A 71,775-nucleotide genomic window follows, 5' to 3' on the forward strand; every position below is an offset into this window, starting at 1 on the left:
TATGGGTTATTGTAGCACTTATGGCTAATCATGGCCTAATTAGGCTCGAAAGATTCGTCTCACGATTTTATATATAAACTGTGCAATTAGAGCATCCCAGCAGCTCATCTAAATTTCATCATCCACACTCCCATTTAGATAGTCATCCCAAAAGATTCCTACTCCATATTACTTTTTACTCCAACGGATCATCCATATTACATCCTTCATATACCAACATCCTATATTTTACTAATACTTTAAAACTACCACATATTTATCACCACTCTTACAAAAAAAAGAAAAAAGTACGAATTACCCCCTGAACTATTGCAGTCGTCCGAATTACCCCCCTAACCCGAAAACCAGGTATCACTCACCCTGAACTTCTTATATCGGACGAATTACCCCCATCGACTGAATCTAGAGCGGTTTCGTCCTACGTGGCGTACACGTGACAATCCAGTCATCATTTTCTTTTAAAATAATGGTGGGACCCACATGTCATACCTTCTTTTCCCTAATTCCTCTCTCTCCTCTCTCTATCGGGCGCAACACGCGTACACGGCAGAGGCGGACCGGCCGGTGGCGGAGCTCGCCTGGGCGGTGGGCAGCCAGTGGGAGCGAGCGGTTGGCGGCGGAGACGGAAGTTCGCCGGGCGTCTGGCGGCCAGTGGCGAAGCGGGCGGTTGGCGACGGCGGCGGCTGAGGCCGAGCATGCCTGGGCGACAAGGGGCAGAGGCGGAGGCCGGTGGTGGACCGGGCTACCGAGGCGGAGGTGGAGCTCGCCTCGGCAACCGGTGGTGGAGGTGGATCAAGAGCCGCGCCACGCGCCGCGGAGGCGAGGCGGCAGTGTGGCAAGCGCGGCGGCCGCGGAGGAGGCGAGGCGGCGGCGAGGCGAGCTGGCGGCGGAGGAGGCGAGTGCGACCATCCTCCTCTAGCCAGTCATCGCCGCTGTTGCCCCCACCATCCTCCTCGGCGTGGCCCACTGGCCGTCGCCCTCCCCGCGAGCGCTGCCGCCCGCCGCCTCCAGTGTCCTCCTCAGCGCCGCCCGTCGCCTCCACCGTTCTCCTCGGCTCGGGCCACCGGCCGCCGTGCCCTCCCCGCGACACCGCCGTCCACCACCGTCCTCGCCGCATCGAGAGATTGAGCAGGATGGAAGAGAGAGAAAGGGGGTGAGGGGGAGAGAAGCTGACAGGTGGGTCCCACCGATTATTTTTTTTAAAAAAATGATGACTGGACTGCCACATGTACACCACGTGGGACGAAAACCACTTTAGATACAGTCAGGGGGTAATTCGTCCGGTATAAGAAGTTCAGGGTGAGTGATACCTGGTTTTCGGCTTTAGGGGGTAATTCAGACGACCGCGATAGTTTAGGGGGGTAATTCGTACTTTTTCCTAAAAAAAACTCCCCACCTTTATCTCTTCACTCCCCACCTTCTCTACCGCCGATCTCCCCGTCTTTCTCTCTTCTCTACCGCCGGCGCCGAGAGGACGGGGAGGACGAGGGCCGACCAGAGGGGCGGCGCAGTCGGAGGAGTGGCTGGGCGGAGGGGTAGCGCGGTCGGAGGAGCGGCGCGGGCAGCGCAAGGGGTGGAGGAGCGGCGCAAGGGACGGACGACGGGAGGTGGCCGGTGGGTCCATCTCCCTCCTCCTCCCGCCGATGGCCCGCCACCACCACCAACCAGTCTCTGCGAAGGGGCGGCGCGAGCGGCGAGGCAGAGGGGCGGCGGGGTCAGAGGAGCGGCGGAGTGGGCGAAGACCTCGAGCGGTGGGGACAGCGGCGACCTCACTGCTAGATCCGCTGCCTCTCCGCCTCTACTCCGGTGATCTCCACCTCCAAATCCAGTATGCACCTCCTCTCTCCCACGGTATGCAGTCCATATGGTAGCGCGAGGTCGGCGGTTGAGGATGGCATGAGGAGAGAGAACCTCCATATTTGGCTTGGGAAGGGCTTGGTTTGGAGGTCCTCCAAAAATGGCGTGTGTGATGGAAGGTCTGCTGGAGCGTTGTTTTTCACCTCCGTGCGCCAAAAACGGGATGGAGGACCGGATAGAGGAGCTGCTGGGGATGCTCTTAGTTTTTCTTATTATCTATATTTAATGCTCCATATATATATATCCAAAAATTCGTTGTGATGTTTTTGGAACTAAATAGGCCCCAAAGGTGCCTTGTCACCAAAATACAAAATCGTCCGTCAACCGTAAAACCGATACAACGCATCCTCAACTTAAAAAAACAGTGCAAATGAGTCCCTCGGCAGTATTGTGTAAGGTTTTGGCTGACGTAGCGCTTACGTGGCTCTTTTGACTAAGAAAATTGACAATATACCATCGTCAAAACGGGGTTTCGCTAAAATATCACTCTGCGGTTAGGATTCGCCAGAATACCACTCACAACAAGGGGGCTTCATCCCAAATATCATTCTCTTTCAATTATCTCTTTCCTCTCATCTTTGCCGACCAAAATACCCCTAGTTGAAATAATTCAAGTAAATCAACTATGTATTTTACAGAGTACATATCGTCCAAATATCTTGACATGTAATATATTTTTCCTCTACACCAGATTATAGAGTATATAACACAATATCTCCACAACATAAATAAAAAGAACTTTTATATCACTAGAAACCAAGAGTTTCCGGTTGAGAGTGTTTTTTATATTGTGGTGATAGTATGCTGCATACTATGTAATCTGGTGTGGAGAAAAATTGCATGTAAAATTATTTCGACGGTATTTACTTTGTAATCTACGTATTTTTTATGTGCTTAAATTGATTTAAATAGGTCAACAAAGATGCGAGGAAAGGGAGAATCAAAAGAAAATGGTATTTCGGCGAAGCCCCTCAATTGAGAGTGGTATTTCGGCGAATCCCAACTGCGAAGTGGCATTTTAGCGAAACCCCGTTTTAACAATGGTATAATGTCAATTTTCTCCTTTTGATTAGGTCTTTGTCCCATGTGGTATTGACGTGGCGCATACATGGGAATTCAATCAAAAAAAAAATTAAAACATGGGCCCACATGCCAGTTACATTAGAAAATAAAAAAATGATGGGCCCCATGTGGGGCCCACATGTCATCCTCCTCTACTTTCTCCTTCCTCCTTCCTCTTCTTTCTCCTCACCACACAGCACCGGGTGGAGCGAGCGAGCGAGCTCGCCAGCCACCCCTCTCACCGGCCCAGCCTCCTCCCTCTCCGTCGCTCGCCGCCAGCCTCCCCGCCTCCCTCGCTGGCCCCACCTCCTCCCTCTCTGTGAGCGCTCACTGCCGGCTTCCCCCACTCCCTCGACGACCACGCCTTCTCCCTCTCCGTTTCTTGCCACCGGCCTCCCCGCCCTCTCGTTGGCTCACCTCCTCCTCTCCCACCCATGGCAACTGCCGGTGCGTTGGATCTAGATAGCAAGGCCATGGCGGCCTTCGTCGACGATGACTTTGAGCTCGCCACCGAGCTTTACACGCAGGCAATCGAGGCTAGCCCCGCCACCGCCGAGTTCTACGCCGACCGCGCCTAGGCCCACATCAAGCTCGAGGGGGACCGGGGGGCGGGGGTGGCGTGGATGGCGAGCCCGCTGCGTGCAGGGTGCGTGGAGTCCCGGGCCGTCGAAGACAAGGATGAGTGCGCGCTTGCTGGGGGTCGTTGACGGCGGGCGCGATGACGTGGAGGTGGCCGAAGGCAGAAAGCGGCGTGGCGCATCGGCATAGAGATGGACGGCTTCGAGGGGGTTCTTCTACCGGCCGATGGTGCCGGCGAGGTGCGCCGGAGTCAGCACCCACGGCCACCGCACCGGCGAGACTTCCAGCAACTGGAGTGGAGAGGGCTTGTCGTCTCCGTCCCGGAGACGCCACCGCGCACGCTGCGGCCATCTTGGACCACATCATCGATGACCCTTCTCCCTCGTCGCCGCCGCCTCCTCTACTCCAACGCCCTCCTCCATGCCTGCGACGCCTCCCCTTCTCCCATGTCGTCGTCGACTGTTGACGGCTGTTAAGGACCAAATTAACACCGACAATACTTGCATAAAACCATAGATATAAAGCATCCAACATAGTGGTAGGATTTATTTCTAACAATTTTCACGAGTGTTGGTGTATATTAGTATGCAGGTGATCAACCACCAAAGTTGGGAGAGAATGAGCATAAAGAATAGAAATATATTTTGTGTTGATGGACTCACATGGTTTTAAGCTACAACATATAAAATGTGCAATCATTTGGAGCCAAAACATGGAGTACCATAAAATAAGGCCCACATGTCAGCATCCTGAAGAAGGATGTGGGCCAGGGGAGCCAACCAGGGTTCGGTCGAACCCTCCAGCTGGCCCAATCCAGCCCAATTTTGGTATGACGGTTGGACTCCTCATCCCAATGACGGTTGTGGCCGTTTCTACCGGTGGAAACCGTCATAAAGAGGACACTTGTCAAGAGGAGATGAAGCTAGAAGGAATATGCTCATAGGATGCTTGGAGCATCTCCACTCTCCCAAGGCACCTTTCCACCTATAAATACCCCTCTCCTCTCCCTCATTCACACACACCAAAGCATGAACTGAATTACAAGAGGCTATAGTGTACTTTATCGTATATTACAATAGGGAGAGAGTAAGATAGAAGAAATCGGAGGAATTCCGGAGTTGTCGGTAATCTGCTCCTACTTTTGTATCTTGTTAATTACGCTGCTTTAATAGAAATATTATTATGAGTAATTAAGATTTGCTTAGTGAGAATTACTTCTTGGTTAGTTCCTAATTAGCATACCGGGTCATTGTTTACTATAGTCCATTATTTTATAGTGATTGCTTTAGTGTGTGATCGGGCACTAGAGTAGTTATTAATTGCGTAGACGTGGTGTCTGGGTAATTAATTTTCAGTGGTTGCTGCGTATCCCACAGTACGTTTGAGGTGGGTGTAGAGGTGGTGATAACCCTCAAGAGTCCGGCTACGTTGTAGAGCGACATCTGGGAATAGAGGGCTGCCAGTGCCTGAAGTATTGCGTTAGGATTAAAATTAAGCTTTTCGTAGACACTATTTCTCATTAGAAAATCCTCTCAGCTCTCTGCCCACATTAGCTTTGTGTCCTTGGATAAACCTGACGAGGAGTTGAACTCACACGTTCCCTGTGGAAATCGATACTCTGGAATACTCCCAGGTGAAGAGCTATATCGGTATCTTCAGTGCGCTTGCGGATTCTATATGTGACGTTAAGAAATACCAACATTGACGCCGCATCGCTCGCCGCTGGCCACCGCCGCCCTCCTTTCCCACCTTGCACTGCCACCATGCCTTCCTAGAGAAGAGTGAGAGGAGGAAGGGAGAGAAAAGGGGAAAGAAAGATGACGTGGACAACCTGACGTGTGGGCCCACGTGGGTCCCCCGCTGACTCAGCTGCCACGTCAGACCAAACCGGGGTCAAAACCGTCTAAGGATCCGAAGTGATCCAGTTTGTGAGATGAGGGATGTCATATATCTGGTTTTGCGGTTGGCGGACGATTTTGTAATCCGATGACAAGATGAGGGACCTTTATTGTACTTTTTCGTTTCCGCTTTTATCCTGGTTCCATGGGCCTTTTTACATCATGTGGGCCTGGCTGTGTACAACCAAACAGGTCGAAGGTTGCATGCCAGATGCGGGCCAAGTGCAATACAGGTAACCAAACACACCCTTAGCTGTGGTACCCGCACCCTTCATCCGGGCACGATTGTCTTGCACTTGTTTGTGTCCAATTCTTCTCGGTTAAAACAACTTTGTTGTTGCGATTTTTTTAGAGAATGTAATTATAATTTTCTTAGCCAGGTTGGCCGAATCTTAATATTAAAGGAAGGTTTCAAATGTATTGTATAGGTTATAGAGCGTTTCAACGAAAAACTATCGATAAGATGACAGTGCGCATGTCTCCAGGAATCTGAAACCTTGTCCAACCTCGCAACAATGTCTAGATCCTGTTGGTTTATGAAGATTTAACTGAGAAAATGTCTACAACTTTCATCATGGGCTGATCATAGCAAGCGAACTTAATGAGCTAAGATGTGGTACTGCACCGTTCATCCGGGCACGACAGTCTTGCTGCCCTAAAAAACAGCGACTATTGCTGCAGTTTGTAAGCATATTTTTTTCAGCTGGGTTGACCGAATCTTAATATTAAAGGGAGGTTTAAAATGTATACAACAAATAACAAGTGTTTTGACAGACAGCTAGCTGTCGATAAGATAACAATATGTGCATAAACATACATAATCTAAATCAACAGCGTAACTCCATATTATCAATCTTTAGGAGCTTTGAAAAGGTCGAGCTGCTTCCAAATTTTAGTTTTGTCTCTGATGTCGGTGAACAGTTGTGTAGATGTCCGTGGGCGCTGATCGAACGCCCTTACATTTCGCTCCTTTCAAACCAGCCAATAGATCATCATGAGCAGCGAGACGAAAGCCTTTCTCTAAATTGGTCTAAAGTTCAATCTATAGACGCCATTCACCATTTGTTTTAGCTTTACCTGCATATGTTTAGGAAGTTGAAACCTCATCCAGCCTCGCAATAACATCCAGGTCCAATTGGTCTATGAACAACCAATGAGCAAGTGTCTACAGCTCATCCTGGGCTGAGCAGAGCAAGCAAATTTGATGGTGTGGCCATTCCCTCTTTGCTAAGTTATCTGCAGCGTGACATCTACCCTAGTTACCCTTGTTGGCTAGCCATATAAAGAATGTGAATCTCAATGGCGCCCCTCGTATACCAGATGAGATCGACGCAACCCAACTTCATCCTTGCCTCGAAAACAATCGACAAAGGAGACGGTGAAATGCATGTGTGTTGCTAATTTACATATCACCATCTCCTCTTCCATTTGTCTCAAAGCAAAGAAAGGCAAACCAGTTCCAGGTTTAGTATTCAGACTGATCTACCAAGGAGTTTTCATGGAAACCTAGCTGAATCCCCAAAATGTTCTGGAAATTTTTTTCGTATGCACAAATCAAAGTAATCCGCAACAAAATGAATAGATTGGTCCGAAGTTACAGTTCATCACCAACAGCCTCAGAGACGGATGGATCTACACGATGCCAGTTCAGTAGCGGCGGCATTAGCAGCGGACTTCGAGAGAAGAAGAACTTCCAGCGGTGAACTACGGCCGCTCCGGCGACGCAAGGAGGCTCGGAGAAGGGGAGGGATCAATGAGCCAAACGGTGGAAGCCCAAACGAGACGCAGGCGTCGGCCGCCGCTCGTCCCGCTCCGCTTCGCCAGCCTACTATGGCCGCCGCCGCTCCGCATCACCACTCCGCGCCCTCTGCCGCCCACGTGTCGAAAAGGGGAAGGGAGAGAGGAGTGGAGTGGTCGCTGTCGCTCCTCCCGCCCCGCTTCGCTGGCCTACACTGCCCACTGCCTCGGAGGTGGAGTGCGGTGGTGGCGCGTGAGGTCGTCGAGGGCGCCGCCTCGCTGAGGTCGCTGCCCGCATGCTCGCTTGCGGGTATGAAGAGAAGGGTGAGGCTGACATGTGGGGCCCCACCATTTTTAATTATTTTTTGTGTGTAGCTGACATGTGGGGCTACGATTTTTATTATTTTTCCGGATTCGAATTGCCACGTAAGCGCCACGTCAAATGCCAAGTGGGACGAAGACCAAGTCAAACCAGCCACATTAGCGTCACATCAACCAAAACTGCCTTCCAAACCGTCAAGGGATCTCGTTTGCATGGTTTTAGAAGTTGAGGGACCGATTGTACCTGATTGTTTGGTTGAAGGATGAAAATCGGAATCGGTGTAAAGTTAAGGGGCCTCAAATAAACTTATTCCTAAATTTGACGTGAATGAGGCCCACAACTACACGGGACTCCAGCATCGCGCCCAGCAAGAGCAGCCCAGCCCAACTACGCCGGCTAAAGTACGAAACCTACCCTAATCCACGACGGCCGCCGCCTCCCACCCCAACTCGTCGCTGGCCGTCGCCTCTAGTTCCACCTGCGCCGAGCGAGGCTGGGCGCCGTACGTAGGGGCGCACCTCGCCATCGAGAGGATCTGAGGCCGTACGTCTGGATCTTCGATCTGCCCTTGTCGACACCAACATGATCGATCTCCACCTGTTCTCCTCGATCTCTAGTCACCACCCTCCCCTTGGTACGCTCGAAAACTCCAACTGATCAACATCGCGAACCCTATATACAAAAGCAGTTAGTACTTGATTTGCGCTGAGGTGCTGCACTGCAAAAACCGAGTCACTGGGCTTGGCAGCAGACGCAGCATGGTCTTGAGTTAGTTTTTTTTGCACTGCAGATTATTGTTTTTTTTTTGCAGGATAGTCTAGTGATATATACTGATTGCTTTATTTTATTTAGAGTTATTAGGTTATTGACCTGATAGCATGCAAGTTTATTGGGCCTTGTTTAGATCCAAACTATTTTTTTAAACTTCCAACTTTTCTATCACATCAAAACTTTCCTATACACACAAACTTTCAACTTTTCCGTCACATCGTTCTAATTTCAATCAAACTTTCAATTTTGATGTGATCTAAACACACCCGGTGTACTAAAGAATTTCATGAGCATTGAATAGCAATGGAGAGGCAGCTTGATCTGGCAAGAACAACTGAATGGTGCAGTACGGCACAAGATATTAACCTCTTTTCAGCAAAACTCATATGACATAACCGATTGAATGATCCTGACATAAATAGGGTGTGGACCCCCGTTTTTATAACAGGAATCAATCATGTAAACAGTACCATTTCCCTGGATCAAGTAGTCTGGTACACACGAATTCATAGCTGAAATACTAAGTGCACATACACGAGTGTCTAGTACGAATTATTACATCATAAGCCCGCAAGCATAGTCTTAAATCATCGGACCGAGCGGTCCGGAATACATTCCAAAAACAGAAGTAGGTAAGGCAGCGGAGTTAAGGCAGCGGCACGCCATTGCCACAGGCAACGACCGTAACTAAGACCTACTGAGCGCCATCGTCTTCATCACCCTCCTGGTAGTAAGCGTAGGGATCCTCCGAAGCTTCATCTCCGACCTCTGATTAAGTTTGTATATTGCAAGGGTGAGTACCAACCGTACTCAGCAAGCCACCACAACAACAATGCATATGACAAGGGTATTCAAAGGATGGCTATGGTTCTTTTGCGCAAAGCAAGTTTTGTAATTCTTTTCACAAGCCTAAGACCTAGCACAGACTGATCAAATTTTAGTACCAGTGTTCATATTATACAATGACGGTTCTGTCCACCATCCATTGTGATCCCAAGGATAGCTTCCCGCCATTGAGTCGTCATGGTTTTCTGAGGACGTCCACCTTCCCGCCTCTCAGGAAGTGGCTCCATCAGCATAGAAATCATCATGCAATATCCCATTCCACACAAGTTAAGAATTTAGAGTCTAGCCAAGTGTAATACATGTCCCGGTGCTCAATAACCGCGAGCATGACTATTCGAATAGATTTGGTTTACTCACACTGCAGTGGATGTACACTTTACCCGCACTCCGCGACTGCCCAACACATGAGCCTCGTCCCAACACATGAGACGCGTCACGGCAAAGCCTTTTGATAACCTCGCATTGGCAGTACCCGCTCCATGAACTTTACATCCTCATGCACTCTAGACGTACACGGTTTCTAGCAGTGAGAGGAGTTCTGGCGCACCCGGGAAGTGAAGACTCACACATGCATTAAGTTATAATTATGTTTAGATTCTCACATGGCAGTCCTACCGATGGCGACACCACTGTAGACACCCGCCTCGCGGTCCTACCAATGGCTGCCCCACCGTAGAGCCCCTGCCTCACACATCAAGGAACTGCTATGCATGGATACTGCCTCCGCTCAGCTATCTACTCCGCTAGGTCTATACCCATTCGAGAAGTACGGTTGTACGGGGGTCGTTTCATGCTTAACTTCATGGCTCGGTCCTTAATTGACCAGGGACGGCACTAGCCTTTTCCGGATACCACCCAAATCCTCCATCCGCCCCAGTCGAAAACATTTGTTTAGTTTCATTTTCCTTTCACAAATCATGCCATCAATATCATGGCAATGTGGCGCTCATGTCTCCACATGCCGCATCTCAATTACCTTCCCAAAGGTAATTGCCCAAGCATATATCATTTGATAAATATGAGTATGCATAAATCTAGAGTAGCATTTCTAAGCATTTGTCATAGTTGACTAGGGACTTATACGTAAATCATGGTTACAAGGATTTAAGGATAAACAATAATCATGGCATGGCATAATCACAAGTAGGATGTTCATCATTGCATGCGATTTTATTTGTAAACAAAACAATTTCGCAATTGGGATCAACATGTTCAAAGAATAGTGATGACTTGCCTTGCTCAAAGTCTTGCGGGTCTTGGCCTTCACTTGGATCCGCAACTCCCTCGGGCTCTATAGTTACGTGCAAAAATTGATTTGAATTCGGTTAGAATTCAAATAAAATCCAAGTAAATCCAAATGGAAGTCGAATGCGAAAGTCGATTCTTTTATATTAACTTTACTATTCGCGAACTAGGGCAAACCCAATTTCGATCTATATATCCTAAACTATTTTGTGGGTATAAATATTTTGTTATCATAAGTTTTTAATTTAATCTACCCTAGCATTATATCCATATAATATGTTAGAAATTTCTATCGCGAGCTAAATATCGGACGGAATCCTAAAATTATCTTATAATATTATACGATTTAATTTAGTCTATGACTAAACGATTAAATATAATATACGTCTAAAATTCCTAGTGATTAAATCCGAATTTCTACCGTGAATCGATTACTTATAGAGATTACCCAAAAAATAATCTATAATAGTCTATAAGAATTCATCTAATTGTTTAGTTATTAATTACATCTAAATTACTACCGCGGATTGATTTCTTATGGAAATTACCAAGAATAATCTATAATTTATACTAAATTTTGCAATTCTACGACTATAATTAATCTATAATTAAATTATAATTATTTTAAAATTTCTAAACTATTAACCTCCCTATTCTATTTCCCTTTTTCCTTTTTTCTTTTCTTTCCTTTTCTCTTTTCTTTTCTTTCCTTTTCTCTTTTCTCTCCCTCTCTTTCTTCTTCTCTCTTTCTTCTTTTCTCTCTTTCTCTCCCTCCCGGCTTCTTCTCCCTTCTCTCTCTCGGCTCTCTGGCGACGGCGGCCGAACAAGGGAAGGGGGTGGCAGCTTACCGACGGCGGCGGCGGCGACGGCGGCACGACGATGGCGCACGGCGCGGCGGCACGAAGGCGGCGGTGCGGCGGCGCGAGGGCGGCGCGACGACGGCGCACAGCGCGGCGGCACGAAGGCGGCGGTGCAGCGGCGCGGTGACACAAAGGCGGTGGCTCGGTGGAGAGGGAAGAGGGGAGGAAGAGGGAGATGGAGTGGGGGAAATGGAGAGGGGGAAGTATTTATAGGGAAGAGGGGGAGAAGGAGAGGGGAAGGGGCGGTGGCTTATGGCGACGCGACGGGCGGCGCGTGGCGCGGCAGGCGGCGATGGCGACGGGCGGGCAGCGCGGCGCGGGGCACGTGGCGGCGACGCGACAGGCGAGCGGCGCGGCAGGGCGCGTGGCGCGAGGCGACGACGCGACGGGCGAGTGACGCGCGAGCGCGGGGCGCGAGGCGGCGAGAGGGCGGCGCGCGGCGACGGCGCGGAGCGGCGACGCGACGGGCGGCGGCGACGTGGGCTCAAGGCCGGCTAGGGCGCAGAGGTGGGAGAGGAGGGGGAAGGCTAGGGACTGCATCGAACACCTATGCCATAATGAACAGTGTATTTTCCCATTTATCCCGATTTTAGTTTATTTCCTATATAAATTTGATTCTATAATTTCTAAATCTTGCATAAATGAAGTTTACTCAATATGTGTATTATCCCAACCAATGGATCCACTCTAGATTAATTGTACCCATATTTTATTTTTATATAATTTACTTGATTTTAATTAGAGTTAATTCTCACTCCGTCGTATTTAGATTTAATTAATACGAATATGATCGCGATATTATTTTATTCATTTCTATCCTCACCTCAACCTTTATTTTAAATTATATTTCAGTTATTTATTTTGCTCATTTAATTTTAGGTTTTATTCCTAATCAATTGTTCTTTATTTGCGTTCTACAAACTCCGAAATCAAAATTCAATGGAATAGGTAAATAAAATCGGCATTATGCAGTTTATTTAAAAAGTTTTTGAAGGCCCATATTTTTAGAGTTTAGATTTTTGTCGGTCGAATCTTCAGGGTGTTACATAGGGTGTGCATCATTTTGTTTTCAGATTATTCTATTGGTTATATATTTAGAAATTTTCAGTTCAAATCTATTTTAGTAGGAACCCAAGATTAGTACACTCCATTGGCCTGGCCCAAATATAGTACCAGGGGAGCAACCACTTTTCAGGTAGGATTCCAAGTTTCCAATAGTTCCTCCATTGTCGGTCATTCATGGGCTTGATTTGTTACCCACAACAAGTTAGATGCAATACATAGGAATATGACACCTCCGATCATAGTTATTAGGACTGGACCGGACATTGAACCGGTCAAGTGCTTGGTTCACGGTTTGATTGGTTCAACCGGTCAGACCACCGGCTTAATCCAGTTTATATATAGTAATTTCTATAGCAAATGCACAATACAAGTCATAGCTCAGTGGTAGGGAATCTTTCCTCCCAGGCACAGGTCATGGGTTGAACCATGGTCAAGCTGTTTTATGGCATTTAATCCTGCTAGTGCGGAGGGTGGCCACGCACGTCCACGTGACTGCCAGTTTTTTAGCGGTTTACTAAGGAAAAAACCGCCCGGTTCAAAGGAAAACCCACCGGTTCATCCGGTTTTTACCGACTCGATTGCACAGACGGTTTTTTAATCGAACCAAACCGGTGAGGGCTCTGGTTCCGGTTTTTTTGGGTTGGACTGTCGGTCCGGTCCTAATAACTATGCCTCCGATGGATTGTTTCTTTTAACTAGTTGATGATTCCTTCAGTGCTATTCAATATCAGTGAAGCTACTGCTGACACTATCTCAATTATGATGAGTTACAGTACTCATGGGTTAATAACGATGTTACAATACTAATTGCGAAATATAAATGTAGTAAAGCTCTCTGAATTTACAGGACTTAGATGAAGCTAGTTGGTGACAAAGCATTCCTCATTCCTTGAGCAAGAAGGTAAGTTAAGCTTCTTTTCAGAATAAGATGTTCTTTCTTAATCCTACTGCAAAAGATAAGCAATTATTTGAACATGCACCTGTTAGGTTTAAATTCTACCTTAGGTCACAATAAATTCAGTCTAGCTTTGTTTAGGCAAAATGTTCTATTGTGCTTTATTTTCAACATGGACAAACAATTATTCGAATATAAAATGTGCACACAACATATCTGCAAAAATTGGCTCCTCTCAACACTACGATTTTCTAAAGTATGTGGGGTTGTTTTATCATATCAATTTTTGTGCAGTGAATGGAAGTGATGCGTACTTAAAATGACATCATAAGAGGTAAACTCATGCGCCTTAACGAATTTTATGTATGAAGTACCACATATACAGCTCGTTTTAACTAGCTAGTATCATTTTTTGTTGGTTGTATAGAATCAATGGTGAGACAATGAGAACGGTGCATCTGAAGACAATACCTGCGAATGATGATGGGATCGAATGATAAAGGAATTGTCCACTGCACCTCCAATCACATATTTATAGATTGAGTGTTATAATTTTGATAGAAACTAAGATGTTAGTTCTGTTTGAAATACTTAGTTATTTAGTTGGATGTTCCAAACAAATTATTATTATGTATTTCAATTGAATAAATTTGGTTGGTTGTGTCAGAATATATGGTGATAAGCATGCATGTTAATTCCTAGATGTGCAGACTGCAATTGTATGGTTCTCTACTATCAAGGATAGTGTACCATGGTGATAATCATTGGATGTTAACAGAGATGGTTAAAATAATTAACAATGACGCAATACTACCATCGTTAAAAAGCTTATGATGACACAATACCACGGTTGTTAATTAGAATTAACGATGTAAAAAAGACATCGCCGTTAATGAGATAGCGATGGCAAAAAAGCACCGTTTTGGTAACTCGAGGGAAGGGGATTGGGAGTTTACACGAGGGAATTGATGATGAGATTAAGATTGGAATTTAATTTTTAATCTCGATATATCTTGTTTGGTAAAGGTGATGGAAATTGATAGGGAGTTTAGTTGGAGATTAGGTCATTAATAAAAACGGATGGCTGAGATTTGCTTAGACAAAGTAAAGGAGGAATTCCCTCCCAATTACCTGCCCCTACCCAGGTATTGAAAAGGAGGGAGTTCCTTCCTCAATTCTCCATCCCCATCCCATCAAAATTCCCATGTCTTTCAACCAAACAAAACACTTAATAGCCTCATCCCTCTAAACTCCCAATCCCTCCTAAAAACTCCCTCCAACCAAACAGGCCGTAATGAAATCATGACGGGAGAAAATCATGTGGTCGTTAAAACTATTAACGACGGAGGCTTTAACGACCACGTACGACCACAAAATTAGTGGTCGTTAATGAACTTTAACGATCCCATTTGGGCTTTTAACGACCAAGTCTTCCGTTGTTAATAATTATTTCTCTAGTAGTGTAATTTTCTTGTCCATTGCTGGAACTTGGAAGGAGGAAGGGATAGAATCACTAGTACAGATCCGACCATTATTGACGAGTCATCTGTGTCGAGTGAATGCGACCCATTTCGGATGACTCATCTCTAATGGTTCAAAAGGTATCCCGCTTAAGATATAACTATAGGGGATGATCCGTCACCGATATAAGTTATCTTTGTTGGGTCGTAGTACTAACACATCACGGATGACCTATAACGGGTCACAACCATGCCCCGTCATCGATTTAAAGTCATCTTTATCGGGTCATAGTTCTAACATGTCACAGATGACCTATAACGGGTCATAGCCATACCCCGTTATGGATAACATGTCATCCATGACAGGTGCAATGATATGACCCATCAAAGATGAGAGCACTCATCCGCGACGGGTCTTAATTACTACCCTTCACGGATAATGTTATCTGTAAAGGGTGATACTCCCCCATCCCAAAATATAGCAATTTTTGGTTAGGTGGGACATATCCTAGTGCTACGAATCTGGATAAGCCTAATGTCCAGATTCATAGTACTAGGATACATCCCATCCAAACAAAAGTTGCTATATTTTGGGATGGAGGGAGTAGTTATGAACTGACACGGATGAGGAAAATTCAAATTTTTGAAATTTTCAAACAACCTCAAATTACCCTATATGAAAGTTGTAGATCTCGATGAGATCTATAACTTTAAAACTGATACTATTTGAATTTGAGATAGTTTACACGCCTGAATATGCATTATAAGTGGTGAGAGCTATTTTGAAATACGTAATTTTGAATTTTTCAAATGATCTCCGATGGAGACATGGCCTCACTACTAAAAAAGCCCATAGAGATCGGCACTATAGGTGCCGGAATAGCTAAAACCGGCACATATAATGATTTTTCCTCCTCCACGGGCTGAAAACACAAAAAATCAGCACCTTTAAGAAACTATAGGTGTCAGTTCTAAAGAAAAACCGACACTTATAGCATAGGTGCCGGTTTTTTAAAAAAACCCGACACCTTTAATATATTATAGGTGTCGGTAAATTAAAAATCGGCACCTATAATAAATTATAGGTGTCGGTTTTTTTAAAAACCGGCACCTGTCCAAACCGAGCTGAGCTGATCTAGCCCGACACATCGGCCTTATCCCCTATATGAGTCAACCTTATCTGTTCTCTCTCCATCTCTCTCGTCTGTCTCTCTCTTGCCTCTCTCTCTCGGCTCTCTCACTTCTCTCTCGCGCGCGGCAGTGGCTGGAGGGGAGGCGGCAGGAGGCGACGCAAGAGGGGAGGTGGCGGGCGATGGGCGGTGGCGGCACCTTCCCCTCCACCGGATCTGGCGGGAGGGGAGGCGGCAGGCAGCGGGCGATGGGTTGCGGCGGCGCCCTCCCCTCTTCTCTAGATCTGGATCCTCATCCACTACTCTCGCCGCCACCGCCATCGATCTCTTTTTCTTCTCTTCAGATCGACATGGATCTATCCCGCTAGAATTTTTGTTGATGTTTTTGTGAATTTGTTGATGAATTTGTTGTTGAATATGTTCATTCTGTGATATCAATTTATTTTGGTGATGATTTGTGGATGATTTTGGGGTTTGGGGATATCAATTTGATTTTGAGATGGGCGCATGCGCGGTGACAACGCTTGGTGAGTTCGGCTCGGATTCGAGCTGGCTCTCTTTTTTTTTTTTGGCTCGAGCAATGCTAAAGGTGCCGGTTCTATTTTCCTTATAAGTGTCGGTTGCTAGTATTGGTGCCGGATGAAAATCTGGCACCTATGGCCCCTTTAGGACCCGGCACCTTTGGCCCTTTTTGTAATAGTGTCTATATCAAAGTCAAAGGGTTTTATGATCTACAACTGTCTAATTGACAATATTTTCACTTAAGATTGTTTTCATCTCCGAATAAGTGTTTCAAGTGATGTGATCTATATCAAAAATATTTTTTTTGAATTTTGAAACGACCTTGGATGGAGATGTACCCTACACTAAAGTTGTAGAGCTTGATGAGATCTGCAACTTTGTAGTTCAAAGCGTTCTCATTTGAAGTCATCTAGAGTTTCAAATTTGTGTTTCATATTTGGACATGAATAGTTAAAAGAATAACATCTGATTACCAATGTAACGTGGTTTGTAGGTGAGATGGTAAGGTTGGTTTGTATGTGTTGAGAGGTCTTAGGTTTGAATCTCATGTATGACATGTATGCATATATCACTTGAAAAATCAAGAATTTCTTAGTAGTAATGTGTGACCATTGTTAGAATATCCTAGTAATATTTAAAATATTTTAGGGTTTTTTATGCATTTAAAATTCAAAAATCATAAATTCTCATCCATGAAGGTTCATACTTATGAACCATCACGGATGACTCTCATACGTGACGGGTGGTAATGTCATCCGTGATGGTCTTTTATTTAAGCCCGACAATGATGTTGTCATTCGTGACGGCGGCCGACCCAACAAAGATGACTTTTCACATCACTGACCTTTGATTTGTGATGGAATCCCTCGCCGACACATATGAGCTGTTCCATGCTAGTGAATGAAAAATCCAATTATTTTGAATAATTCATGTCAACCCAGCAGGTAATGTCATTTCAGATTGTCCATATAGAAACGCACATTTAACTTATGTTTAAGGTTATGAAAAGTTTGCATCAGATTTACATCATGTATTCTTATTGGGCGGATATAATTTAGTCCATATACTGCAAAGGGCACTTTGTGAATAGATGTACCTAGTCCTTCTTCTTGGTTCAAACATAGCAGTAACTAGGTGACGCCTAGTGCGTTGGAAATATTATAAATGAATATATTAAATTATGGATAGAATTGGATTAAAATATTGCGAAAATGATAAGTTAGTATGATTGTATGTTAAGATTAGATTTAGGTGCTTACATTGATGTGATATACTTACATGTTAGGTTTTAGGATTAATAATTGCTACGCTTGCATATTGAGTTTTAGGTAACTAAAAAGGTATAGATACACAAAGAGATGTCTTGTATGAGTTTGCCTGCATTAGTAGCCAATAGAAAGTTTTAGTAATACTGTGTTGAGTTTATGATGTATTGCTACTGCAGAATAATTACAGAGACTTGATATTTATAAATATATCATGTATTCATGTGTTCGCCCTCTAGCTTATTTTTTTCCGAAACACCCCATACAAATGCATGAGAGACACACCCGCACTACTTAACCCTTATGAGCACCTCCGAAGACTGGACCGATATATTAACAAAGTCATCATAGACGTCTCGTTATCGATATGTAAATTGTGTACCACTGGAAAAATAATCAGTCATAAATATAAGCACCAGTGTCAAGTTTAGACTTGAGACACGTTCCACCATAAGGGATCTTGCTAGCAGAGTTATGCTAAGTTGACGCCCTTTTACCTTCATGATTGGTTAATGCCCTACCAGTTAATACACAAAATGGAGTGAAAACACCACTACTCTCAACTTAACATAAACATAAAACACTTGGGAACCACTCAAAACATAAATAGATTTTAACAATCTCATCCTATCATTGGAACAGAAAGAAGATCAGAATGGCCATGATAAGAAAGCCAATCGAACTGACCAAGCAAACAAGGGAAAATAAAACTCAATTGATGGTCGACTGTTGTGCTCGTCAGCAAATACACAATTGAATTTAATGTTATCGTAGGATTGAAAATATAATTTTTATAGCAAATGCTCTGTGTAGTTAGATTTGTTCGGACTCTAAAAATTTCCTAGCTCCGCCGCTTACCTGCAATGGTCTTGAAATCTGAACAAACCATAAGTAAACCTGGCCATTCCCATCAAAGTAGCCTTCAAGAATCATTGTGGAGTACAATATGGAGTAGTACAATACACAAGAATCATTGTGGAGTACAATATGGAGTAGTACAATACACAAGGGATAAATAGATCTTTAGACAAGTTTACACCAAGAATGGTCTTTTTTCTCAGCGCCAGTAACCTCGGCACCAAGGTCTAACATCTGAGCGCCAATACCCTTGCCCCTAGCAGCCAAGGTGTGGAGCGGTCGGCACTAAATAGACCAGTGGCAAGAACCTATTAGTAAAATATTTTTTTATGAAAGGGTCAAAATATAAGCGTCGACCCCCTTCACATCAACGACTTAGCTACCAAGGGGTCGAGGGTGTCAGTGCTAGTGTCATTGGTGCCAAGACATTGAATCTTGGCGTCAATGATTCTAGCTCCGAGAAAAAGGGTCAATCTCTAGAATAAGTTTTTTATATATGTATAATTGTAAAATAACCTTTCAAAAATGGCTAAAATGTAAAAAAAAAATCCAGAGCTGAGCAGTGTCTCTGCTGCAGATAGACAGAAAATAAAAAGCAGATAGGTTGCCATGGAGTGAGGGTCCTTCACTGACATGTGGGCCCCACAGACCCTCGGGCCCACATGTCAGTGAGCAGTACCGCACAGGATCTGAATTGGTTGCCATGCTATGCCAATGCCAATGATTCTTTGACCAAGGTCAGAGCCAGACGACAGAGGTTGCACACCTACAGTATGTGGCAGTACTGGTGTGTGTGAATCGTGATGAATGCCTAGGATCAAGGCTGGGCTAGCACTAGCAACCTATCTCTGTGTTTTTTGTTGGATCCCTTGTCTTTGGGCAGCAGGTGATGAGGTGAGGTCCTTTGAAGGCTTGAATACTTACTCCTACAGTCCAACTACTGCAAATCCTTTGCCAGCTGGGGGTAGGCAGTTGCATAGGCCATCCCTGACAACTGCTGCAGTTGATGCAAGCATGCCATCCCTGGTTCAGGCTTTCGGTTGAGACTTGAGACATGAGATGAGAGTATAAAATTCCAACTGCCATTCCTTACCAAGGAGTACATTTCTTTCAAAGAGATTACTACTACTGTACTGTACATATTACATATCAGAATGATATATGCATTACTGAACACATCTTTAATAGGTAGAAGTGGAGAACTGATATTAACATCTTAATCAGTATATGTGAATATTGCGATGTGAATTGAGGAATTATTTTCAACCCTGATCATACCATATAAATAGTGGTACATACATATACAGTACTCTCTTCGTCCTTAAATGCAATACTTCTAACTACAAATATGTATAAACACTTTTATAGATTTGTCATTTAGATTCATTGCTATAAGTTATTATGTTTTGGAATGGAGACAGTTGTTATGACAACCAAGATTTTCACTATACTATTCTACAGATAACTCCAAGGAAAAAAAAAACTATCCTGTCCAGGATCCCAACACTGGCAATCATGTGTATGTCATCAAGACATCACATAGTGTCATAGTACATGTTTGTAGCCATACACTGGTATATTCCTCTCTGATCTTGGCATGAGGGTAGAAACAAAAAGGTGAGAAGATAACTGATCACCAGAGATCAACTTGGCAAAATTGCAGAGGGTCCTTTAATTTGATGGCATTTGCGAGATCAGATGTCTCCATTGTTTAATCCTGTGGCTCAGTGTCTCTTTACACTGCTTTATTAGGGCGGCCTGCAGCTTCTGCAGGTCGGTGAGTGAGGTGGCCACTCACTCCTAGGTGGTATGGTACTCTTTTGAACCAACAAATTTCAGCAAACTTTGTCCCCAAGATTGTTTGACTGCATTGGTGACCGGGCTGCAGCTGCATATATTTTTCTTGGCTGGAGCAGGGTTCCTTCCAACAACCATATGCAGCATTGCAGTAACCACTCCAAACAGCCTATTCCACAGATGTTTTTTATGTGTTCCTCGTGTACTTTGGTTGATTAGCCCAATAGTATATGCCAGCCGTCTAATCTAACCTTAGTTGATCTTGTTAAGGTTGTGCATATATATGTTTGGTAGGCTTTCAAGTTGGTGATACCGAGCAAGCAAACAAGTTCACAAGCTACAACGAAAAGGGCTCGACTCCTTGATTATCCTACCAGCTTGGTAGATTTGGAATTAAGCACTGCAACCATTGCGTTTTTAAAGATGTTATCCTAAATTTAGGTTTAGTAGTGCATTCGGTTAAAGAGGAAGGTACACTTTGGCAGGGCGGAACGAAATGGAGAGGGGTCCCACTCGCTTGCTTTACTCTACTTTTGATCAAGTTTAGGCTGATACGAATGCTAGAGTTTGAATTGAGGGGTGCATATATAGTGAAAATAGATAAACTATATTAAAAAAAATTCTTAGACAATGTTCCTGATCATCCCCCTCTCCTATGTAGCTCAGCCTCTGCACATTGTTATGCTGCTAAATTCAGCCTTGATTGTTCCTGTTGGTCACGTGGTGTCTATGAGATAAGAGTTGTAAGCGGGTGGACCCCTGTTTTTTTTTAAAAAAAAAATCGTTTTCTTCGTCTATAAATAAAATCATATGCAGCTATCCTACATGTTCAAGAACAAAAAATGTTTGGTAGGCTTTGTTATTTGAAAGAAAATAGTTTAATAGATATTTTTACGAAATTGACTAAGAGCATATCTAGCAAGCTAGTGCATATCTAAAAAGAGAAGTTCTAACAGATACTTTTATGTACCTTATTGATTAATAAAATATCTATTATCTAAAAAAAATACTCTTCTGGAATATTTAGGTTGTGCTAGCTAATAATCTAACCAGGATGTGGTCAAGTGAATCTTATTGTCCTTTTATTCTCTCAGGTCTTTATATTCAAGTCTCCATAGATATGGACAAATAAGTGTTATTTACTTATTGTCCTTTTTATTCTCCAAGGTTTTGTACTCCATACTATAAGTCATGGACATCGCTGGCAACGTAAAGATATACTAATGTGATAGTGATGCAGAAAATGTTGCCTAGGAAAGTATAAAAATAATAAAACCAACTTAAAGAAATGATACTTGTTTCAACCAAATTTACGGTATGCACAACACTAGATACAACAGCTACTTCTAGACATCTACAGATATCTACTTGTCCTCGGCATCTATTGACAAGTGGAGAGATAAACCTTATAACACATTGTCTGTGAGTAACTTGAATATTACATTAACAAAATAGGAGATCCCTATGCTAAATATTTTCCCCTATGTACCATGGAGTATACCTTTTTGTTAGTATTTCTCATTCTTAGCCCCCATTCTATTTTTCTTCAGGGAATTCTTTGCCACATTCAATGGTGTGTGGAAAATGTTTTTCCGAGCCTTTCTGCTGCTTAGGAAATTTTCAACACCTCCTATGAGTCGGCTCTTGGAGGAACACACATCAAGCACGATCGGAAACGTTGTACTGTATCTCCCGCATAATGATTATGGAGTTGGCACTCGAGATCAAGATATCAGAATAGTATATTTTTCTGTTTTCAATTCTTCCTCTCCACAGAGCTCTTCCTAGCCTCGGCTTGTGAGAGTAAGCGCGCCTCCCAGCCAACTAAGAATTTGTCGGCCTTCGCAATGGTTGGTTGCAGGTCTGCTGTTCTCAACTTTTGGATTGACAAAGGAAGACCTAATTAGGACATTAGCAGGGATTCCTGTTTGCATTGCAGAGTGTGAATCAGCTGAGACTCTTCCTCCGCTCCCACATAGATGCATATCATTGTGCTCTTACTAAAGTTGATTTGCAGACTTGTTGCCCTAGAAAACTCGTCTAGGCAATGCTTTAGTGGTGTTACATAAGCAATCGAAGCTCGTCAAATAATCAATATAACATTGGCATACTGCAGAGCTGTACGAGGTCTCTGAGGGTACAGATGGTGTCCAGAGCAGGGTTTGCTCTAAGAAGGCATTGGAGCACATCTGCCGGATGAACAAGTAAGGTGACATAGGATCACCTTGACGTAGCCCTCTCTTACAACCGATCCACCTGCCCAGGACTTCATTGAGAAGGATAGTTGACTTTGAAGTCTGCTACATGTTGATCACCCAATGGATCCAAGTATCGGGAATCCTCTTGCCCTCATAATATCTAGCAGACTTTCCCATCTTATGGTTTAGGAGGAATTATATGGTGTTTGACAAATTTCTAATTAAATCTTATTGGCATATATTTTTCAGGGAAATATATTGGTTTTGGTTCTAAGCACAACTACAAATGTGTGAAAAGTACAAGAAGCTAAAACATACTGCATATCAAAACTTGGAGTCCACGGCCATAAATATATTTGCCAACTACGAATAGAGATTTACAAATAGACTTAAATAAATATTTTCTCCTCAAGTGTTGGTGTTTATTACTTTATATCCTCATGTTAAATACTGCATATTAGTTGTTTTCTGTTAAGCAAAATATGTAATAAGTGTCTGTAGCTTTCTTTAAGCAAAGGTCAGGATTTATTTCATTATGTAAAAATGTACGTAATCTTCTTTCTTTCATTTTTTTTTCAAAAAGAAAAAACAGGGAGGCAGAGTTTGTGGTGTTGCAGAAAGTCGCTCGCACAACACAATCCGCAGTGCGTGCTCAGCTGAGAAACAGAGCAAAAAGGCTCCCCCTTTTACCAGCTGTAAGTCATAAGTAGTGCAGGCGGGCACCGGGCAGCGCGAGGAAACACCTGCATTCATGCAATGGCTGCACACCGGTTGGGTCGGTGAGGGCAGCCTTAGGGCCTTTTCTGATCATGGAGATGAATGCCTATTTAGGAGAATCTCAGAATCTGCACTTCCCTACATCATGTTTAAAGCATGCTATTTACTCTGTTTTGAAATTACTTAAATTTGTATTGTACTTCCTCCAGTTTTTAATATATGGATTTTTAATATATGACGAGTGACTTAATCGCTTGTCTTATTTAAAAACTTTATACAAATATTAAAAAATATAAGTTAGGTTTAAAAGAAACTTTAATGACAAAACAAGTTGCAATAAAATAAATGATGATTTATATAATTTTTAATAGGACGAATGATCAAATTTATGTTCAAAAGTTAACGACGTCATATATTAAAGCCGGAGGTAGTACTCTATTAGCTTTTTGAATTTTCTATAAAACAAATCATCATGGTATTTAAGCATTTTCATATGATAAATTTTATGGTGGTCTATTGGTAGTAGAATTAATCTTGTCTTATCTAATGGATCACATCTATTTATATTACCAGTGGAATATTTTTTTTTGATAGTACAACTCAAAATAATGGCTTAGATTCCAGTAAAAAAAAATAATGGCTTAGATAGCTTCTACTGATAATACTGGCAATGGAAGACTACTACCGGTAGAAACCACTGTCAAAATACACTTCCCTCCTTTGGCCTTCCAGCATCACGACTATTCTCAAATGACTCGTGTTTGCCAATTGCAAGAAAAATCGTTAGCTATAAGATATACTCCCTCCGTCCACAAAGCGACCATTCCTAGCATCCCCAAGAGAAATTAGTGGAAAGTGAGAATTACTAAAATACTCTTAATCATTGAAAAAAGTTGTAAGAGTGATAGGTAGTTAAAGGGTATTGAAGGAATAAAACTTCTCCTTTCACGTGCTGAGGGTAGGTGGGATAGTACTCCGTAGTTACGGTGCAAAAGTCTAAAATGACTTGTTCGTTAGATAGGAAGAAATATTCCCTAAAAGTGGATAGGAAGAAAAATGGCATAAACTACACTAAAAAAGTGGAAAGAGTTAGGTAACGTAAAAAACAACACCTTGAGACCGTTCCAATAATTGTTCAATAAGGTAAACCAAACAAGAAGAGTGTTTTTTTTTCTCTAAAAAGTGAGAGGGAACTTCACAAAACCTCCTAACAGTATTTTGAAATAGGTGAAATAGATATTTCACCGGCTTTAATATATTATCAAAATATATTAAATGTTAGTTTGAATGAAATTAATTTTGTGTTGTAAATGCTATTAAAGTTTTCTATATAATCGATTAAAATTAAAGAAATGTGACTAGAAAAAAATCAAAAAGCCTTAAAATATGGAACAGATAGTGTACAAAATAAACTACTACTATAATTGGAACTATATTATAATTTTTCACAGATTTTAACATAAATATGTTACTGCCCACAAGTTAAATCACAAGACTTGTGGAGCCTTAATTACCACAACCTGGACATCTGTAACATCCTTTGATTGTCCGACACACTTCACTTCCTTTCCTTGTTCCCTACGTCCAATTCAATCTTAATTTGATCTGTGCTCTCCACTAGAAACCACAAAATCAAAGTGGAGATAAAACATCAAAGACCGGTCAAAAGTCACATCCCCCTTGTTAATCTATTTCCAATTATTGACCTGAAACAATCAACCTTTGTGAATGTCAATGGCTGCGATTATATCTACAAATAATGTGTACTTAATTAACCATGTTCATTTACATATATACTCGATTGAGAAAAGAGTGATTGATCCATAGTTTGTACCAGGTTCAAAATTTTGTTTTGTGTATTTCTACCAGGGGTACCAATAGGACAGGAATTTCAGAAATTGCGGTAATTTCGGTCCAAAATTTTTGATCAAATTTAAAGAAAATTTGCCAAATTCAAAAAAATGAAAAAAAATCCAAAACATTTGGGAGATAAATTTCGTATAGGAGGGTTGATAGACCCAAAATTTTTAACCATGGTTTGTACTTCACCATTTTGATATAATAGATTCAAAACCTTATATTAAAGTTTAGTTCAGATTTGATCCCAAACCCAAAAATTACAAAACAAATCTACACCTTCCTCCCCTCCAAACAGAGTTACTACACGTGATTAGTAGGTCTTGATGGCCCCCCATCTCTCCGCCGTCCACTCTGACTAGCGAGTACGAAGTTCTTCAGACTCCACTAGCAAGGCTAGCCATTACTTCCCCCTCCTAAAATATAAACATTTTTAAAATAGTGTAAAGTCAAATATTTTTTCTTTGACTATTAATAACGAAAAAATAAAAAAAATCAATCACGTAAAACTCATGTTACTAAATTTATCATTAAAGAGATACGTAACTCTTTTTATCTAAAACATCTTACTTTTATAGATATTATTAATTAAAATAGTATATATAAGACTATGTTATAAGTTTAAAAATAATTATATTTTAGGACAGGGAAGGAGTTCATAACTGTGTGAGGGAGGGAGCCCCTTGACCGAAAGCTCAAGTACAGCTGCAAACTCTGCCATTCCCACTGTTCATCCAATGTTGCAGATCCAAACACAAAGCAGCCATCGACTAGTAGAGTAGTTGTCGATCGACCAAGCTAGCACCAACGTGGAGCCAATCGGCAAAAGTCGCCCTCGGATCCTGCTGCAATGCCCGGCTTTGCCATCCATCCATCGCCCACTGCACGATCGATTCGATTCCGAAGGACCACCACCGTATTCAGAGATCAGTAGATCGATCATCACAGCAATCACATTACACAAGAGAGACTGGAAAAGCTTGCAACCAAGAACCCTACAAACTCTGTCTGAATTATCCATCTCTCTCACACACACTCAAGAAAATACAATGCAAAGTTGCAAAGGCTACAACAATGGCAGTAGCTCACTACTACAGGTTACAGGCAACCAGTGTAGCAGCCACATGCATTTGGCAGCCATGCACCGGCGCCGCCATAGTAGCAACATGCGCGCGCACACACACACACACTCACTTTGAGCAGGAGAAGGCTTTTGATCAAATCAGAGTTAAGGCCATGGACCATGGTACTTGCAGCTGCTGCAGCAACAGCTTTCTTTGCTCTCTCCTTCGCTTGCATTGAACTGGCAGACGGATTAGACATTACTCCCATCGTTTTTATCTGCAGCTACTGTTCCTAGTAGCACTGTTCTTCAGCTTCTCTCTCTTCTTCTTGACTCCTTCCCGGGAAGTGCAGTGTGAGTGCAATGTGCAGGCTAAAGTGTTTTTTTTTTCTTCCATCCTTGTGTACAGTGATACACTCTCACTCTCACTCACTCTGTCACTGTCTCACACGAGCAGTTTGAGTTTTCTCCTCTCCTTAGGAGAAGCTCGATCAAGCTCCATCGATCTTGATATCCTTTGTGTTTTTTTTGGTGTTTTTGTTTGTTTGATCCTCTCGATCTCGCGTGCTGCTGGGATTAATTTAACCAAGCCAATCCAATCCGGGATCGATCAGCGAGCGCACTGCCAAGAACAAATTGTTTGGCAAATGCTGTTGCATCGATCAAAGAAGTGAAAAAAATTTGTAAGGAAATTGGAAGAGAAATGGTGATGACGTGCTCGAGACGACGGACAAAAACCATGCGTGTCCCGGCCGCCGCCGCCGCTCATCGGAGGATGCCTCCCGGCAGCTCCAGCCTCATCCTCTTGCTGCCACAGCTCGCCGCCGCCGGGAAGGAGGCGGCGGTGGCGTCGTATGAACTCGCGGCGTCGGTGGACTCGGAGCACGACGACGACGACGATCTCTTGCCGGTCGTCGTCGTCGTCGACTTGCTCGCCGGTGAAGTTGGCTGGCTCAGCATCGCGCTGTAGCACGCGAACACGTCCTCCTGATCGATCGAACACCAAAACAAGGGAGATTTTGTTAATAATCCATGGAGATGAGCATGAGCATGCAGGTGTTCGACGGCGACCGACCTTGTCGAGGAGGAAAGATGGGGAGAGGCCGCTCATCTTGGACTCCAATGCCTCCCTCGTCAGCGCGCCGTGTGTCGCCGCGAGCACCGCGGCGGCGGCCACCGTGGACGGCCGGTGGTCGAGCACGCTCGCCGCTGCAACCAAAAAAAAAAACAGAGCACACGGATTGGTTCCTCCTCGAACGCATCAATGGATCGATCGATCGATCGATGTGGGTGTCATACCTTCGGCGGCGGAGAAGATGAGGGCGGCGGACGCGCCCGCGCCGCCGCCGCCGCCGACGTGTCGCCGGAGCCTGGAGGAGAGGCAGGGGAGGTAGTCGAACGGCGTGACGGCGGCCATGCGCCAGTCGAGCGTGGAGAGCACGAGCAGCTCCATGCGGCGGATGCAGACGCAGCTGAACTCGTAGCCGTCGTCGCCGACGCCGGCGCGGAACTCCGACAGCGCCGGCGCCCGGTACTCCTCCATCTTCGCCGCCAGCGACACGCACGCCACCGCCAGCAGCCGCGCCGCCCACGGCATCACCGACCTCTGCACCCCACCCACACCCATGACCCATCAATGGAAGCCATCCAAGAAACAGGGGAAAGAAGCTATAGCTAGCAACCGTTGACCAGCGAGATCAACCCACGTCGATGCATCGCCGGAGGCAGAAACGGTCGAAGTAGGCGATGGCCAGGTACGCCGTGCGGTGGCAGAATCCGAAGCACCCTCGCGTCTGCAAATGGCGGCGGCGGCGGCGGCGGCGAGATGTCAGGTCAGAGATGCTCTGTTCCATCAAGAAAAACCCAAACCGGAGAAAACGATCATTCACCTCGAGGATCCACTTCACGGTGGCGCGCCGCGCGAGTGCGAACCAGTCCATCGGCGCCGCCGCCGCCGCCGACTCGCCGCCGGCGTCGGAGAAGCAGCACGACGACGACGACGTAGAAGAAGAAGAGGAGCAGAAGCTGCTCTCCTTGGACACGAGATGGTCCATGTACTCCTCCACCTCCTCCTCATCCTCGTCGTCGGCGGCGGCGGCGGCATTGTAAACCAGGAGCAGGTCGGCGCGGCCGTCGCCGGCGAAGCAGCCACCGCCGCCGCCGTCGTCGTCGAGGTCGGTGCTATCCTCCTGGCACATGAGGGAGAAGGAGCACCCGGCCGAGTACTCGTCCTCTGCCTCCATCAAACCCACAACCGTTCGACCCCCTAGCTACTTAGCTAGCGATGACGTACGACCGCCGATGAGCGGCTCACCGGCTAGACAGCCATGAGTGCGACCTCTCCCGGCCGGACTCCGGCCGCCGGAGTGGGAGCGGATGGTCGGAGAAGGAAGGAGAGAGCGAGGTGGTGGCAATGGCATCGCCTTTGAGCCGCCGCTATTTAAGTGAGTGTCTCACACTCTCACTCCACTACTCTTCTTTAGTTATCCAAAACATATACATATATATTAAAAAAATACTGTCTCTGTCCCAATATAAATGTAGATGTGGTTTTTTATGTCCAACGTTTGATCGTCCGTTTTATTTGAAAAATATTGACGATTAGTATTTTTATTGTTATTAGATGATAAAACATAAATAGTACTTTATGGTAACTATTTTTTAAAAAAATATATAATTTTTTTAAATAAAATGGATGGTCAAATGTTGGTCACAGAAAATCACAACTACACTTATGAGACAGAGGTAGTGTATCTATTTTTTGTTTTGTCCTTGTGAGCGACCTTGAGCATCTCACTTCGTCAAAATGTGTTGCTCAAGCTTAGCAAAATTTCATACTGTCATTATAACAAGCAAGGTCACTGTTATCTTTTTGATGGTCCATACCGAAAGAAACTAGAGAATTATATGGATTATCATGAAATGGAGGAGCTTCAATATCGGGAGTTGTCACACATTTTACTGTTAGCATATTATGGCGCCTCCTAGTACCTTAGCACTTGAAAGGTATCAGATTGATTTCTTGAATAAGGTGGTATACTCTCTCTGGTAAAAAAAAACATATTTGGGGCAAGATTCAGTCAGGCTTTTAATTTTTCAATCATCGGTACTTCTCAAAATTCTTAGTTTAAAAACAAAACAAAATGATATATGTATATATTTTTCTTGAAAAGTACAATTATAACATCATGAACTTATTAGATTTTATAAACTTATTTTAATAGAAAATTTGAAAATTTGATCGAATCCTGCCCGAAATGTCAAATACTATTTATGAATCTCAAAGAGTAGTGGTGTACTTTCTACTGTACGAAATCTTGTACTTCAAATTCTTTGATCTAAAAGCTAGGCTTGACCACTTGTGCGGAACCAGAATTTGGTCGGGTCCAATTCACAAACAGTATCCATGACGTGTCTATCAAAAATTCAGTTTGTATTTCCTAACTGAATTTTTCGGCCATCAAACTGGAAAGAAATGCTTAGCCACACAAAAATCTGCCGCAAGCCTGCAACTATATGCTTATAGTACTGTGCACGTCAATTTTCACCTAAAACTTGTCGAATTTGCCAAGGTGTCAAGACTGAAACACATTCATAAATCAATGGATGCCAAAAAAAAAATGACACAAAACAAATTCTTGTCCAATTTAATCTTCATCCAGCTGAGCTGAGGCATATACACACACACACACACACACACACACATTACATCACCATGACAGAAAAAAAAAATTAACCCAACTCTGGTCTGGTCAAGGCTATTAATTCTAATGCTAAACAGAACGTGATCCAATGCCCCATCTATCAAGAACAAGAGCAGGCAGGCAGGCAGGCACAGGCTTGCAGGCTTTATATAAAAATGGGGGCTTGTTGTTGCAACCTTTGAGAGGGTATTCCCAACCACCTCTTTTGTAGCATTTCATGTCCTTACGCATTTCCTTGATTTCGTCCATGACGCCGAGGTTAAACTTAAACGACGATCTAATTAAGTCCTCTTAATGTGGCCAAGAAATAATGGCTGCATTTCTTGTGCAAGTGTACCTTAGCTTCAGACAAATGCCACTTGACTAACGTGTCATCCGTTGTGGGACCCAGGGATTTGGAGGGGAAAAAAAATCTAATAGCAGTAGTAGAAAAGAAGTGATGAAAGGTGAGTAGAAGAAAAGGAAACTTTGGGACATAATGCAGACAACACTGGCATCTGGCCTAAAAATATTGCAGAGCATCTGAACATTGTAAATCTCAAAACACATATTGTAGAGTTGGTGTGTGTTCGCTAGCTGTGTCATCTTGGCAAACTGGATTGAACTAATAATATTGGATCAGATCATGGTTAGGTTTGTTCGATTAGAGGCACGCAATTTGGGGGATTTAATTTAGAAAGTAAATTGCATTAATTAGTGGTTTATGAACTTGTGATGAGATAGGTTTAATTTAGTATAGTGTAAAAAGTTGTAAGATACTCAAACTGATGTAATGACGTGTTTAGTGGTGCAAAACATGGTCAAACCCTATAGTGTTTTCAATATAAAGTAAAATATATTGATTTCATGGAAAAGGAAATATTGATATATTGATCTATATACTACTTAAAATATAAGTAGTGGTGGTGTTTATTTCCACACCACCTCTATCACTAACAGCTAGGCCTTACAATCTATACTATTAGACCACCTTTCAACAAATCCTCCACTATTTTATTATTCATTTTCCCCAAATTTCAAAATCACCTACTTATTCAATAAAAAAAATCATACAATTACTTAGACTAATTAATTAATTCAATAAGCTAGAAACTCAATTTGTTTTCCGTTATAATGCACGGGCTCTAGGGTAGTTATACAAAATGATGTATTGATTTTGGAGGAAGGATTTTCGTGGCTTAGCTGGAGGAAGGGTTTTCGTGATGTACTGATTAGAGTTCTTTTTGTTATCTCAGTGTCTTTGGTCCTGGAGGATTTGGATGGTTTTTTCCTATCCTTTTCTGTCACCACGGTAGTTAGTGGGGTCACGTAAATATTTAAATCTTATTATTTTTAATGTAATGATACGTAGTTCTCTTGCATATTCTACTTTACTTTTATATATAGTACATATTATATATATAGTACATATTTTACTTTTCACTGAGTATGTTTAATGTCGCGTACTATGGTTGCACTTTTGATTTTCTATAATTACCCATTGAAATTGAACTGTTGAGATCTTTATTCCTAAGAGTTTTGTACAGTAACATTTTTTTAAGTAAGTAAAGCATACGGTCGATTGATTATAATCTCATGATCTGATGTTGCACGGCATCTTGAGGACTCTGACCTAAAATTCTCTCCCATGCATGCCTTATATATGGCCACCTCATATCCACACTTGGTTGGCATCGGAATGATCATGGAAAAGGGCTACTCTGCCACCAAAGGATAGGTTCTGCAATTTGCAAAGGATGGGTGATGAACAATTGTTGCACCAATTCGAGCATGAAGATGAAATAATAATTAAATGTTTTACGAAAAAAAGTGGTATTAACGTATGATTAATTGAGTTTTAATTATTGTAAATTTGAAAAATAGATTTATCTGATATTTTAGAGCAACTTTCATATCAAAAGTTTTTGTACGAAATGTACAGTTTACCAGTTTAAAAAGCGTGCCATGAGTATCAAATTTTCATCCACTTTTTTCAGTAGGAACAAACGTACGGGTGCATGATATATTACCCATCTCACAAGTTCATTCGCCGCGAAAATACGGAACATGTCAGATGGATGCACATATCAAGCTAATAGTGGTTTTGATGTGAAATGTATAAGTTAACATCAGAAAGAATTGATGTTTCTTAGTTATTATCACAAGTTATTATAGTATCAAATGGTTGCTGATGTATTTTCATGGGGTCGCAGAGATCAGTGCCGTTATATGACATAAATAATGACCTGTCCAAATTCACTGGCAGCTGGTTGGTCAAAATAATTACTGTCGAGTATCTATAGTGGTAGAATTAATACTACTACGATCTCAACAAAAAAAAAAAAAGAAGTCACTACTCATCCTGAAGCCTGAAGGACATGTGATTTGCAGTTCTAGCATCTACTAGATGCCGTTCTATTTTCTTTTTCAGATAACGCAGTGCGATTACATTATTGAATTGCTACTATTTATGTACAGTTCACTTTCAGTAGAAATTAATCACCATTACTGTAAACACATGTGCTACCAAAACATCAGCACAAACAGTTGGATAAAAAAAACAGCAAGAAATCACGCATCAAGCGTCCACGTGAATCCTCAAGTGAACCGATCGACTCCATTTTTCAGGGCACAACTCTGAAACATCTAAACACATCATAACGCATAGCCTACAGGACATCATTTCGAAAGTAGGATTTTTGAGGAATTTCACAGGAATTGATATGTTTATTGTGATGATCCTGTAAAATTCATACATCCAAAGCAAAGTACTCGGGTATCTTTTTCTTGATAATAGAAATTAAGCTGGTGGTTACAATCCAAGTAGAACACTCAGATATTGCGAGCCTTATATATTGAAAAGTATAGCTCCCGCCAATTTATCAGAAATGGTGTCGAAACCTTGACAACTTTTACCACTATCAATTTTTTTTAATAAATATGTATGTTATTGGCAACTTTCAATAGCAAACCCTTGTAAAAGAACTATTTAAAATGCCAACAGTTTAGTAGGCAAAAACTAGTCTTCAAACAAAAACAATTCATATATATTTTGAGCTAGCGTCTTCCTTAAGTTTCGTCCAACACCCAAGCTGGCTAGAGCATCTCCAACAGACTACTTAAATTTGACTCTCCAAACACCTATATAGCCAACTATCCATCTGATTTGGCAAGTCAAACTCATTGATCACTCCAACAACCTCTCTATCTACACTCTCTATTCTAAATCTATGGCAGCGGGACCCGTATGTTAGCCTCTATTACCTTCTTCTTCCTCTTTCTCCCCTTTTTCTCCCCACCCATACTGCTCCCTTCTTCCTCTACTACTGCCACGAGCTCCTCCCAGCGCCCTCTACCTCCGCGGCGACAGCGGATTCATGTGTGTGTAAGGTGACGGTAGATGACGACGGACAGGTGAGGCGAGGCAACGCTCGGACGGCGAACGGTGACGGGCGCGCGAGGCGATGGCCATGCCGACGACGACAGGCGTGGATCCGTTCCTCGCCGACCTCTCTCGCTCCCCGCACCCCGGCCATCGCGCCCTCCCTCCTGTCCCCGGGAAGGATGAGGACGGCGGCTCGTGCAACCGCGGAAGACGGCCGGAGCAGAGCGGGACGATGGTGGCTGCCACAACGGAAGACGGCGCAGCGGCTGGTGTCATAGCAGCTCGTGGCCACAGCGGGGGGACGGCGGCGGGCGACGGCTTGATGAACAAGGTAGCACAGCTGATGGACGGCGTCGACGGCGCTCGATCTGGGAAGGAGACAGTACGGGAGAGGAGAGAGAGAGGAAAAATTCGTGGGCCCACGCATGGGGCCCACGATTGGCAAGGCAACTTTGGCTAGCGCGTGGAGGAGTTTGGCGAACCAGATGGCTTGGCCATCCGGTTGGCAAGTATGTTGGAGTGTGTTTTTCATCCAAAATTACTAAAATTTAACTTGGAGAGTAAGATAGATATGCTGTTGGAGATGCTCTTACCTAAATTCCTGGTTTCATATGTTGTGTATTTTTTTAGTGGTTTTCTTTTTCAATTATTGAATATTTTTTAGGGTTTGTTTTTAAAACATATTGATAAAAAGGTTTTAAAAATAAAAAAACTCATAATAATGAGCATGGCGACAACTTAAAGAATAATTTATGTTCCAGGGTCCAGGGAAAGAAAAATTCAGAAACACAGTACCATTCCTAATACACCGCATATGCAATTACAAACCGATGGATACACATACACTGAAAATAATGGTTGCCCAGTGACCACACCACCATAATGTGCACACAGTTATCTGCACGAACAATGCACAGCATGTGGCACTTGGAATTGAATAGAAATGGAGGCTAGCTAGCTTGCTCAAATCTTCTACTGTGACAGCACGCTATTTCCTCCATCCTAAAATATAAAAGATTTTAGATATATGTGATACATATGATATTATGAATCTTCATATTCGTAATAATAAGATAGGTCACATCTATCCAAAATATAATCCCTCGTATTTTTGGACCGCTGAATTACTATATATATGACAGTTGCATGTTGGAATGGACCACAGTTGTGATCTCTTTCTTGACTTGTGTTTGTAGCTACATTACCCTGCTTATTAGGGTTGTCCGTATGCATGTATGCGCACTGATTGATTCAGAGTTTCAGACAAACGGACAAGCGGGGATTCGCGCCTGAAGAATACCCTTGTTTTGTCCAGCTAGCTATACCTACCTATTGGGGAGAAAGAAATTTAAGAGAGTGTTTAGTTCGTGAAAATAAAATTTTTAGATGTCATATCGGACGTTTAACTGGATGTCGGAAGAGGTTTTTGGACACGAATAAAAAAAACTAATTTCATAACTCGCCTTTTAGCACATGTGGGTTACTTAGTACTTATGGCTAATCATGGACTATTTAGACTCAAAAGATTCGTCTCGCGATTTCCATGCAAACTGTACAATTACTTTTTTTATTATCCAAAGATTCGATGTGATGTGTTTGAAAAAAAAATAGGAACTAAACAATGCCTAAGCCAAGTGAGATGAGATGAGATGAGATGAGATTGATTCTGAGATGCATGGTGACAATTTTGGGGTTTTTTAATTTAAACTTCTACATCGAAAGCTATTGAGTAGACATTTGACTGACCCATGCTCACTTAATCAACTAACTCTCTTTCTCATTTCTTCTGTAGAAAGATATATAAGCATTTCTAGATTGCTTAGTAAAGGTTTAAAATAACAGAAACGATTTTCTTTTAGTCACGTTATTAATTAGTTAAAATTTTAAATTGTTTCGATCTCTCTAAGCACCTGATTGGTTAAAAATGCTTGGATTCTCGTACATTAAAGCTAATGTTCCATAAATAGTTATATTATGTATAAATTTAAATTCTAAATATGCTTATATTTGAAGGGAGGGAGTATATGTTCGATTGATTTTCATTATTGATTTCTTTTAATTGTCATCCATGTAATAGTAGTAATGCTACCTGAGAGCAATATTTCTTTTTTCTTTTGCAGGAATTACAATGAAACATTTACTCTCGCTGTCTTAAAATAAAAAATATAGCTATTTGTAGTGTTTGAATTTCTTATAAATTGTAAGCTACTTCTAGAGCATCAAGGGTTATACGTAATGATGAAATGCCAAAAACACCCCTACTCTTGTAAAATATAAGCTATTTCTAGAGTATAGTGGGTTATACGTAATGATGAAATACCGAAAACACCCCTACAATCCATATCGTACTGTCATTAACCGGGACCATTAATGAAAGGCAATCTAATCGATCTATTAACCCATCTCTCTCCTTCTCCTTCTCCATGAGAAATTTCAGACATATCCGAATTTTGGGACGCTAGAAACAGCTTGTTCTAAAATATCCTGTGCAACAACAGGTTGCTGCTAGTAGTAGCTGGCTGCTGGCCTGCTGCCTTTTCTTGTCCTCGAGTAAAGCAACACTAGTGTAGCTCTGCTCTGTTGCACAAACAGTACGCAGTACTCCAGTATTTGGCCTCCGAATCGAGCAGTTAAACCAGGGCAGGAAAAAAGGGTGGGAAAAAACTAATGAAATATTGCAGACGGTTTCAATAACTTCAGCCTCCAATGAAACTGACGTGAAGAAAGATTAGAACCTACTTTCATTGTCACAAAATATTGAGTAGTTACGATAAAATTTGATTCATCTTTGGACAACGGACCATAACTGAACCCCTGTCCAGATTCAACGTCTTAAGATTTTTAGACCGAAGATAGTATTACAACGTCTTAAGATTTTTAGACCGAAGATAGTATTAAAAGAGTTCCTATCAGCTGCACTTTCTTAAAGAGTCCGAACTTTTTAAAACATGTCAGCTTTTCATCTAGGTTTTTTTAAAAAAAAATATAATCATAAAACTTATAGTCGTGAAACTTGAAAAAAATGATCTGTAAGTCAGAATTTTCAGCTTCAGATTCCTACGCGAATGTTGCTCAGAATTTGAAGGTCCCAAACAGTTGAGTCTGTGAGCAACAAAAACGACTGTCACCCATTTTTTTCGTCAGGGAGGAAGAAATTTTTTTTTTTGGCCAAAATATATCTAAGACTAAAGTGGTCATGTCATGTCGACGCAACTGCAACCGACGACGACCGGAAAACGCATTGAAGAAAGGCTTGCAAAAATGCAAAAAGAAGAGCCCTGAATTCTCTCCTGTCCGCCCAATAAATCTCCTGTACGTGTGCAGGAGACACAGATCACCTCCCGGAATTCAGTCGCCTTCTTCCACGTAAGTGGCAAGGCAAGAACACTTGCAGCAGCAGCAGCAGCACATTGCATTGATAGGTTGCAAGCAGAGTTAGATATGGGTCAAAGAATCAAAGGAGAGTACGCGTAATACGCGTGCATGTATCAAATCAAGTTAGTTTTTTTTTTTCATATGTGCATGGAAACACGGCTTTCAATTCAGATCAAGGCTTTTGGTTGTTCATCACCATGGTGCAAGAGAGGGAAATTCCGTCCGTCCCCTTGTTTCCAACATTGAAGGCTTAGCTATAGCCTATGGGTAGGCCGTGTTTAGTTGTTTTTGGTGAAATTTTTTTTGACGTATACGGACACACATTTAAAGTATTAAATGTAGACTAATAACAAAACAAATTACAGATTCCGCCTGTAAACTGCAAGACGAATATATTAAGCCTAATTAATCCGTCATTAGCAAATGTTTACTGTAGCACCACATTGTCAAATCATAGCGTAATTAGGCTCAAAAGATCCGTCTCGCAATTTACATGTAAACTGTATAATTTGTTTTTTCGTCCACATTTAATGCTCAATGCATGTGTCTAAATAGTTTATATAACGAAAAAGTTAGAACACAGCCGTAGGCTACGGCTCAGATCACACGGTTTGTGCGTACAGGGGGGCTAGCATCTATAGACGTTGGACCTTCTAGTTCACTCGTAGGATAAATTAGGTAATCAGCTACTCCCTACGTCCATTAACGTGAGTTATTTTAGGTTGTTTAACATATACTACTTAAAAAAATAATTTTTTTTTGTACGAGTACCTCTATAGACAAACTATAACTGCTGGTCACGTCTGTAAAAATCGACTTACATTTTCACATACGATTCCTTAACCACCTCCTCGATCTGCCCATCTTCTCTCCTCTCTCTCCTCCCTTCCGACAGCGATGGCGGGCGCGGGCTCTAGCGGTGACGGCCGGGTGAGGGCTTGGGTGACGGCGGTGGGCGCGGGCTCCAGCAGCGGTGGCGGGCGAATGCGATGACAGCGGCCCCCTCCGCCCTCTGTCCATTTTTAGAATTCATAATCTTTTGGATGGCATAGAAGATAATTTGGTCTCAATGAACTGAAAAAAAGATCAAATTTTCTCGGTAATCAAATGGTTATGGTTCATACTACATTCTCCCCCAACAACCACATGTTCTTAAACCCGTACTTCTAATTACACACTGCTGAACAAACCCTCTCTAACCCCCGGTTTACAACCTCTTATAGTCCCGGGTAGTAAACCGGGGCTACGAATCCGAAACTAAAGATAGCGATCTTTAGTCCCAGTTGAAATAGACGGGACTAAAAATCATCTTTAGTCCCTATTGATAACACTAAATGGGACAAAAGGTTTTTCTTTTTTTTCATTGTTTTTTGCTGTTTGCATATTGATTTCATTCCAAACTCAAAAACAAACATCCACATTTACAAAAACTTCAACAAATTTATAGATCAAATGAACATACTCAGATTAACATCACAAATTTACCATTCACATCACAAATTTACAAATCTAAACATCACAAATCAACAAAACATCACTGATAAAAAACTCCGCGCGGCCACTGCCCTCCCGCTCAACCACCTGCGCACAGAGCTGGCACCGCCGGCCCTCTCTCTTGCGCCGGCCTCAGCCTCCGCACTGGCGCAGGCCACCGCCGCTGCCGCTGCCGCTCCCCTCGCGGGCCGCCGCCGCTCCCGCCTTGCTTTCTCCCGCTGCTAAGTTAAAAGAAGAGGATAATAGAGAGGAAATATGACAGGATAAGAAAGGAAAGAGAGAGAAAAGGGAGGAGAAGGAAGTTAAAATAAGAAGGAGAGGATAAGGGTTAGGGATTATATACTATGTATTGATTGTTAGTCTCGGTTGGTGTTACCAACCGGGACTAAAGATAGTAGGGGACCAGACGCTATTTTAACCGAGACTAAAAATGATTTTTAGTCCCGGTTGGTAACTGGGACTAACAATCAATACATAATATATAATCCCTCACCCTTATCCTCTCCTTCTCATTTTAACTTCCTTCTCCTCCCTTTCCTCTCTTTTTCCTTTCTTATCCTCTCATATTTCCTCTCTCTTACCCTCTTCTTTTAACTTAGCAGCGGGAGAAAGCAAGGTGAGGGCAGCGGCGGCCCGCGAGGGGGGCGGTAGCGGCGGTGGTCCGCAAGGGGCCCGGGACTAAAGATCATAAAATGACGTTGGTCTTTTCAACCGGGGTAAAAGATCATTTTTAGTCCCGGTTTTTGTTAAATCGGGACTAATGTGGTTTTTGGCCAACTTGGCAAAGATGGTTTCTCTAGTAGTGATAAGCGGATATGTGATCGAGTTATATATATATATATATATATATATATAATACTTCGTGCTCCCTTCGCTAGATGTTTGACTTACCACAAACTGATAGTAGTATTATATTTTGGGATGATGGAAGTATTTTCTTAAAAAATATATTAAAGCTCTCATTTAGGCCCTAATTATTTCAAGTTAGTAGGCAGCCACGTATCCACAAGTAGGTACTACTACTAAACAAAGAGTATATATTTAATTACGATCGTGTAACCCGGTCATGAAGCAAGACTTAAGTAACTAAAATGTAGTTTCCGGTCCATGGGGGCACATCGACTAAAGCCTAGCTAGAAACCAAAACAAACAACATTTATTTGTCCAATTTTCTCGGCATTCTACCTTTCTACTACCTCCATTTTTTAATAGATAACGTCGTTGACTTTTTCTCACATATTTGACCATTCGTCTTATTCAAAAAATTTATGTAATTATAATTTATTTTGTTATGAGTTATTTTATCACTCATAGTACTTTAAGTATGATTTATATCTTATACATTTGCATAAATTTTTTGAATAAGACAAATTGTCAAACATGTGAGAAAAATTCAACGGCGTCATCTATTAAAAAATGGAGGGAGTACCTTAGAAAAATTATGCAGATCATATATAACCTGTTTTTCCTGATGGACAGGTAACACTTTTTAAAGACGAGAGAAAGATAAATAGTTAGAGCATTATGAAGCAATGAGAAAGGAAATTAAAAGAGGCCTGCAAATTTATACCGAGCTATATCATATCACGTGAAAAGAGGAGACACCATATTTTTGTGAGGATCCATTAGACCTTGTTCGGTTAATCCCTGTGAGGGAGAGATTAGAGGAGATTTATTTCACATCTATTTTGAGGTGGAGTTATTCTCCCTCAATCCCCTCCAATCCTCTTCGATACCCTCTAAACCAAACAACGCCTTAGTTGGAAAATAGAGAGCGGTGCGACTACCTAGGAAGGTGGTGATGAAAATGGGTATATATGACTTGGTCATAGAGATTGTGTCTTGGTATGAATCAAAGAGATTTTATCCCTTCGATACTCTTATCGAGATACCAACTGATCGATGCTATATTTCTATTAATGATGGATACTGCAATTTTTTCTCTTCTCTCCTAAAGTTCTCTTAGGATGAGTGATATTTTTATTTCGGACAAAGTGAGTAAGTCCTGTTCTTTTCCAATTAAGTATAGATTATATTTTATCTCGATTTTCTTTAGGACGTTTTTCAAAGTACTAAATAGTGCATTTCATGCGAATTTTTTTTATATAGAAGTTGCTTAAAAGTATCAAATAAATTAATTTTTCAAGTTTAAAATAATTAAAACTAATGCGCTAATGATCTTTTTGTTTTCCATGCCATAACTTCATCTTAAGTACAAATGAACCCCACGTACCTATACCTAGGAAAAGAAGCTGACATGGTGCTTCATATAGACGCCACATATATAGATACTAGACAAATTTTGCTACAGGATATTATGACTTTGCGGTTTTAGCTGTACGACACTGCACAAAGTGACTTTTAGGGCAAGACATTATCAAAAGTTGAATATTTGCTGGTAGACACTAGACACAATAAAATAATAATTTTCGATTGAAGAGGAGACAAATATCGTGTGAAAGTTCTGAAATGCCCTTAGGCCCACATGTTAGATCTCTCATTTCTCCCTCTCTTTATCCCCTTCTTCCACACAGGAACACAGCCATGGTCGGCACCGACGACCTCTCCGGCGAGGTGGATCGCCGCGCAGGCTACAGCGGCGGCGGGAACGGGCATGAGTAGGGCAGCGCTAGCATTGTTGTCTTCTTGGATCGCGACGATGGCCAAAAGGACAGGTGCCAGAAGCCCGATGACCTCTCGGCGGCGGCGGCGGCGCCCGCAGCGATGGCGGAGTTGCTGTTCGCCGTGCCGCTGAGGAGGAGGTCACGCAGCGATATCCGCCGGCGAGTGCTCTTGGCGGAGGACGACAAGGAGGAGGAGGTGTAGGAAGACGACGACGACGCTGACGCGAAGGAGTCCGATGGCTCGGCGATCTTGGCGAGATGAGGGCTCCACGGCGGTGATGCCGATCTGGCCTGGCAAGGCCTAGGCCGTTGGCCGCCGCTCTCTCCCTCGTTGTCGCCATCGTCGCAACCCTCCTCTTGCTCCCCGAAGCCTGTCGCCATGGTTTTGTGCCTGTGTGGAAGGAGGGGATAGAGAGAGAAGAGAGATGGAGATATGACATGTGGGTCCAAGGACATTTTAGACCTTTCACACAATTTATCTCTCCCCTTCAACCAAAAATTATTATTTAATGGGTCCAGTATCCACCAGCAAATATCTAACTTTTGAGAATGTCTTCACCCAAAAGTCATTTTACGCGGTGTCCTATAGCTAAAACCGCAAAGTCACGATTTTCTATAGCAAAATTTGCCTAGATACTAGGTCACTAAAAATCACCGTAGCTGGTTTAGACATAGAAATGAAATTGGAACAGTTCTATTAAGAGGTATAATAAGATCAACAGTGGACGGCTCCATAGTTTTAAGTGACTATATGAAATCAACCAAAGACGGATGAACTCAATACTGACCACAGTCAACCATGAATCAACTACCCGATTTCATGTTTCGTTTGTGGACAAAAGCAAAATACTTATTTGAGAAAATTTAGCATATATAAAGACCTGTATATGTGTATTTCAAAAACTCTATGCATATAAGTGGACCATCTACCGTCAATGAGAATTGTCAAATATTTCCCCATTGCCCGGGCTATTACTTTTGACTCCTACTCCTGTATATATCAAATACCCAATCTTCCAACAAAACGCTGAATAAACGAAGCCTATATATGTTGTGTCTGTCGGTGTGTCATCGTCGAGCTAGCTCAATAATTAGCTGCACATATACTCCGTCAATCCCTTAAAAACTATAGTTTTTAAAGACTATAGTTTTAGTTAGTCAGTGATATATTAAGCAAAAGCAAAAGATTAAAATACATTAAATTCAGAGAGAAAACAAGGAAGAAAAGAAGAAATGAGGAAAGGGTACTACTGATATGATGGCTAAAATAAGAAGAAAAAAAGAATGAAGTAGTATTAAAGAGTTTCGGTGTACCCTATTCTCCTTCTCCTACGAGGTTGTGTTCAGGAGTTTGGAACTCCTCCCCACACCAAAAATAGGGTGGTTTACTAATATATAATTAATTAAGTATCAGCTAAAAATAACTTGAAAAATTAATTAATAGGATTTTTAAAGCAACTTTTGCATAGAAATTTTTTACAAAAAATGTACCATTTAGTATTTTGAAAATCGTACACACAAAATACGAGAGAGGTGAGTTGGGAAAGTGAAGAAAATAACTCAGCCTAGAGATAGTCTCTGTGAGATAAACCTTCAAGCTAATAACGTAATCTTTGTAGAGACGGATCGAGTGGCATGGGGTCAGTGGGAGCCTTTGCTTGCGAGGCTGGAGCAAGCCAAGGTGGCGCCTTTATAGTGCCTAGTCTGACTGCAATGTTTTCTCACTGAATTTTTATATTGCTAGCTTGTCGGATCAGTCGATCCTAATAGCCAAGTTTCAGAACAGCCAAGTAATTAATCAAATCAGCCATCTTTTTGACAGGAAAAGTTTTGTAAGCAACTACTAGATGAGAAATATCGAGGGGAGCTGGTGGTAGGGTTGGCAGCTTGACAGGGAATATAATCCAAAGGATGCATTCGGGTTCCATCAGAGCATTGCTGAATTGACAGTGAAATCCAAGTATATGTTTGTCATCCCGGTTTTACTTTCTGGACAGGATTGATCGTGAAGAGTCTTGAGGGCAAGATGATGATTGGTGTTTTTCCCCCCTACCATATAGTACAAGAGATGGGATTCTAATTTCACCATGTGCTTATTCAGTTCAAAGGATTTCTAAATCATAGGAATAGAAAGGTAAATGCTTTGGATTAGGACGTCACATGTATTCCAATCATTATAAATTTTTCTAAGAGATCTTACCCCATACTAAGAATCCTATGAAATAAGGTAATAAGACTATAATCCTTATGGATTTTTTAGATCTATTTCTATGAAACCAATGATGCATATAGAAAACAATCCTATGATTTTAATTCCTACATTTCTGTGTAGGCCAAAAGATTATGGTGGGTTGGACTTGCTGGATACTAGGGTGATGAACATTTGTCTTGTCAGTAAGTGGATGATAAAGTTGGAAAATAGGGCTCCAGATATGTGTTTTCAGGTTCTTAGGAAAAAATATGTGAACAATGGCAGTTCTTTTGGTCGTTCTGCTGACGGTGGATCTCAATTTTAGAAGGGGTTACATCATTGCAGAAGTGGTTGGAAAAGCTTGTAGAGAAAGATGTGCGCAATGGGGAATCTGTGTATTTTTGGAAGGATGTATCGTGTGACAAGGTGTCTCTAAAAGTTAAATTTCCTGATTTATATGAGATAAGTTACCATCAGGAGGCTTCTGTGAGTGATATTTTTGTGAAGGGTGAATGGAAGCTGGATTTTAGAAGAAATCTGAATCAGCAGAGACAGGATAAGCTTATTGTCTTAAGAATGATGATCAACAGTTATCAGTTAGATGGTTGGGGGGGGGGGGGAAGGATCAAGTGGTTTGGCATCATAACAAGAAGAAGAGTTTCACCACTAAATTAGTGTATATAATCCTGACTTTTAGAGGGGTCATAGATGCAGAAAGGTGAAAGATTTGGAAAAGTAAATTGCCTCTGAAAATCATGTTAAATAGTCCCATATTAGCTGTGGAAGGGCAATAAACCTAATATATAAATAGGGGAGCCCCTCATCACATTGGCTAGCTTTTGGGTAGAAAAGACCTTTTACAATACTACAATTGGTATCAGAGCTAGCTAGTTCAACATCTCTGGCTCAAAGGACATAGTGTTGATGCGCCGTGGAAGTATACCCGAGGGACTGAAGGGGGAGTGAATGGCTGAGGGACACCAATGTGTGAAGGGGAGATTGATGAATAGTCTCACATTGGTTGTAAAAGGGAAAGAGACCTAATACATAAGTAGGGGAGCCCCTCACCTCATTGACTATGGGGAAGACCTTTTACGATCCTACAAATTAAATATTTTTTATATCTAGCAGACAGGGGGAGATTACCATGTGTAGAACAATTAGTTAAGAGAACAATTAGTTAAGAGAAAGTGGAGGGGGAGATGAATTCTGCAAGTTTTGTAAGAAAATTGAATCAACTAATCATATTCTCTTTAGATGTCCTTTGGCAGTGTTTGCTTGTGTATAATTAGAGATGCTCTGGATTTGCATATATAAATTGCTTTCTGGTCTGTGGGAGTGTCTTGGGCTAATGAGGGACAAGGGGAAAAGTAAAGTGAAACGATTGGGTTTTTCAAAATGTTTTTGGTCAATTCCCCTTTGCAGGTGGTCTAACATTTAGCGGCATTCAATAAAACAAAGAGCACAAACCCCTCTGGTCAGTTTAGTTTTTACTGCGATCCTACAGTTATGTCATGTGATCTACAATTACACAATCAACAATGTAATGGGGTGTGTTTAGGGTCACCGTCAGGCAATGCATGGGGTTAAATTAAGTAACCATGCATGCAACTGCTGCTATTAGGTGCTTGTATCAAGATGGGCACACATGCAATTAAGTTAATTAACCAATATACTCAGCTTAATTAACTAGAATGAGATCAGCTAGCTGATCATGATCACTAGCTTAATTTATTATTGCCTTCTCTTCCCTACATAAATATATATAGATCTTCTGTGTAACTGTGTTCTCTTCTGAATACGGAGAGTATGAGTATCTCTCATCCACAAGAGTACAAGACAGTGTGGGGCTGGGCTCTGTAGGTGAGATCAGTTCGCAACACAAAACTAATTACACATTGCAATTTACACTCCTATATACATATGACCGCAAGCAGCAACACTTAGCGAGCTAGAAGGGGCAACCGAACGAAGAAAATGGGCGCCAGAAAACGACCTGTGCACTACTGTCTATCTATACATGGCTTCAGAGAAATTTAACCAAACTGAATAATGGGTCAGTGCTGCTGCTACTGCATGCATGCATGCATGATAAGGTAGTAAATTACCTATGCTGATAAGATAGTTAACACTAAACAAAAACAAGAAGGTAGTAGCTGATAGATCTGGAAGTTTACTTAATTAGAAGAAGGAGTATCAGTGGAAGTGAAGGGACCAGTGCCTAATCTGCTGGGTTAAAAGAAGTGGATACCCGAATTGGACAGCATAACAGCACTTGTTTATTAAGTACTCGCTGCGTGATTAGACTTAGCTAGCTAATTATCTTCCTCGTCTAAGAGCAAGGCTAATAATATAGCCGACCTGTTAGCTATAAGGTTCTTTGTAGCTTTTTTTCAGCCTACTCATATAATAGTTAGCTCTTTACAATTAATACAGGGCCCACTTGTCTCTCTCACAGAGTTTCTTGGTTCTTATGTTCAAGCCGGCTGTAAGTTTACAGCCCGCTTCTCCTCTCTCTCCTCTCTTCTCTCCTACAACTTAGCATTTAGCCGGCTTATAGCCTACTGCTATACTTGCTCTAATAGCTAGCTAATTAAGTAGTCCAAATCAATAAGATTTTGCACGGATGTTAATTAGTCAATACTGTAGTCGATCAGATCAGTAAAGGATATGCTTCACAAGTTTGAGCTACATATGCAGCTTTGTAAGTAGCAGTTTGCTGCAGTTTCGGTATTACTGAAGGATAACTACAGTTTATAGTTTGGAATAAGTTCATTTTAGTTCCCTTAACTGACAGCGAGTTCAATTTCATCCTTGAACCGAAATACCAGATATAACAACGGATCCCTGGTATAATGTAGGTCCCATAACAGTATAGCGGGTTGTTTTGTCCGACGTGGCAAATTGACCTGAGTCAACAGCACTGGGTCAGCGTGGGCCCACATGTCAATTAAGTTCACTCTCTCCCCTCTCTTCCCATCTCTATCTCTCTCCAGGCCTCCACCTCCAGGGTTGGCAGCCGACAACTAATGGCGCGTTCTGGCGTGAGAGGTGCACAGCGGCCGACGGGGAGAAGCTCGGTGGCGGAAGACATGGTGAATGCGGAGAGGCCGGTGGGAGAGACGGCGAGAGAGGTGTGTGGCGGTAGCCAGTAGGGAGAAGGGTGGCGGCCGGCGAGAGAGGCTCGTGGTGGCCCCTTCCTCTTCCCCTGACCGCTGTAGCCGCGCGCCGTCGTCGGGCCATCTGGATCCGCAGATACAGAGATGAGGAGGACGACGATGATGCCGCAACGTTTCATCCCGATTTCACGCAGATCTCGGATAAAATCGCAGCCGCCCCACCTCCCGTGATCTCGTCATCCCGTCTAGACCTCGGGCAGTGGTGGCACTTGGGACAGGAGTTGGAGCGTGTGGGTAGAGCGTCATTACCACCCACCTCTAGAGGCGGCGTCCTGCTGGCCGGCCATCGTCCTCACCACCCGCCATCCCTGTTGTCCTCCTCACCGCTTGCTGCATGGTGAGATGGGAACAGGCCATCGGTCATCATCCTCCTCACCACCTGCCATTGGCCTCCTCACCGCCCACCACCGGCCTTCTCCTCACCACTCGTCGCTTGGTGAGATGGGAACAGGGGGAGGAAAAGAGAGATAGGTGAAAAGGCCCTAACATGTGGGGCTTATGCTAACTCAGTGTTGTTGACTCGGGTAAATTTGCCATGTCTGACAAAACACCCGCTATATTGTCATATGAACTACGTTGTACCGGTTTTTAACGTACCAGTTTTAATAGTTGAGGGATCCGTAATTTTTGGTATTTCAGTTCAAGAACGAAAATCGAACTCGTTGTTAAGTTATCGAACCTAAACTGAACTTATTGGTTAAAGTTTTGGCGTAACCAAACCACCTCAAAATGGGCTGGCCGGTAGCCCACTACCATGCGTGAAACCAGCCCATGACAGACAGGTGAACGTTACAGTTACAGTGGGCCCCGACATTTGCCACATCAGCAAATACAGGTGAAAAACTGAAAATATGCTCTATGGGCAAAAAAATCCATACATGCAGGGGCGGATCCAACGTGGGTGCAGGGGACCCCTACACCCACAAAACCCATGGATACCTCCCGGAGCATCCCCTTCGATTTTTTTCACCATGAATGATAAACTAAATGTCCCTAAATGGTTGGAGATTGAAGAAACTGTGTAATTAAGCCCCTCAATTTTTTGTTCCTGGATCCGCCCCTGCATACATGGTTACATATATGGTCATCTGAAACCGTATGATTTGTTTGTTTCAGTCATAGAGTTCCTATGTTTTTCGTATGATATTAAAAAAAAACATGCTTTGTAAATTCATGTGAACTCTGTTCATGTAGGAATTCAACAATACAAGACAATTTATCTTTCATGTTTTTATTTTCCTATTAGTGTGTTTTCTAATTCATGATTTCAAATGAGCTCTAAAAGTGTTATTTTCTCCATTTTGTGATTCTTTTATTACATCGAAAACTGAGAAGTGCACACACCATTATACACACGTGACTGCACTCGATTATTACTCTCGAAAAGACAAATCCGTGGTAACTGGTAAATCTCCTGGCCTCAATATTTTCTATTGTGCATGTGCGTAATTGCAAACACCGGGATTTGAACACCCAAAGTCCATAACTTATTGTTCCATAACTTATAATTATAGGTGAAAATAGTCATGGAAATTCCCAACCAACCGACACTCATTTCCCATTTTTACCGGTCAAGCAATGTAAAAATGGGTACTGATAAAAACAAAATTAGAAATGTTAAAAAAATATGGAAACATAGACGGAAACAATTTTGTTGTGGTCCGACCATTTTCAAATTTTATCGTATTTTTACAGTAATGACTATTTTTTATATTATAGTAATTACCAAATATCTAAATATGTCAATATTTATGGTCCATTTTTTATTTGATTCATAGTTTAGAGGCTTATTAACTCCTCAACTTATCCCTAACTTGAGGACTAGGTTAAAGGGGAGACAAATTATAATTTACATAGTGTAATCTTGAATTTATTTTGTCATAATATATAATATATAGTTATGTAAAGTTAAATGTGAGATTTTATAATTAAATGTTTCCGATATTTATTTCTAGTTTTTATCAATACCGATATGTTTACATTCATATATTTCTGTTTTTGGTTTTCTGATTTTTTTTATGCCATTTTGATTTCCAGCTTTAACTTTTTGAGTAAAAAAATGATTATGAAAATAGTTGAGACTGTTTATGACTGACTAGTGTTTCCCTTAACTCTATAAGTTTAACTATGTCAATGTCGATAATGTGCCGATGGATGCATCTTATGTAGTAGGCAAGTAGTGGAGCTTTATGTTGATGATATTTTGATTTTTTTTGTAGCAGTATTTCAAACAATTGAGTACTTTTTTTATGCCTACCCAGAACAGGGTAGGAAATCCGGTAGATTTGATCGAATAAATAATTTAAACCAACAGCTGGATTAAACATTTGTTGGGACAATAATGATCAGGTAATGGAGGCAATATACAAGCATCCATTGACGAGGAGAAAATGTGCAACGCATGCCACGCTTCTTCATGATTAAAATTACGATTCAAACAAATAAATATAGTGGCATGAGAAGATGGGATCATAGAAAAGAAACCACTATACAAAAATAAATTGCATTATTAGAATAACTATAATGTATATTTAACGACAGTTCACGATCATGCGACGCATTATATGCAAGCTCAAGGTAAAAACATTATATTATATGGTACTAGCACTTCGCATACACTGCTATAGACAAAAATTTGCTCCTAGAGCAAATTTGAAAAAAGGAAAATGAAAGAGAAATTCCTCCTTGGAGTTGCTTCTCAAGAAGAAAAAGAACAAAGTTGCCCTCTCTTGTCTTGACAAGTTACAGAGCCTCTTCCAGTATTCCAGTATCTATGTGATTTCCTGTAAATATATATAATATCCTTCTGGCCACCATACAATCCATTCCTTCGGTTAACTGCTGACGAGTTAAAAAAAAACAGCTTCTGAAGAACATTGCATCGGGCCTTTTATGGCTTTATTTACTTTTGGGATTATGTTGTGCAGCACAGTTTATTGACCAGAAACCGGTTGCATATGTTAGTAATAAGTAGTAACGATCAATGAACTCTTCGAACTGATTTAACCAAATTGTGTTGTAACTTGTAAGTAAGATCCCTGCTTTCTTCTGTAACTCGACACTGTTAGAAGTGTTTTCTTATCAATGCTGAGAGAGGTTCAAATCGATCCCGATGTTCATCCCGTTGTAAGCAATCGGTGCGTACATCCACATTTCATCAGAGCTGAGGAGCTGCAAGAAAACCAACAACTTGAGTTTTTTTTTTTCACCAGAAAAAAAAATGCAACTTGCTGAGCAATTTTGACAAGAGCAGAGGGAATAATCTGAAGTTGTCATATGGGCTGCGAAAAGCCTCACCTTGATTTGAAGCTGCAAGAACTTCACGTAATGCATTGCCTCTTCAAGCATAGTGCTGATATCTACCTGAAAGGAGAATGAGATCCATACTGTTTGAGTTGTCGGCATTCTTTTACGATCTACAGTTACTACTTTTTTTAAAAAAAAAGAACGATCTACAGTTAGTACTAAATACTGATGATATTTTTCTCAGAATCTTACTTTGGTTCCATTTGGTACAAGGTTCTGCAGAATCTTGAGCCTCTCATTGATCCTCTCTCTTCTTTTCTGCATCCAATAAACGAAGAGCATTAGCGAGATTGCCAATCTGTAACGTTTTTAGACAGTGAATTCAGAAGATCATCTCTAGTACCCTTGCATAGAGGCTCTGGGGATCGGTTGCTGACCGATGGCCAGATTGAGCCTTGCCATTCGACTTAGCAGCAACAGGAGATTCTTGAGAACCAATCGAATCATTTTCAGAGGTGCAGCAGCTCAAGCTTTGCCTGTTGGTGACAGCAATGCTGCCATCTTCACCTTCACATTGCGCCGCCTTCTTTCCCCGCTTCGAGCCAGCCTTCTTCGCAGATTTCCTACTCTGCATTATATCCATTTCAATCAAAATCAGCATGCAAATTCTGCACACCAGCAATTTAAACAGCAGCCTTAATACACTGTTATCGCAAAAATGATAAAAAATCATCAGGTTAACTCACTTTCGTTTGGTCATCTAGCCTGCCTTGCTCCTGAATCTTTCTCTTGTTAGAAGCGCCGATGGAATCCAGCAGATTAACGCTCGAGTCAGCGAGATCATCGAAGCCCGGATCGCCGTTCCGGTTGAGAATGGCATCCATGAACTGAGCTGCACCTTGCTCCTGGATGCTGATCCCGAGGGCCGCCTCATTAGAGTCACTCACATAGTACCCCTCATACTCAGATCTTGGTGCAATGAGAGTGAAGCTACCACTAGCACTGTTGCTGCTAGTGGTAGAGCTGTATGCACTTGAGCTACCTCCATTGCAATGGAGGTAGTAGGCACTGGGGGTGTCAACCGACCAAGGAAGCTCTTGGTGATGATCATCCTCGCCATTGGAGGGGAAGCAGGTTCCAAGCAGCTGCGCCATCATCTCCGACTCCTCGGCCTGCGACGACATGTCGAGCGAGCTCCACCCCGCCTCCGCGATCACCCCTCCGGACTCCATTTCTGATACAAGTTTTGGATGTGAGAGATGTTAGAGGTGGTGTGAGGACCGTGCTGTGTTTGATAGTTTGATACACTTGTGCTCGGTGAAGAAGAGATGCAGGTTATGGCAGGATCATTTATACCTGATGAAAAGACAAAAGGTTGAATGGAAGCACAGCAACTTGCAGGATTAAGAAATGGTAAATCATGCTTAAAATAAATAGATGCCCACGGCTGGAGATGAACTGGGGGTGATAGCAACCCCTGTGCACATTATGAGGATTAGAAAAAAATTTCAACTGCTAGCTGTTACAAGTTGGTAGACAGGATAGTGACTTGCCCCAAGATCAGACACAGTTAAGAGGTCAAGCCAATCAGAGCTCAAGAGGCAAGTGTCACAAGGACATGTTTCAATGATTGGAGAGAAAATCATCCCCAGTTTAGATGCATCAAAGGACAATGAAAAAACAAGTATATACTGCATTATGTTCAAAACAGGAACAAACATGGGCTTATCTTAGCAATTAATGCAGGATCAGATGTTATGAGATTGTATTGTAGAGAATGTTGCTGCAATGAAGTCGTCCAATAAACAAACTCAAGGAGCTACCAGGAGAGGCTTGCACGAACATGGAGGGGAATCTAATCATTCTTCAGAGCTCAAAAAGGATTGGACACTGCCTCCGCAGATCTCGAGCTTTGTCTTCACATGCACACAGTTTTCATCATTGTCTCATGGTAAGATAGCCCACTGAAAATACAGGCATTCCAGTGATCCATATACCTTTTTCTGAACTAAGTTTAAAGAAGAAATAACTTTGGGAGTAAATTAAACTGTTTGCTGGATAGATCTGGACACAGCAAAGACTGGGCTAGTCTGTTGCTAGATGTAATTGTCAGACAATATGACATCTGTCTGATGGTTATCCAAGTAATAGTTCCAGGCAAACATTACCAGAGACCTGCAGGAGAGAAAAATAATATTCAGATTATGGTAGTTGTATATCTTGAAAATCACTGAGCATGTGAAATCAAAAGGACTCTGCCTTGCAGTAACCCGACAAAATCTGAATTATCCGATGATCCGGTTCTGATCTCCTCAACAATAGGAGCTGCACATGACTCAGATCCTACAAGTAGCAGAAGGGATGAGCTGTATTTCTGCAATGCCCCTTCGCCTTCAAAAGAGTTTTTATTCCTCTTGCCTCTTTGTTCCACACAGAGGATCAATGAGGGGAATAAAAAATGAAGCTCAGATGCCAGCAAAGAAAAATGAATTCAAGGGACCAAAGGTGTGGATTACTTGTACCTCTGATTTTTAGCTGTATGAAGTATGAACTCGGAAACTTCCAATGCCATGCTGATATGCAGCCAAATTGCATAGCATGAATAACGGAATACCTAATACCGATCTTATATTTCTAATAAACATAGAAATAAATGTAGAATCACATATTATCTAAAAAAAAATTTAGAATCATAGATCATACACAAATATGCGAAAAGCGCTTGGCATATGTCTCTTGAATCATGACTTCTATAATGTCCAGTTGCATAATGAGGAACCCTGATTACATTGAGATTATTCCCTTTGAAGACCATAAAGTATATCTGAAGGGGCAAAATATACAGTTCTCCTTAGTGCATAAATCAAGTAGGACTACCAATAATGTATCATATATGGAAAAACAACCTCGCTGGCTCACTGCTATCTTATTAAGAAAACTAACCAAGCTACTTAAGTTTGCAAGTTGGATTCAGTTATTCTTTTGTGTGGAAAACTTCCCTGAAATCTTTTTCATTGTGTCATTTTCAGTTTTTGAAAATGACATCACTTTCAGTTGACCAAATGAATTGCAAGCCTGATTTGATATCAGAAAATATCAGAAAAATTATAGGTTGACTTCAACAGAAATGTCAATATAATAGAATGGTCAGTAACTAATTTTTCTCATCAAACATATTTCAAAACTATAGCATGAATATTTATGGCACAAACATACTTTTACTTTTTTCTGAATTTTATTTCCATTGCCAGGCTTCTCATCAACTAGTTAGACAAGCATTTAAGATTTTGATATGTGGAAAGTTTTCATTACTAACTTGTGTAACCATATATACAAAACAATAACATGAAATGGTGAACAAGGTACTCTGAACATGCAAATTGCTACTACTGATTTAACAAGTTTGCAATTACACATTTGCGACAACAATACAGGAAACTTACTACTGCAGCAAATAGGGTAAGCTAAAACGATAACAAACTTAAATAAAAAATAAAAGTAAGAGCAGCATGCCTCCCAAACTCCCATCATGATTCGTGAGCTATGAAAAAAAAATCCAGTAGCATCTCCTGCTGCAGAAAACACAATACCCAAATGCCTACATTTATGTCATTATCATGAAAATGAAAGAACATAACAGCAGGTGAATCAGCCTTTTTTATCATAAAGGTAATACAATCATGTATTCATGTGAAAAAGTAGGATGCATCAACAGTTAAATGGCATTTTCCATCCATATGCTCAATTGGCCCACCTACAGTATAGCACTACCAAAAATACCCCCAGATTAGCTGAATAGAAACAGACGAACATATATCTTACTTTAAATTTATGCAAGTGGTCAAACTAAACAAAAGAAATATTTAAGAACTAGAAATGAACTAGAAGTCAGAGATAATACATAAACAACTGAAGGTCAAAGGCTGACATTGTTGCAAAAGCATTTCCTAGCATCTAGCAAGTTCAAGTCAAATGGTACATGGCATCTTCCATTAGTATAACCAGAAAGAAAGTATCAACAATTGATTTTAACTGGAAAAATCTGCAAGATACACCCCCCTAACTATATCCAATAACAAGGTCTCCAACAAAGAAATACAAGTGAGGACCTCCTTGAGGAATGCTACCTAAGGACCACAAATTATGCTCATGCTTGCCAGATCAGATTTCTGGAATTGTTTCTAAGATATCTAGCGCTTACCAACCGTAGCACCATGTGCAACTTTGGCTGCTTATTACAGCCTCCTGGCAATATATGTACCACATTGATATTTTGGGCAGAACTCAGAGGTAGGTTATGTACTATCAGTATAACCAGAAAGAAAGTTTTGCTGAGATGTGCAACGTTCACAAAATAAAAAAATAGTAGTAAATATGAAATGGGAAACAAATACCTAAACTGAAACTCATAGTAACCCAGTTCAAAATGCTAGTTTTGTCATTTGGAGTCAGGTGAGAAAATTACCGCAAGGGCCCATTTACATCATTAGGGCTTTAATAAAGCATTTCAAAAATTGAGACCTAACAAGAGAAATTCAAAGCTGACCCAAACAAAGGTAATGGTATTTTTATAGCCTAGAAAATACAATTCACTATAACTTGTTGGTTGAATTATTGCAGCAAGGTTTAGGATGTGAGCACTTCTCAGAAACATTTAAACTAAGGAATGCTTCAATCATCATAAAGCATTAGCAAGCAAAACAAATTCCATCGAGTAAAAATATGAATATATATCCCTATCTACATCCAATGAAGGCGGGGTGATTGATGCCTCTTGACTGAGGTTTACACTTTTATTTGATTTCATAACCACAAAGCAGTACAGGATATACCCGTAGGATTTCAATGCCCAAATCCACCGAGCTAATATTCTCATTAAACTACTAAATTGTCATTTATCTCTATAAAAACTACAACAGCACAAACCAAGCTACTCTTTGAGAAAATTTGTCTTGGTTACACTCTGATGTTGAGCACCTTGTCTCAACAGTAAACAGAGGGAAATGGGTAGCTGAACTCCAAAGTATCATCCCGACAAAGAACATACGGAACACAGACATAGAGGATCAAGGAAATAGGGGTTGATATTGCAGCCCAGTGTTCTCTGGCAGACCCATCATCAGATTAAGGTTCTGAACAGCCTGACCTGATGCTCCCTTCACAAGATTATCTATCTGCATTGTTGAAAACAAGAAATAGGATTATGCATCTGAAGTCTATGACATTAGATTGCTAAATGCTTGAGAAACATGTAGATGAAAGACACTTACAACAGATATGATGATGGCACGTCCAGGAATTCTGTCCTCAAAGACATTCATGAAGCAGTAATTTGATCCCACAACATGGCGTGTGTGAGGAACGCTGCTACCATTTAACAGTTTCACAAATTCTTCACCCTGAAAATGCATGTGGGCAGAATAAATAAAGTAAATAAATACTTTTGATATCAAGAGTATGGATATTCCCTCTAAAAAAGAATCTAAACCCTGATGAATTCACTTCAGTGGAATACAGTGGTTCTGTCAAATATGCATATAGTTAATTTAACCCACATGATCAGACAACAAACCTCATATGTAGACTTGAGATGCTGATACAAATCATTGGCAGTCACTCCAGGTGCCATTTCAACGAACATAGTAGATTGCATCCCACGTTTCTGTTAAATATACAGATGAGTCATTTGATTTAGCAACTTCTATACATTCCTGGTACAGCACAGAGGGAACTACAGAGCCTGGAATTACTAAGTCAACAAGAGTGCAAATGTGCTTACCATACAAATCAGATTTGGAGTAAAGCTGATAGTGACTTTAGACTCAGCAGCCTCTGAAAGTCCTTGTTCAATCTCAGGAACTGGCATGGTTTTATCACATTGTGTTAATAAAGAAAGGCTACCTTAAAGGTAACTAACAAGATAAATATAAGCAAACACTCTATTATTAGTATATTCATTTATCACAGGAGAATAAAATTCTGTTAAAGAGCAGTATAAGGTCACATAATTAATGTTGATTTCAGCTAATCTAGAAAAAAACAAAATTACCATGCCGGTGGCCTTTTATTCCATAAGCATGAATGCCTTCAGCTATCTCGGTGTAGAGATTGGCTTCCTTAGCTCCACGTCCTACAAAATACATGTGTTACACAGCATATCAGCTAATAATGATGGCATATATATATATATATATATATATATATATATATATATATATATATATATATAATTACTTAATAGTCAGAGTATCTCATGCAAAATGCATACCTGCCCCACTAACCCCAGATTTTGCATCAATGATAATGTTGCTCACTTTGATCAGTTTTGCCTGCACGGTAAGCAAACTGCTAAGGAAAAATATAGATACTATGGATGTAAGAATGGCTCACAAGCTTAAAATTATGATCAATATAGCTTCCGTGCAACCAAAATTAGAGGATTTTTTGTAGATTCAATGTAACTGCATGACATAACTGAGGACTCCTATTTCTAGAGTTGACAAGTTATTGATGCAATTAGAATCAGAGATTTGCACAACTAAGAACTATTGATAATTAGTCCCCCACCTTTATTAGAGGAACAAGAGGAAGTTGAATAGATGTGGGATAACATCCCGGATTTGCAACAAGCCGTGCATTCCTTATTTCATTGCGAAGAACTTCAGTCAAGCCATACACAGCTTCTTGCTAAATAAACAGAAAAATAAACCATATAGGAAATAAGTTCATATAAACAAACATAATGACACAAAATAAATAACTGAAATTATGATATGAATACAGGTGTCCAAATCAAAACACCAAAAAATTGTCATACAAAAAGGGGATTGAGCATGTCAGTATAATTATAATCCATGCTGAGATTGAACTTAAAGATACAAGGAATAGCACGATTACATAATCAGCGGTAGTTATTAAAAAGGTTTCTAGGTTTAAGTAGTCGAGGAAAACCTGAAGTTCTGGTGCCCTATGAGAATGGCCATACCACTCAGCGTACTCATTGATATCACGCAATCGAAAATCCTACAAACATGGTAAGTCACCCATAAGAATGATTGACTGTCAAGAATCAGAAATGATACCTACGTAGAAAATTCATGAGATTATAGAGCATACTGCAGAGAGATCAACAATCTTCAGTTCCTGCGGTAAACCTTTAATAATTTCCTGGTAAAAAATTACAATCAGATATGGCTTAAAAGAATTTCTAAAATCTTAAACTCATATGACAGAATGTATAACTGTTTCTTTATACAATTAAGCAGATAACAAAAGGAAATTCAGATAAGGCATGTCGAGGATGAACAACCTGGGTTGTACCATGTGGCAAGCAACAAAAAACTGCATCCACATTTGAAAAATCTGCATCTTTTACTGCAACTAAATTTGGCAGGTCCTGCATGAAAAAAGAGCATCAACATTATCCAACAGTTTTGACCAGCAAAAATTTATGGCACAATAATTGTATGTACCACCAAAACATTTACCTATGCACCAAGGATTGAGAAAAAGATCTTACCTGTGTTATTAAGTGAGGAAATACAGATCCAAACTGTTCGCCAGCTTTTCTATCTGCAGTCATCACTTTGATACGAAATTGAGGATGGTTTGCTAGAAGCCTGACAATCTGCCAATGCAAATGTATTTGAACACATTAGCAATCGAACCAAAGAGGATAGAAATCTTCAATGAAATGGGACCATATCAAAGAAGTGGTGAGCCGGAATAGGAGAAAGAGTGTAGCAACCTCAGCTCCAGTATAACCGCTGGCACCTAGAACCGCAATGCGCACCTCCTCCCCTGATTTAACTCCTGATGTCTTGGGAGAGTGCTGTTTCTGCGGTGAAGAAGCAACAGATGCCCTCACACGGACTGAAGAGGATCCAACCTGCAGGGAAGACCATTTCTTTTAGTATTTTGAGTATAACGAACCAATCTTATTCACAAAATATGACAAAGAAGAAAAAAAAATTCACCTTAGGGGTTGTTTTGAGCATGAAACCACCGCATTGCTTCAGATTAGATCCAAAGACTCCATCCTGTGCATCAGGAAAAAGGAAAATTCAGTGCTTGTGACCAACTTCAGTGCAAGATACAGCAAGACCCCCCCCCCCCTTTATAGGATGCCTTATTACAGAACATTTCAACAGTGGTACATTTCAACAGCACTTGTTAGCTTCGCCACATTCTCGATTCTATCATTCATTTCTAGCAGTATAATTTTCTGTGTTATTCAGTGGTAAAAGGGGCGATAATGGGAGTTAACAGCCGATTCGTCGAATGAAGTGATGACGCAAATTAAGCTACGATTGTCAACTAACTAGAAGTAGCTAGGTACAACTCGTCAGGTTCACAGCTCGCTGGATAAGCATAGAGAGAGACACACACAATTTCCTTGGCACAACTGAACCAACTAATAAGAGACGCACAATCCAATCCAATCCAATTCAGTAATCGTGAACGAGCCGAAAGAAAGCGAGAAGGGGAAGCGCAGCGGGTGACGCACCTTGGGGGCCAAGCCGAGGCGAGCAGGAGCCCCGCCACCGAGCGCCGTCGATCCCATGATAATCCGCGGATAGGCGCGAGCGGAGCGGAGCGCACTGACAGGCCAAATCGGAGGAGAAGAGAAGTTCCCAGGAACCGAGACGAGCAGGGCGGCGTATTAAATACCCTGCTGCCTGCGAGGGAGGCTTCTTCTTCTTCTTCGGAGGCGGCGTTTGGTGGCGGCGGCGGCGGCGGGGAGAGGGGTTGGTGCGTGTCGCGTGAGCGAGCGCTGACCGCGTGGAGGTGGAGGGGGGGATGGATTAGTTGTTGGGTGTGAAAAATGGCGGCGTCTCCTCGCCTTCCTTGGGATTTTATCTGGGCTTTTGGGGTTTGGGGTGGGTGGGGGTATAGGCCGTAGGCGGGTGATGACAAGCAGAAAAGAGGGGGCCGGTGGAACAATCATGCCTTGGAGTTTTGTTTTGATATATTTCGACCTATCTGCCCTACTAGTATTTTTGTGGTTCAGTGGTTGCAAAAATATAAAGAAAAACACAGTTTCTTTGATTTTATCTTGCAAAAAAAGGGAGATCTACCATTTCTTGTTATATGGATATACAGAAAAACTATTGTACAGAATACCGTCTACATGGGATCCTAGTTTTATGAAGTCTCGTATGATCGCTTCCTCCGATACAAACATAAGTCATTCTCATTTTGTACATAATCATACCTTTAGCGACACACGGACACAAGCAGCTAACCAAGGTGTGATGCAGCCGTGCTCATGGGCACGTGATATGAGGAGGCAGGCTACACCAGTACCTGAGTTGGTGACAGCACAGTATGGTAAAGCTAAGCAAATCAACATAACGTGTCCATACTTAAAGTGAGAAGACATGTCCATACTTAAAGTGAGAAGACATGGGACTTTCTAATGGTAATTTTTTAATCTTTATGGTTCATCTCTTTAAGAATTGTGCTTTTCTTATTATGAGAATGCTAATATCAAATCCTAATATTAGCATGATGATGATGCCGGTTAGTTATCAGGTCCTAATATCTCTAAGAGCAGGTACAATAGCATACTATAAGCCAGCTATAAACATATTTTAAGAAGATAAAAGAGGAGAGATAAGAGCAGCGGGCTAAAAATTTGTAGCCAACTGCAGCACGGACTCCAAGATACATGTGTGTATAACAGGTGGGACCAGACATTAATTATGTAGTACATGTTTATAGGTAACTATCGTATGAATTGGCTATTAAATTGACTATAGATGATTTGGAGCCAATAGTTGACTATCCTATTAAACTTGCTCTAAGGTATTATATGTCCTGGTACCTACCCAATATCAAGTGATACCTATCAGGTATCAGATGATAGCTCGTAATATCACCTGATACCTCATAAATATCACATGATACTTGGTAGTAATCACCTGATACCGGGTAGAAATCACCTGATCCTAGTTAGTACTACTAAAATAGCTAGCAATTATCACCTGATAAGAATATGGTGGATATGGTGGCTCAAAGAAGCATATGGTGGATATAGCTAGCAATTATATGACGGCTCAAAGAAGCATCATGAGTACTAGGTATGCATATGGTGGATCGCTCTCATACCTCCTTTGTAATGGTAAGTAGTAATATGAAACAGGTAATAAAATATCCAGTATCAGGTGATACCTATCAGGTATCAGATAATAGCTAGCAAGTATCACCTGATACTAGTTAGTACTACTAAAATAGTGTGGTAATAATATAGTTTTTTTACATGGATGGTAATAATATAGTTGATGAAGCACTACAAATGCATGTCCCGACCTACAAACTCAAGGAGGAGCGCTCAACGTGGAGAGCAACCATTAATTGCTACATGCGGATTTTTTTGAGAGCCATGCACATTGATTCGTTGGGCTAGCTGAGTCCGTCTTTATCCTCATCTATATCCTAACCTTGGTTAGGGAGACAGAGGTGTCATCTGAATGTCCCGTTCGGACGGAGCGCTATGCGCTAGTCATTCTTGTAGGTTATAGGTAGTGTAGTGAATAGTGATGGAATCATGCAGCATGAGTGCATAATACCGCTCATCAAGTTTTAAATCCAGGTGTCCACTAATAATAAGCATGTATACTTTCAATAGCATTTTATTAAGCATGTGCATGTCATATTACGTGTAATACAAAATTCCTACGTTAGAATTTAAGAAGAAACATATATGACGGCTCAAAGAAGCATCATGAGTACTAGGTATGCATATGGTGGATCGCTCTCATACCTCCTTTGTAATGGTAAGTAGTAATATGAAACAGGTACTAAATGAATTGCAAAATCGCTATTTGACCATTAACTTTTGGGAACGCTAGGGGACAGCATCCCGTTTTGAGTAGTGGAACGGGATACCCCTAGCTCCCCACTAGGCCACCACGCTTTTCCCCAGCGTCGCTGCCCACATATGAGCACCCCTCCGCCAGCACCATCATTCGTGCGCGAACACCTCTCTCCATCAACACAGCCATATGTGGGCGAGCACCTCTTCGCGGACACAACCATCCGCATGTGCGCCTCTCTTCATCATCCCACCTGAGAAGAAGTGGAGGCATCATGTCGATGAACCCGGTGGCAATCCCCATAGACGAAGGACCTAGTGGCCACGAGCAGCAGGAGCAGAAGGTATCGACGAGCCCGTGGTACGTCGGCGGATGTGCTTGAGGGGTCGGGCGCCTCTATCAAGCTCCGATGCGCTTGTCTCTTGTTGACTACCTCTTTGGTGCAGCCACGGTCGTACGGCTCGCCGCACTCATGCTTTGCCTCCACTCAGGTCCCTCTCTCTCCATCGCACTCTCTGTGTTGCCCTCCCCGCCATCCCCGCTTCCTACCTCAACAGCAGCGCGGGGCCTAAGTGGTCTCAAGGAGGCACAAGAGGTGGAGGACACCAGCCATCATGCTAGAGCTCAAGAAACCACGGTTTGCTCGTCGGCTCGCTGCTCAGTGCCTTCATCCCGAACCACTCCTTTGTCACTGGTGTTTCTCTATTGTCACCGACAAGCACATATTTGGGAGAGAAGATGGGTAAGAAGGGTATTTTCATCCAAAAAGGTATTCTAGCAATGATGAACATTAAAGAGTGGTAATTTAACGAAGTCTATTTGAAAAATGTTATTTTAGCAAAACCAACTTTTGACAATGACATAATGTCAATTTTCTCCCTCAAAAGAACCCCATCACCAGCATGTTTTTTTTTCTTTCTTCACCTTATAAGCAGAAGACACGACCTAAATGACGAAAAACAATTTTAGAGTAACAGTTTTATTATACTTTCAATCTTGGTGGTACAGAGGCCAGTTCTTAAAAACAAAAAACAACGGAAGAGGTCTGAAGCAATTCCAAATTTAATTAACTTCTGACATTCAAATTTGAATGCATCGTACTCTATAAGCCAACGAACTAACGAGAGTCAAATTGGACCCTAGCCAATTAAGCTGAAGGCCCAATTAATTTTTCCAAACCAGCCTATCCGAGATGAAAACGAATAACCTAGCCGAATTAGAGATGAACACGAATCAAATTAACCTACCTGAATTCAAATATCTACTCCTACTCCTCGATTGTACGTTGATCGATCGCTTGATCGCTTCCAACCCTAGCTAGCTCTCGCGCGCGCGGGGGCGCGGGAAACTAGAGATCACCCATGGCCGGTGGCCTCACCTTCTCTCCGCCGGATCACGAGCTGATCACCAAGTTCCTGCGCCCCAAGATCGCCGACGACACCATCAAGCTCCCCTTCATCCACGACGCCGACGTCTACTCCGCCGCGCCGCCCGACCTCGCCGCCAGGCACGTCCCCGCCCGGGGCACCGACCGCGGCGACGGCGCCGGCGCGGTGTACTACTTCTTCTGCCCGGTGCACCGCGGCGGCGGCGGCGTCGGGGCCAGGCGGCGGCAGCGCGCGGTCGGCGGCGGCGGCGGCGCCAACGGGGAGGCCGGGCACTGTGGCTGCTGGCACCCGGAGGGCGGGCAAGAAGGCCGTGCTCGACGCCGGCGGGCGCCGCGTCGGGCACCTGCGCAGGCTGTCCTACGGGGTGAGGGAGAGGGGGTCCGGCCGCCGCTTGACCAGGCTCGGGTGGTGCATGACGGAGTTCGGCGTCGACCACGGCGGCGGCGGCGGCGGCGAGGCCGACGCCGGCGGCCTGGTCCTCTGCAAGATGTACCGGTCGCCTCGCGCCGCTCAAGTAGAGGCAAGCCTGCAGGCCGCGGCGGCGTCCACCTCGGGCTCCAAGAGGAAGCAGGCGGCTGACGATCTGATCCATGCTCCGGCGAGCTCGCGGCACCGGCACGCCGACGTGATGCCCGCCGGAGTCAACGGCGACGAGGTCGGCAGCATTCATCCGTCCGTCCAGTTCCCACCGCCGCCGGAGGAGCAGACGCTCGTGCAGACGAGGGACGGCCCTCGCACGGACCACGAGGTGATCATGGCGCTGGCGATGGGGGCAACCGTCGACGAGTTGCTTGGCCCGAAGCACGGCGAGCCCGGCGAATCCTCGCCGTTCCCGGCGCCGGCGGCAGAGCCATGCTCCATTAGCGGCGGCGGCGACATTTTCTGGACGGCGTCCGGTGTCGTGCCGTGCCCAGACATGGCAATGGCATTTCCAGCGCCGCCGGCGGGAGAATTCAGCTGGGACAAGGAGCTCGCGTGGATTCGAGAGTTGTTGTCGGGATCCCGGCCGTCCTCGTGTTCCGCCGTGTGATCAGAATATGCAGCTGCTGTATGGATGCTAGGGTTTCCCTTACCACTTGGAGAGCGGTTATCGCACCCCCGCAGTAACCGAGAAAACCGCATGAATTTCGTCGGCAAGCATTTGAATTAAAAAATTTGACGGTTGCACGGTTTGGTTGTGGTTACTACATGGTTTGCACGGTAACCGTGAGTTGTGTAGATGAACGTAACAATGCTAAAAAAAATTGAAAACCCACTTAAATGTAGAAACTAGGGATAATTAGAAAAATATATAGGATAGTTGCAAACCGAACTTTTGGATGTAAAATAAAAAATTCAACATGACCTCTTGTATATTATGGAGATATTTCCTTCTCTATTGGGCCTCAATGGATATTTTTTTCTTTTTTTCCATTTTCTAAACTATTATCAGTTTTGCCCTTAAATTTAATTTTATCTTTACTCTTTTTCAAAAATTTCTTCACCATTTGCCACTAAAAATCAAGAATCACATCCATGATTATTTTTTGGATTGTTTTCATTTTTTTTGGGAAATTTTGAATTTGGTTGAAATTTTACTGTCGGTAACCATTACCGTTTCCCGTGGTAAGCATGGTAACCTCGGTAACCGTGCAGTTACCGGCAGTAAGGGAAACTGATGGGTGACTATGAACCCAAGATTCACTGGAGGTTGACTTGATTTTACTGACACTTCGGTGTTCATTGTGAACAAAAAATTATAATCATCTATTCACTCTCTTTCAAATTATTTGACACTTTGACTTTATTTTTAAAAATATTTAAACTTGAGAGTAAGTTTATAGAAAAAGTTAATAATATTTACAACATCAAATTAGTTACATTAAATCTAACATCAAATATATTTTAATATTGTTATGTTTGTTTTGCGTTATAAATATAAACTTGGTCAAATAGGAGAAAAAAAATAAAAATAAGGACATCCCAAATCCCCAAATCCAAATCCACAATCACAATTCACAAATCCCAAATCCCAAATCCCAGCTGGATCCGCTGCGCCCCATCATGCGCTCGAAGTTGACATGGTTGTTGATAGCGTCATCGCACTCGAGGTTGTCATCGTAGTCGCGGTGGACTTGAGGTCATCGTAGTCGCGGTGGACTCAGGGTTGTCGTCGTCGCACTCAAGCACCGTCGACGCCAAGTCCACCTCTCCTGAGCACCACCGGTGCTTGATCCGCCTCTTCCGAGCACCACGGATGTCGGATCTATCTTTCCACACCTCCTCCGCCCTCCTGAACACTGCCGCCAGAGCCACCGTCGCCTACACGAGCCGCCTCACCACCGCCACCCCTCCCCTTTGCCGTTGCCGGAGCCGCCACTGCTTGTGCGAGCCGCTGCCGATCGATGGACCCACCGCCAATGGGGAGGAAGGAGGAGAGGGGTGCTACGGTGGGTGATGGAGGTGCTGCCGGTGAGGGAGGAGCAGAGGGTGGGTGGATCTAGAGATGAGAAGGAGGAGAAGCGGTGGGTGGCAGTGTGCCGGCGATTTTTTTTTAAATGTGGCGATATTTTTCAAGGGCAGTGAGAAGGAGGAGAAGCGGTGGGGAGGGTGGGTGGATCTAGAGATGAGAAGGAGAAGCGGTGGGTGGCAGTGTGCCGGCGATTTTTTTTTAATGTGGCGATATTTTTCAATGGCGGTGCTCTTTAGTGGCCACCAGCGAATTCGCCGGCCATCATTTAAGAGATCCACTTGAAAAAAATATCTCTCTTCACTTAGGATGTGTTTGGATGGTGGTCAAGGGTGGATGGGATTGGGCCATCCAGTTTTTTAGGGATATGGCCATCCAGTTTTTTGTTTGGTTGGATAGATGGGATGAGCCAAGTTTTTGTTTGGTTGGATGGATAAAAGGTGGATATGGTGAGCCAATTTTTTGTTTGGTAGGATGGATGAGTATTGTCATCACCTTTTGGATGGAAATGGTGAGAATACCTCCTACCTGGTATACTTTGGAAAATTGGATGGTTGCATGTACAAATAATCAAATGCATAACGTATTTGTTGTCTACCTTGAGAACAGAAAATTAAAATTAAACAAGATGCTCATGAGCATTCATGTTACTTGTCTGCATATTTGTCCATGGACCATGAACCCAAGACAATTTTTTTCAGAAATTTTTAACATGCATATGTGTTACCAGTTAACACACATAACAGGAGGGGAGCACACACATACAACACGCCATATGCTCCCAGAAATGAAATATGCAAAAATATATCAATTAACCATCATCCAATGGAACCACCACATCTGAATTTTACCATCAACCATACATCCAATACAAGTGACTGGTTTAGGGACAAAAGTAGGCTAACACAAGCCTATTTACCATCTACCAAATGCCATCACACTTAATACTCATAGTTTAATGTCTGAGTATGCAAAAGAAGGTTGAATGCAGGCATAAATCAGAAACCGTGTTCTGCTGTCCATCTACAATGCCAAAGTTTGACCAAATCAGGTCTACCACATTCATGCACACATATATTGAGTCATACAACATATAGCACTCAGATCTGAACAAAATATCACAAAATAGCAACTATAGCACTCTATAATCATTCATGCCCATGCTTAGAAACTACTATAGCACTCATATCTGAACAAATCAATCCCCAAAAAACAAGAACAATGCTCAGATTTGTAGTATACCTTCAAACGAGGATGAATGCAAAGAGAGTGATGTTGTTTCTACTCGCCGCCGCCGCTGCCGCGTGGACTCGCCGCCGTGCCGCCTGCAGTCGCCGCCGCGTCGCCTGGAGTCGCTGCCGTGTCGCCTGCAGTCGCCGCTGCCCAGCCTGGAGTTGCCGCCGCCCCGCCTGGAGTCGCCGCCGCGCCGCCGGTAGTCGTCGCCTGCGCCGTCGGTTCCCTCCGCCCGCGCCGCTAGAGGGCGAGAACCCGCGCCGCCGACACCTGCCGCCCGCCCCGCCTGCCGCTCGTCCCCAGCGCGGCCACCCGCTCCGTCGAACCACCCCGCCTGGTGCGCCGCCGAATGAGGGAGGAGAGCTAGGGTTTGCCACTGTGAACCGGTGAGAACAGAGGAGAAAAAAGAGAGAAGGATGGGAGGAGGTGAGGGCACGCGACCACTTCACGTGCGCGAGTCGCGCGCGGTCCTGGGCTGCCCCGTCCGGCCGAATCGGCCGGATGCACGGAGCTGGCATCTGGAGGGAATATTCTCTAGGGGGTGGCCATATCCCAGTACCGCCCACCATCCAAACACCTCCAAAATTTGGACGGCCATATCCTATCCCAGCCAATCTCTCCATCCAAACACATCCTTAAGAGTTCCCGTTAATTTTGTCCGCTTTAGACAAATGTAGACGTGTGCACGGCAAATGAGATCGGCATGTTGTAGGATTATTTACACCACCAAGTGGTATGAGAAACAGAGCCTCACCCGATCCTTTTGTCTGCAGGAGACAGCCACTCCTACACTCGGTCACGACAAGGATGTTGTGGTTGTCTATATTCATTCGTAAAAGTTAAGTGAAGGAAGTATCTCACAAACCCTCTTCTACAATGTCACATTACCATCACCGGCAGATAGAGAAGCCACATCATACGATTGTTTACATGATATACTGTCACAGACATTATTAACTTATGACGCAAAGGCTATATGGTTGTCCACGCATCATCATCTGAAAATTTACTGAACATGATCTAGCCGGCGCGTTAATTCTTCCTGAAATGCGTGATCTGGACGTTCTCCACGTCCAGCTTCTTGAAGTTGCTGTTCTTCCTGGTGCTGAAGAATTCGCCCCAGTTGTAGGGGTTGTACCTGGCCGGGCTCTCGTCGCTCACGACCTCCTCCAGTGGCTCCACCATGGTGTGGCCCGCCGGGTTGAAGAAGAAAGGGATGGAGAACCTCTCCTTCTCCACGTTCACCGCCACCCGGTGCTCCGCGCTCTCGTACCTGTCATTGCTCCACACCTGGACAAGCGCACTCTCAATTTTTTCAGTCAAATTCAAAATGCAAATAAAAATGATGTCAAATAGTAACAATTAAACTACAATGTTGTTATATATTTATTAACTAATTCTCTTTTAAAAGTTTGTCAACTATGAATACCGTTATAATTGTAGTGTAATTATATTATAACTTGTATATAACTGTAATATAACGTGTATGCACATAATTTTAAATCGTTAGATTTACTTCAAGATTCATTCAACTTGGAACGACCTCCGTTTCGTGAAAATAGCGTGTTACCGTAGAAAACTTATATGTAAGTTTCACATAATTTTAATCTATTAGATTTACTTTGAAATTTATTTAAGTTGGCAAGAAAAAAAAATCATATGACGCGCATGGGTGAAAAGATACGGTCTCACAATCTCCGCTTTCGCGAAAATACCATGTTACTATAGGATTTCTAAAACTTACATATAAGGACACACAAGTTATGATACAATTATTCTTTCATTGTAATATATTTATGTCCGATAAATTGTTAGAAGAAAATTTGTTGATAAATATGTAGCTGCTCAAAAAAAAAAGTACCTGGATGATGTCGCCGACGTTGATGATGAAGGAGTGAGGGACGGGCCTGACGCGCACCCACTCGCCGTCGGATCGGCGGCGGACGTCGAGGCCGCCGACATCGTCCTGGTAGAGCACGGTGAGCGCGCCGGCGTCCTTGTGGCGGCCGACGCCGAGGGCGAGGTCGGGGCTCGGGCAGGGAGGGTAGTGGTTGAGCCGGATGAAGGTGGTCTGGTCGTCCTTGAAGAAGCCATGGAGGCGGTCGGGTCTCAGGCCGAGGCTCCTGGCGATCAGCTCCAGCAGCTTGAACGCCAGCTCCTCCACCGCTTCGCCGTACTCCTCCATTGCCTCCCTGCTCAAGAATTCGATGAGGTTGAACTGAATTGATGCGAGGATGAAGAAGACGATCGATCGATGTGGTGACCTGACCTGAATCCCGGCAGGTCGTCGGGCCACTTGTTGTCGAACACCAGGTCGCCGTCGGCCACGGCGGTCGTCGGCGGCGGCGGCGTCTGGCGCGGGACGAGGTCGAACACCTCCTTCCAGTCCCTGACGTTCTTGGTGTGCTCGGACGCGTAGTACCCCATCGGCGCCGCCTCGCTCCGCGCCACGGCCGCCCTCCGCTCCGGCGGCAGCGCGAAGAACGTCCTCTGCGCCTCCGCCGCGCGCGCCACCGCCTCCGCGGGCACACCGTGGCGCACCACCACGAAGAAGCCCCAGTCCCGGCTCGCCCTCCCGACCTCCGCCGCGAGCGCGTCCACCCCGTCGGCGTCGCCATCGCCGGCGGCGAGGAGAGGGGAGAGGTCGATGACCGGGATGCCGTCGGCCTCGGCGACGGACGCCTTGGGGCGGTGCTCGGGGGCCTGCACGAACGCCTGGTCCATGGAGAGGCCGCCCATGGTCGATCAGTAGCTGGTGGCGAGAAGCTGTAGCACAAGTGTTCGTCTCGTGTGTCAGCGTGTGTGTGTGTGTGCGTGTGGCTTGGGTTTGATATCGGCGAGGAAAAAGGACGTGCGATGGGTTAGGTTGGATAGCTCAGTTCATGGCTGGATTCAATGAATCTGGATGGGTTTCAGTGTGACGCACATTTGGCTTGTGTGGTGGAGGCCTTCTGATCGGTGCGTGTTGTCTGTTTGTTGTAGTGACGTCATGGATGATCGACCGAGCTAGAGAGCCGAGTTGGCGACACTGCGACACAACACACGATCGACAGGAAAAAGGTGGCCGGCCGGGTTGAGAGAAATAACACGTACGGTACCGATTTGCAAATGAAAAAAAAATATATAAATAAAACTTTTATACACGTGTTCATAACGATCTAAAAGTAAAGACTATAAATAAACTACGATGAAAAAAAAAATCTCAAAATCAACTTTTAATTTAAGATTGAAAATTCAAACTTTAGCTAGGAGTAATAAGTACAAGTATAAGCATAAATGAAAAAAATAAGGTTGTACGAGTTCACTCAGGATACAGTTTTAACGCCGCTAGCGCCGCCGCCTTACGTGTTTATGTCCTTGGCACGCCGGGAGATCGGCCACCGGCGGCGAGCTTGGACGCCGGCGACGCGAGGCGTCCTTGAGGGGATCGAACGGTCGTGTTCAGTGCGTGGCTCAATGATATGATGCGCTGCGGTTGGTGACAAATGGCTGGGAGCGGAGAGAGCACGACAAATTATGGTTGTAGCTTCCTCGTCAGGCGGACGCGACGCGAGCGAGAGTATTCACCCGGAGCTCGCGGTCAGTGGAATCTGAAATCAGCACAGCCACCGTAGTTTCTCTCCTTGCAAGTCGCAACAACGTACGACCACCTGTGCTAGCTAGGGAGTCAGAGTAACTATGGAAGCGCGATGAAATCATATTCCCTCCGTCTTTAAAAAGAAACTAACTTAATATCAAAGGTGATATTTTTTCTAAATAATATATCTGAATAGAATATTGTCCAGATTCACTGTATTAAGAAATATCACTTTCAATAATATGTTGATTTTTAGGACAAAGAAAGTATGCACCAACGGGGTGCTGGTGTGCTCGTGGGCTAACCAAAAAATTGGGCCGGATGATGTAGTGGTGACTGTGGTGTTAGTTGTTGTGCAGAGAGGTTGTGGCTGTAGCAGGAGAGGAAGCCGAAGCGCGGCGGGGCGCTCATCTCATCTCGTCCTGTACGCCGTGTCCATCAGCGAGGCCGCTCATGCATGTGCGTCTTCCTCGCTCGACGGGTGCTTCGCCGCCGCGGCCACCGTCCGTACGTGCTCGATCTGGAACGTGAACGTATACCTGGAAGTGAACACAAAGAACAACAAACTAATAATGATATATGTTATCCATGAGAAAATTAGGCCAAAGCTGTTGAAAATATGGTCACATTTCGGTATATTTTAATCCAAATTATTACGATAATAATCATGACTTTAACAGGGAATAAACCAGTACAATTATCAAACAGATGTAACAAATAAATCATGCTTAATATATAAAAAGTATAGATATTCACCATAAGGCAATGCACTAAAAACATTGCGCCAAACATAAACTTAGTAGACATGAAAAGTAGTGTAGAAAGATTATACCCAGTCAATGTCCCTCCGCTGGATTGTGAGGCAGAATTGCCTCCGTTGGTGTTGTCGCCTGGAGCGCCGCCGTTCCCTCCAGCTCCTGGTGCACCATCGCCAGTGGAAGCCATCGCGATGCAGAGGAAGCAGAGCAGTCACGTCGAGATGCTCCCTAAAAACTTGATCGTCCGCCTACCCGTGCAGGTTTCTCAGGTGGACGGAGTTCTGGAGGCACCTACTCGTCCTGGATCTCCCATGCGCGCAAGAGATCAGAACCGGAGAAGACAGAGTAGCAGCGCAGGAAACATAAGAGATTCAGCGACAGGAGGAGGAAGTGTGAGAGACGGAGAGCGGAACCGGAGCTCTGTCGCGGTGGTGGCTTTTTATAGCGCAGGAGGGGGCGCTTCTCGTCCATTACCAGAGTAACAGTCGCGCCCGCATTGAATCATATTCAATTCCCATCCGTTGAGCCGGTTCGAAAGGAATTCAATTGGCCTCGCCACGGCCACGCCCACGGCCTCAACCCGGCCCGGCCCGGCAGGCGCGCGCGTGCGCCCGTGTGGCAGTCCGCCCACTATCTCAACCGGTCAACAGGGGCTCTTCTCTAGCTCCCTATTTTAAATTGAGATCTCTTCACTTAAATTCCTGAGGTAGTTTTATTACCTCTAACATTTATTGCGGGCCTATGGATTTTAATTGAATTAAATCAGGCCTAACCCATTTATTCCAACAATCCCCACCAAATTTCATGGCTCACTAGAAATGCTCTCGATAGCCCATTTGTTTTTTATACCAGTGTTTCGGTGGAAACTGTTAAGTTGAACTTACACCTAGGAAAAGAGCTACACCAGATCACAACTGAACAATGGACTATGCCTTGAATTGTCAGTCTTGTGTAATTCAGGTTTCACTCAAACCCTTAACTAATACTGGGATGCCGTTTGCATCCCCTCTGTTTGGAGCGTATGAGTTATACTCCCGGCCTTTTCATGAGTATCTAGAGATCACCCAAATCTTATAGACTGTGACTAGCAGTTGGACTCATATAGGTGTGTTCCTTCTAAGATGTTCTGTAGGCCAAACATCTCTACTTTATGAAAAGCCTCTTGGATCATATTAAGGTGTGTACCATCCTACCATACAAATTTAGAAGAGAAGTGCATCACGAAAATAAGCCCATTTTAGGGTCTCTTCTCTCAGCTACACAATAGTTTGTTTCACTATCCAAATTCACGGGATCTCCGATCACCATGGACAGGTTTCCACTATTGTGCAACTCTAAGTGGGTCTCAAGCCCATCTCCCTCGATGCACAGTCTATCACATTACGTGGTAGCCCCTTGGTAAACTGATCTGCCAGATTTTTAGCCGTCTAGATATAGTCCAATGCTATTACTCCAGAGTTTTTCTGTTTTCTGACAGACTTCAATCTCCTTTTTACATGCCTGGATGACTTCATGTTGTCCTTCGAACTGTTCACTTTGATAATCACTGTTTGTTTATCACAGTTCATCAGGATTGTTGGTACTGGTTTTTCAACCACCGGCAAATCCATCAGGAGCTCACGAAGCCATTCGGCCTCAATTGTGGCAGTATCTAAAGCTATGAGTTCTGCTTCCATTGTTGACCTCGTTAAGATGGTCTGCTTGCAAAACTTCCAGGAAATAGCGCCACCTCCAAGTGTGAACACATACCCACTTGTGGCCTTTATCTCATCAGCATCAGATATCAAGTTTGAATCACTATAGCCCTTCAATACTTTTGGGTACCCGGCGTAGTGAATCTCATAGCTCATTGTTCCTTTTAGATAGTGCACTACTCTTTCAAGAGCATGCCAATGATCATCTCCCGGATTTGAGACAAATCGACTCAACTTGCTTACAGCAAATGAGATACCAGGCCTCGTTGTACTATCTAAGTACATCAATGAACCAATGATCTGTGAGTATCTCAATTGATCCCTTGCTATTCTTCGGTTTTTCCTTAGTAGCACACTGGAATCATAAGGAGTAGAAGCTGTCTTGCAGTCACTATAACCAAAGCGACTCAGGACCTTGTCCACATAGTGAGATTGCACAAGTGTGGTCCCACCTTCATCTCCTCTCAGTAGCTTAATGTTAAGAATAACATCAGCCACTCCCAAATCCTTCATTTCAAAGCTTTTAGACAGAAAGTCCCTGACCACCTCAATCACATTGAGGTTGGTCCCAAAGATCAATATGTCATCGACATATAAGCACAAGATCAGTCCCTCTCCCCCACCATAGCGATAGTACACACATTTGTCAGCTTCGTTCACAACAAAGCCAACAGATGT

The 71,775-nt window shown here is 42.9% G+C and overlaps 4 protein-coding genes and 1 long non-coding RNA gene across 5 annotated transcripts; 1 reads left to right on the top strand and 4 right to left on the bottom strand.

The window, feature by feature from the left end:
- Positions 1-7,882: 7,882 nt before the first annotated feature.
- On the top strand, positions 7,883-13,838 carry LOC107280362 (uncharacterized). Its single transcript, XR_001544379.3, has 4 exons — positions 7,883-8,089; positions 13,090-13,143; positions 13,432-13,471; positions 13,565-13,838. It is a non-coding gene; the product is annotated as an uncharacterized lncRNA (long non-coding RNA).
- Positions 13,839-25,907: 12,069 nt separating this feature from the next.
- LOC4333455 (cyclin-D5-1-like) lies at positions 25,908-28,454 on the bottom strand. Its single transcript, NM_001417707.1, has 5 exons — positions 27,894-28,454; positions 27,711-27,797; positions 27,304-27,610; positions 27,080-27,213; positions 25,908-26,991 (listed from the first exon to the last, which is right to left on the bottom strand). Exons 1-5 carry the CDS (start codon positions 28,245-28,247, stop codon positions 26,770-26,772), a joined length of 1,104 nt encoding a protein of 367 aa, NP_001404636.1. The 5' UTR covers positions 28,248-28,454; the 3' UTR covers positions 25,908-26,769.
- A 19,898-nt stretch (positions 28,455-48,352) lies between these two features.
- LOC4333457 (transcription factor bHLH139-like) lies at positions 48,353-51,620 on the bottom strand. Its single transcript, XM_015777191.3, has 5 exons — positions 49,928-51,620; positions 49,585-49,809; positions 49,434-49,499; positions 49,233-49,298; positions 48,353-49,106 (listed from the first exon to the last, which is right to left on the bottom strand). Exons 1-5 carry the CDS (start codon positions 50,411-50,413, stop codon positions 49,017-49,019), a joined length of 933 nt encoding a protein of 310 aa, XP_015632677.1. The 5' UTR covers positions 50,414-51,620; the 3' UTR covers positions 48,353-49,016.
- A 2,240-nt stretch (positions 51,621-53,860) lies between these two features.
- LOC4333458 (probable N-acetyl-gamma-glutamyl-phosphate reductase, chloroplastic) lies at positions 53,861-58,038 on the bottom strand. Its single transcript, NM_001417708.1, has 14 exons — positions 57,688-58,038; positions 57,158-57,220; positions 56,929-57,069; positions 56,701-56,808; positions 56,491-56,577; positions 56,298-56,348; positions 56,133-56,204; positions 55,749-55,868; positions 55,450-55,510; positions 55,231-55,311; positions 54,961-55,040; positions 54,754-54,843; positions 54,452-54,580; positions 53,861-54,355 (listed from the first exon to the last, which is right to left on the bottom strand). Exons 1-14 carry the CDS (start codon positions 57,742-57,744, stop codon positions 54,248-54,250), a joined length of 1,248 nt encoding a protein of 415 aa, NP_001404637.1. The 5' UTR covers positions 57,745-58,038; the 3' UTR covers positions 53,861-54,247.
- A 7,840-nt stretch (positions 58,039-65,878) lies between these two features.
- LOC4333459 (jasmonate-induced oxygenase 2) lies at positions 65,879-67,886 on the bottom strand. The gene is made up of 3 exons (XM_015772774.3): positions 67,338-67,886; positions 66,930-67,260; positions 65,879-66,358 (listed from the first exon to the last, which is right to left on the bottom strand). Exons 1-3 carry the CDS (start codon positions 67,805-67,807, stop codon positions 66,101-66,103), a joined length of 1,059 nt encoding a protein of 352 aa, XP_015628260.1. The 5' UTR covers positions 67,808-67,886; the 3' UTR covers positions 65,879-66,100.
- Between the last annotated feature and the right edge of the window lie 3,889 nt (positions 67,887-71,775).

This window comes from Oryza sativa, chromosome 3 (genome assembly GCF_034140825.1).
Source record: "Oryza sativa Japonica Group chromosome 3, ASM3414082v1".
NCBI classification, from domain to species: domain Eukaryota; kingdom Viridiplantae; phylum Streptophyta; class Magnoliopsida; order Poales; family Poaceae; genus Oryza; species Oryza sativa.

Coding starts and splice junctions, on each gene's coding strand:
- LOC4333455 (NM_001417707.1), bottom strand. CDS start 28,247: ATGGAGGCAGAGGACGAGTACTCGGCCGGGTGCTCCTTCTCCCTCATG. Junction 27,611..27,710: donor GCCTCCGGCGATGCATCGAC/GTGGGTTGATCT, acceptor GGTGGGGTGCAG/AGGTCGGTGATGCCGTGGGC. Junction 26,992..27,079: donor CATCTTTCCTCCTCGACAAG/GTCGGTCGCCGT, acceptor TCGATCGATCAG/GAGGACGTGTTCGCGTGCTA.
- LOC4333457 (XM_015777191.3), bottom strand. CDS start 50,413: ATGGAGTCCGGAGGGGTGATCGCGGAGGCGGGGTGGAGCTCGCTCGAC. Junction 49,299..49,433: donor TTGTACCAAATGGAACCAAA/GTAAGATTCTGA, acceptor TTCTCCTTTCAG/GTAGATATCAGCACTATGCT. Junction 49,107..49,232: donor TCTTGCAGCTTCAAATCAAG/GTGAGGCTTTTC, acceptor GTTTTCTTGCAG/CTCCTCAGCTCTGATGAAAT.
- LOC4333458 (NM_001417708.1), bottom strand. CDS start 57,744: ATGGGATCGACGGCGCTCGGTGGCGGGGCTCCTGCTCGCCTCGGCTTG. Junction 55,041..55,230: donor AATAAAAGGCCACCGGCATG/GTAATTTTGTTT, acceptor AAACCATGCCAG/TTCCTGAGATTGAACAAGGA. Junction 54,581..54,753: donor ATCTCAAGTCTACATATGAG/GTTTGTTGTCTG, acceptor ATGCATTTTCAG/GGTGAAGAATTTGTGAAACT.
- LOC4333459 (XM_015772774.3), bottom strand. CDS start 67,807: ATGGGCGGCCTCTCCATGGACCAGGCGTTCGTGCAGGCCCCCGAGCAC. Junction 67,261..67,337: donor GACGACCTGCCGGGATTCAG/GTCAGGTCACCA, acceptor ATTCTTGAGCAG/GGAGGCAATGGAGGAGTACG. Junction 66,359..66,929: donor ACGTCGGCGACATCATCCAG/GTACTTTTTTTT, acceptor GCGCTTGTCCAG/GTGTGGAGCAATGACAGGTA.